The sequence below is a fragment of the Lactuca virosa genome, chromosome 2, assembly GCF_052849685.1.
Source record: "Lactuca virosa cultivar CGN04683 chromosome 2, Lactuca_virosa_CGN04683_v6, whole genome shotgun sequence".
Classification (NCBI taxonomy): Eukaryota; Viridiplantae; Streptophyta; class Magnoliopsida; order Asterales; family Asteraceae; genus Lactuca; species Lactuca virosa.
In genome coordinates, this window is record NC_136427.1 from 63,296,571 (window position 1) to 63,368,659 (window position 72,089).

At 35.7% G+C, this 72,089-nt stretch overlaps 4 protein-coding genes and 1 non-coding gene across 10 annotated transcripts in view; 2 read left to right on the forward strand and 3 right to left on the reverse strand.

Annotated features, from left to right (window-relative positions):
- The window catches only part of LOC145159130 (serine/threonine-protein kinase CTR1-like), a 12,917-nt gene extending 11,886 nt beyond the window's left edge, over positions 1-1,031 (forward strand). Inside the window, exon 16 of one of the 3 annotated variants that reach the window (XM_079078039.1) lies at positions 231-1,031. The gene's annotated coding sequence lies outside the window, so the exon portion shown is untranslated. The remainder of the gene's footprint in view (positions 1-230) is intronic. The other 2 variants (XM_079078040.1, XM_079078038.1) reach the window with 2 other exon arrangements.
- A 7,157-nt stretch (positions 1,032-8,188) lies between these two features.
- On the reverse strand, positions 8,189-18,442 carry LOC145159132 (DNA glycosylase/AP lyase ROS1-like). 2 transcript variants are annotated; one of them, XM_079078041.1, is made up of 18 exons: positions 18,248-18,442; positions 16,152-17,702; positions 14,962-15,351; positions 14,103-14,193; positions 13,353-14,025; positions 13,171-13,250; positions 12,602-12,686; positions 12,425-12,516; positions 12,153-12,221; positions 11,936-12,055; positions 11,202-11,624; positions 10,386-10,422; positions 10,242-10,299; positions 9,916-10,055; positions 9,081-9,146; positions 8,816-8,930; positions 8,583-8,621; positions 8,189-8,501 (listed from the first exon to the last, which is right to left on the reverse strand). In XM_079078041.1, the coding sequence occupies exons 2-18, from the start codon at positions 17,575-17,577 to the stop codon at positions 8,389-8,391; spliced, it is 4,017 nt and encodes a 1,338-aa protein (XP_078934167.1). In that variant the 5' UTR covers positions 17,578-17,702; positions 18,248-18,442; the 3' UTR covers positions 8,189-8,388. The 2 variants fall into 2 exon arrangements, with proteins under 2 accessions (XP_078934167.1, XP_078934168.1); XM_079078042.1 differs by having other exon boundaries at positions 18,229-18,442.
- Positions 18,443-32,826: 14,384 nt separating this feature from the next.
- On the reverse strand, positions 32,827-36,775 carry LOC145159133 (splicing factor U2af small subunit B-like). Of its 3 annotated transcripts, none has more exons than XM_079078044.1 (6): positions 36,414-36,775; positions 35,646-35,732; positions 35,478-35,559; positions 35,150-35,276; positions 34,583-35,004; positions 32,827-33,032 (listed from the first exon to the last, which is right to left on the reverse strand). In XM_079078044.1, the coding sequence occupies exons 1-5, from the start codon at positions 36,648-36,650 to the stop codon at positions 34,587-34,589; spliced, it is 951 nt and encodes a 316-aa protein (XP_078934170.1). In that variant the 5' UTR covers positions 36,651-36,775; the 3' UTR covers positions 32,827-33,032; positions 34,583-34,586. The 3 variants fall into 3 exon arrangements, with proteins under 3 accessions (XP_078934170.1, XP_078934172.1, XP_078934171.1); XM_079078046.1 differs by having other exon boundaries at positions 32,827-33,107; XM_079078045.1 differs by having other exon boundaries at positions 32,827-34,364.
- An 85-nt stretch (positions 36,776-36,860) lies between these two features.
- TRNAL-UAA (transfer RNA leucine (anticodon UAA)) lies at positions 36,861-36,943 on the forward strand. The gene has a single exon. It is a non-coding gene; the product is annotated as a tRNA-Leu (tRNA).
- An 11,810-nt stretch (positions 36,944-48,753) lies between these two features.
- Positions 48,754-49,741, reverse strand: LOC145159134 (peroxiredoxin-2E-1, chloroplastic-like). Its single transcript, XM_079078047.1, has one exon. It carries the CDS (start codon positions 49,624-49,626, stop codon positions 48,931-48,933), a length of 696 nt encoding a protein of 231 aa, XP_078934173.1. The 5' UTR covers positions 49,627-49,741; the 3' UTR covers positions 48,754-48,930.
- Positions 49,742-72,089: the final 22,348 nt, after the last annotated feature.

Genomic DNA, 72,089 nt, shown 5'->3' on the forward strand with positions numbered 1-72,089 from the left:
TGTACTGCGTTTGACATTGGACTAGGACTGTGAGACTCATGTAAGACAAAACATATAATAATTGCAAATTTCATATCCCATCTAAAAAGGTGGGACATGCACTCATCTGTGTAAAATGACGTAAATGCCCTTCTCATCCTCGTGAAAAAATAGCCCTAGAAGGCTTGTGTAGTGAACAAGATCCGACTAGGACCTGACACAGCCAACTGAACAAGTTCTTTTTTTTCTAGGGAAATTTTTGATGATGAGGGCAAGAAGGGCATTTACGTCTCTTTACACAGATGAGAGACTGACATCGGACTAGGACTGTGAGACTGATGCAAGACAACATAATAGCTTTAATTTTATATCCCATCCAAAAAGGTGGGACATGCACTCGCTCTTGATCAATCATATATGTAAAAAGACGTAAATGCCCTTCTTGCCCTCATCATCAAAAATCGCCCTAGAAAAAAAAAAACTTGTTCAGTTGGGTCCATGTCCAGTACCGGTTGGATTCTGTCAACATGATGGGGATTGGACAGGACAGGACTTGGACAAGCCTTTCAGGCTATTTTTTATGAGGACGAGGAGGGCGTTTACGTCTTTTTTATATATATGAGTTATCAAGAGCGAGTGCATGTCCCACCTTTTCAGATGGGATATAAAATTAAAATTATTATGTTTCGTCTTACATTGGTCTCACAGTCCTAGTCCAATGCATGTCTGTCAAACGTAGAACAACCTGTTCTGTTGTGTCGTGTTTGGTAAAGTGAGATTCTGATGGGTGATTTAATGTAGATGTGTTGCAGGCTGATTGGTGTACATATGTTTTTTTGGAAAATTTTTAATTTTCGTTTAATTGGAATCCAAGAAAGACATAATGGGTTTTTCTACAGGAGAAGAAATTTGTTGGTCTGTTTGTTTTGTTTGTTTAATCATGTAGAAGGCGTCGCGTCTTGTCTTGTCTTGATTGTCTGGTCATAATTTTGTATTGTTTGTTGTAATGAAATAATAATCACAGCTTATAGGAATTGAATTTTTTTTTATTACATCCTTTTCGAAAATTAACATTTATATATATAGCACCATGATTTAAAGAAAACAAAGCCCAAAGTGTATGAAATCTGTGAGGTATTTAATTGCTAGTTTTTTAGTTCCCTTTTTAATGATTTGTCTTTGTTACTTTTTTACACATTTGGAAATTTTTTAAAACAATGCTTCTTTCCCTATATATTCTTATTTTATTTTATTATTTTTTTTTGTCAAGGATATATTGAAATTTTGTTAGTTTGTAAAATATTGTTAATGAGCCACGTATTGGCTGTTTTTGTTTTTGTTTTTCGGTCTTTAGGTCTAAATTATTTCTTGGAGTGGGTAACTAAATATTGATTTTGTTCGCTTGGTCTTTTTTTTTAGTCAACAAACAATCTAACTTGTTTGTGTATATGCCTCAACAATTTTGGGCAAAATTTCCTTCAATGACATCGTTTAATTATCGATAACATGTATTACATGGAATTAATATACAATTCAACCCCGTTTCTCCTTAAATTGGGGTTCCACAATCATATGATTACAAACACCTCAACCCTCGATTCTACACCATGTCTTGTCAATCGAAGATTAGGGTTATGAAATTGAAGACAATTGTTGAATGCAACTTTTATTTGTGAAGAAGATGGCCTCAGATTCATCACCAAGTAAGTATTTGACAATGGATGTTCATTATAAAGGTTTTTTGCACCAAAACCATAAAGGAGGTTCAAGTGGAGGTTTAACCTGAAGATCCAGTTGAAAGAGTTCAAGTGGAGGAGGAGCTAAAAGAGTTCAAGTGGAAGGATGTTCAGGTGGAGGAGGTTCCTGAGGAAGCAATTCAAGTGGAGGATGCAGTTTAAGTGGATGAGGTTCCTGTCGTTGCAACTGTGAAGATGATAAGGAAATACTTAGAAAGAATTACCAAGTTAGGGTCGAAGAGGAAGGTCTTGAAGAAAGAAGGAAACAATGATCAACACCGAATGATGTTGGAATGATTATATGTTTAAATATTTTATGGAAAGACAAACTTTTAGTCTTTTAATTTTGGTAATTGTCATGACACATCTTGACATATTAGGACAAATGTAGACACAGTTTTGTAATGTTGCACATGCTAATGAAATCTTAAAACTTTGTCTTTTATCTAGATTACATGTTGGTTTTTGGTTCTTTATCTTGGATTTTACATGTTTTTTGCTGCGGTCGTTAATACAGACCATTTTACCCCTATTTAACATATTAACAAATGTTTGTTGTTGTTGTTGTGGTTAATCTGGATCATTTTCAATTCACTAACCTATTTAACACATTAACAATTGTTTCAAACCAGTAAAACATCGAACTTTCATTAATCAACAAGATTTAGTCTTAATACATCAAACAAAATACAACATTTTGTCAAAATACAACTGTGAATACACTTTTTATAATACATCTAACTACTTGTTAAACACAAACAACACAAACATCACAACTTTAAAAGTAAATAACTTCCATTTCAATTTGTCAAACTCTTGTCTAACAACCAAATTTTCTTGTTTCATCTTCATCCTGCATATATTGATCTCGTTTTCCAATGTAAAAACTTTCAGGGTAAGATTGCACTATCTGTAGATATTTCTGTGATATGTGATATGTTATGTGTGTTATTGCATGGAAGACCCCGGGGGGAGCCCGTGGCAATTAGATGTAAGACCATGTGGGGTAGCCCATGGCATTCCTAGGTAAAGACCATGTGGGGGAGCCCATAACACGTTGGATGTAAGACCATGTGGGGTAGCCCATGACATTCCTAGGTTTATGTATGCATGACTTATGTGTTATATGTAGCTTCTATAGCTAGCAGGATATGTGATACAAATAGCTTTTATAGCTAACATGATATGTGATATGTGGATTGTGTGTATGGTATGCTCTGGGAAACTCACTAAGCTTCGTGCTTACATGTTTTGTTTATGGTTTCAGGTATCATCGTTTTGGAAGGGAAAAGCTCGGATTGATCGCAGTGCACACACCTATGATTCCGCAATGAATGTTTTTGGGACGAACTCTGATAAATGTTTTACTTAATGAGAATTTGACACGTTTGAAATAAATGGTATCAATTTTTAGCTATAATAAAAATGAAATTTTTACCTCTGATTTTTGGGTCGTTACATTAATACTTTATGAATTGATGCTCAAAGGCTTATTGATTAAGTACTTAATGGGTGGGTAAAAGGGAGACTTGGAAATAAGGTTAACGATATAAGTTCATGTAATTTGTCGGTAACTTCTAAAATAATAGAAAATTCTCTAGGAATCGATTGACTATGAAAGTTACATAATTGGAAATTTATGAATGTCTACTACCGTTTGTCTATAGATTTTCTAGGATGATTATGCTCTTAAGTGGGTCGAAAACCCTGTCTTGTTTCGTGCTGTCAAGAGATTGTTTAACATTTTGCTGTAATCTATCATTTTCTTCAAAAAAATCGTATAAAATCAATGGAGCATCCAAATTTCGTGAGGTTTACTTTTATAGAAAGGTGAGGGAGTCTAGTTTCCCTTAAATTTTAACCGCTTAACCTAATTCCAAGCCTAGGGTAAAAGTTGAAATCTTTGCAGCTTGGTCAGAAAAGTTAATTGTTTCATTAGTCAACTTGTAAAATTCATAATAAATTAACCAAAAATCATATGAGCATGTACTTTATATCCATGGAAAGGTAAAAGAGTATGCTTTAATAATAAGTAATAATCTTAATAAAAGATCGGGTTTAAAGGTGGTAAATAAGTCAACAAAACATGTTGTTGTACCGAAAGTATAAGTAAAAATAAAGTACTTTATAAGTATCATAAAGTAATAATTTGGAATGTGATCTAAGTAGTTGTTGGGTTTTTATAACATCAATACACTCTAACAAGGCAGTAGAAACAAACAAAAGTTACCTAAGTGTACATGCACTCTAGGATGTAGGTTTTATTATTATAGCAACGAGGTGCCAAAACGATCTAAGTAAGAATAATAACATCTTGATCTTTTGATTGAGTTCTTGTGATTGAAAACTCTTGCAAATGATGAAGGACCCAAAGGAGAATCCCTTTAATACAGTCAGACCCAAGACTCCAAAAACCAAAACAAGGAAAACCTTATTGAGGGATTAGTCGAAATTTCTATATCCCAAGAGTGGGGATATAAAATTCAACCACAAAAAGATATAGGAGAGAGGGAGAACAAAATTTTGGTGGAAAAAGTGCTCTAGGGTTTGATCTCTATCACCTTATTCATAAGCAGTAGCCATAATCCTTAAGCTGATTAGTTTCCTAGGATAATCCTTATCCTTATCAAATCCTTATCCTTCATCCTTTGGATTAGTTGAAATTTCTATATCCCAAGAGCGGGGATATAAAATTCAACCGCAAAAAGATATAGGAGAGAGGGAGAACAAAAGTTTGGTGGAAAAAGTGCTCTAGGGTTTGATCTCTATCACCTTATTCATAAGCAGTAGCCATAATCTTTAAGCTGATTAGTTTCCTTGGATAATCCTTATCCTTATCAAAACCTTCCATATTTAAGGATATATATCCTTAATTTCGTTTCATCATCTTCCAAGAGGCTTCTAGAATATTTCAGTTAATCTCTAGAAATTAATTAATATTCAAGCATTTTAATTAATTAAAACTATTTTATTAGTTACCAAAATAATTTATTAATTCATAATAAATTAACAACTTATTTTTCTCCATTTCCTTATTGCTAATTGTGTCATAAGACCAACCCAAAATGACCATGTTATTATTTAGAAATATTACTAATGGTTAATGACATTGGACACTATCTCCAACAGTAGTGAATACATGTAACATATGTAGGTTGATTAGAGAGGAAGTCTATCCTAGCTCACATCATTAGTATTGCTCATACGACTTGTTATTCAAGTGAGTTACAACTTTACTTACTATGTTGACTTTGCCTGTTTATGTTTAATGTTGTCCACGAATATCCTGAGGGGTAGAATGGACAAGGAAAGGAACGAGTCCATAATACTCTCATGGTAATCTGGAACATGAACATATCCATGATACCCTTTGTGGTAACCTGGAGAGGAACAAATCCATGATGATACCCTCTGGGTACTCTCTGGACATAAAAGGAATGTACTTTGTACCAAAAATATGTGTTAGGAGTTTATGTGTTGTATGAATGTTATGTGAATGCATGTGCTATATGTAGATATATGATTAATATAATGAGTGAGTAATGTGTATGCTCATTAGGCGTTATGCAATGTGTATGCTTACTCGTTATCTATTAACCTTTTTAGGATCCCCTAGGGTGAATAAGGGAAAGAAAACGACATGACTACAGTTGACATTCACATTCATTTAGTTTTCAGTTATTTTTATTTATGGCTTTTATGACTATGTAACATGGGTTTGAGACTTTCGCATTTGTTTTGAAGAACCTTTTATTTCATTCTAACACTTTACTTTGGAATTTTTTAACAAAGGATAACATTATTGTTTCTTTAATATTGATTATAAATAAATATAAATTTTTTTTGGGTGTTACATAAAAAACCAATGTTTTTGTACTCACTGATAAAGAAAAACATACAAAACACATTCAATGGGTATTGTATTTCAAAAAAAAAAAAGAATAGTTAACCAACAAAAAAAACATATAAAAATGATCAACTATTTTCATGAGATTTTTTCATATAGACCCAATACAACCAAGCTACCACAACATTTTCTATTATTTACACGTCTTCTAAAATAAATAAATATATTATTAGCATTGAAATAAAACAAATCAAATGGAAATTTGAATAACATTTTAGAGGTGGATGTTTAATTTGGATTCATACTTTGAGATGCAGATTCTTGCCTGTATTTCCATGGTGTCCATGCTCACCCACATCATAATCATTTGTGTCTTCTTTTAGACTCATCTAACGGTTTAATTCTAGTTTTTGTCGTCCAGATGGATGTTTTCCAATAAACGAATATATTTTCTCCCAATTATTTGGCATTTAGTGATTCTCCTGACATCAAAGCAATTTCAAAAGCATGTGGTTCTTTAAAAAAATGCACAAGTGTCCGCGTTGTGGTGAGTATGGACATCATAAAGGCATGTAATAATTCCACATGTCAAGGTTTGGATTCAAGTGAAACATCCACCTTTAAAAAATTACTTAATTCTCTATTTCCTTTGTTTTATTTCATAAAAAAATATCAATAATTCAATACTTATGCATGATAATAATACTTTAATTTAATTTAGGATATGTGGAAAAAAAATACAAAGTCTCATAGTAGTTTAAAAGTATTTGAGAGTTTATGAAAGACATATAAGAATTCCGCATGTGAAGGTTTGGATTCAAGTGAAACATCCACCTTTAAAATGTTACTTAATTCTTTATTTTCTTTGTTTTATTTCATAAAAAGATATTAATACTTATACCATGATAATAATATTTTTATTTATTTTAGGATATATGGAAAAAATACAAAGTCTCATGGTAAAGTATTTGGGAGTTTATGAAAGAAGCTCGTGAAAACAGTTGGTCCTTTTTATATGTTTTTTTTGTTGGTTATGACATTTTTTTTTTCAAAATACAATGTCGACTCAATGTGTTTTGTATGGTTTTAATTATTATGCTTTGGTTGTTTCTTTAAGAAGTGGTTTTCGACAAGAAATATGTCCTTTGAGCTGTTCATAACCATGTTTATTTAGGTGTTGTTTGTTTTTTTGAAGCGAAAATGTCTAGAGTCTGCGGACCACCTCTGCAATCCTCGCAGAGGTGGATCAAACGGCTGCACCATGTAATAAAAGGCCTGTTTGTTTTTTTAACATCTGCAGACTGCTGCAATAAGTTAAAGTAAGGTGTGAAGATTTTTGAAGCAGATGGTCTAGTGATGCGCCACACAGTATACGCACAACCGTTTTTAAGTTAGAAGTCTTCTGAAAAACAAACAACTGCGAATGACCAAATGTTGCGCGTGTACTGCGCGGCGCAACAATAAGTGGTCGGAAGTGGCTTTTTAGAAAAAACAAACAGCACCTTAATTACTAGTTTGCTAGAATAAAAACATTTTGTGCACATAAATAAACAAGGGTTGCCTTAATTACCATGTGGTACGACATTGATAATAAATAATTTTTTTGATATTTACATTTTCAAACTTCATAATAAAAATAGAAGTGGCGAAAAAACAAAATTGCTCTAATAGGATTAATTATGTAGTTATTTATAACTTATTGAAAATTATTAAATTAATAAGTTGTATAAATAATGATATTTTGAAAGTTATAAGTATATATAAGATATTTTAAACTTAGGTTTATAAGAAAGTATAATATTCAATTGGTAAAAATAAGGATTTTAAAATATAAAAAAAAAGATTTAGACAAATATAATATTTTAAAATTTTATGAAGAATAATATAGTATTTAAAAATTATTTTGGACGTATAATGTTTTTATGTTTAATACTTAATTCTCTCTATTTTCTAAGGGATTTATTTTCAAGGGTTATCGCTATTAACTTCGTTACTAAAAAAACAACACCCAACTGAAAGCAAATTCATAATTTATAGAATACGAATGCAAAAGTTTGTTGAAGGGAGGGGGGTAACTTATGTTTGTTCAAAATGTTAGGGGGGAAAGTGTCATCTTCCCAATTTTATATAAAACTTACATTCAACCGAAAAGTCGAAAACCAATTTGGCGGTAAAACTCACAAATCTCCACCGCGCACTTTCGTTCTTGCCGCCACCTTCGCCGGCTCCGCCACCGGATTCAGTTGAAGTCGTCTTCATATTTCTATCTACGTGTAAGTTACTTCCTTACAGGTCTATTCATTTGAAAAAGGTAAGTTCGATCTTATGAATTTATCGTATGATCATCGATCAATGTTCAGATTCAATTAATTCTCGCTAAGCTTTAATTCCGCTAGCGTTCTATCATCTATGTACATGAATATCGAAATTTCTTAGAATACTTGCGTTTGTGTGGATCCATTGTCGAGTAGTTGTCAAATTAAACTTCTGGTTGATATTTAATGTTTGAAATATTTGTTTATTGATGTTTAGAAACTAATATTGACATATTGTTAATCATTGTTTATTGATGCTGTGTAATTGTTGACAATCATACCGTTAATGATTAGGGTTTAGATTAGGTCTCTTATGTATATTTGACTTTAATTAAAGTAAATCGCCTATTTGGGTTAAAAAAACTAAGAAAAATATGTTACTTTTTATTATTACAAATTAGTCATGTGCCTCTATCATCTCTAAACCATAAATCATGTCATCAGTCAGCCTTTTTTTTTTTTTTTTTTTTTTTTTTAATCACCAAATGTATGCGCATCCATCCATTTATATCTAATTTTCATAATTTCTTCCTCTTGATAATTTACTAGCTGGGAAGTGTAGTCTTGCCATTAAGGGACGTGGGGCCCGTGTCTTCTGATCAAATCCCCTCACGCAAACAAACCCTAAGGGGCAATTTAGGTATTTTGTTATCAGTCAAAGATTTTTATTAAACTATATAAATTAGAAACTATATCTCTACATACCTCTCCAGAAGCAGTATTGAATACCTTCTGTAGTCAAGCCTGGTAATAAAAGTTGATTTATAAAAAAGTTAAAAACACAGTATTCGTAGAGTTATTTTAATATGAACTTTTTACACTGATATTATGTAGCAAAAATAAAATACAGAAAAACACTTGTACTTTAACCAATTTAAACCACTTTTTTTTATTTCTGTATTAATTTTTTTGTATGTAAATGTTTATCTCATTTTTACCTTTAAATATTGTTGGTATGGAAGTTCCAAAGTAGACTGTTCTTCTTGGTAAATTCCATAACCAAGATCTTGGAACATCAATTGGGTTAAGGCTAGAGTCATGATCTGCAAACACCTACATTTCAACCAAAAACTTTTTTCAAAATTATACATTGAAAAATCTAATATTTTAATTATATCAGTAGAAATTGCTTTGTAGTAGATTTTTCAAAGTACAATATTACAATATGAAAAAACAAAATGAAAGGACATTGCTATTAATTACCTCATTAACTTGAAAGTATGTGCCATTGAGTGGGAAGCTCCCCCTCATTGCAGTTCGACATGGAATCTATTCATCGTATACATATAAGATCCAAATCAGATATAAGTTACATTTTTGGTCCCTGAACTATATCGAATTATTCAAATATTGTCCAAAAAGGAATCCTTTTGCTTTTTTTTTTTCATCCCTATTTCACTGTTTCTTAAAGTTTTTAGTCCTTGATTCATTAATTTTAGGAAACATGCCGATTATAGTGTAGGGACAATAATAAATCAGATATAAATTACACTTTTGGTCCCTGAGTTATATCAAATTATTCGAATATTGTCCAAAAAGGAATCCTTTTGCTTTTTTTTTTTCAGTTTTCATCCCTGTTTCACTGTTTCTTAACTTTTTTAGTCCTTGATTCGTTAATTTTAGGAAATATGACGATTAGTGTAGGGAACAAAATAAATCAGATATAAATTACATTTTTGGTCCCCGAGTTATATCGAATTATTCGAATATTGACCAAAAGGAATCCTTTTGCTTTTTTTTTTTTACATCTCTATTTCACTGTTTCTTAAAGTTTTTAGTCCTTGATTCATTAATTTTAGGAAATATGCCCATTATAGTGTAGGGACAATAATAAATTGGATATAAATTACATTTTTGGTCCCTGAGTTATATCGAATTATTCGAATATTGACCAAAAAGGAATCCTTTTGCTTTGAATTTTTTAATTTATTTATTTAATTTTCATCCCTATTTCACTGTTTCTTAACGTTTTTAGTCCTTGATCCGTTAATTTTAGGAAACATGACAATTATAGCATAGGGGCAAAAAAGTAATTTACCAAGAGTGTTCCTCTAACAGTTTGGGAATTTGCTTCTCGTATGCTGTTGCATGAAAAACATGTTTCATTATGACATAAGTTACCAGATTCTTGAGAGCTACATTGTCCTCCTGGTGGCTGAATCGATTCAGCAGTTTCACCTATTATTTAAAAAAAAAAAAAAAAAAATTAAAATTAAAATGGAAGAAATAGCAATTTTAATTTCTTCCTATTACAACATTGTACTTTGAAAAATCGATTTAATTATAACATTGTCATTTAAATACAAAGCAATTTTAAATGGTATAATAAGAAAAATTATTGAAAGTAAAATAGTAGTAGTTTACCAGGTGTCCAAATTGCAAGGAGGTATGAGCAAGGATCATCAGGCTCTCGTTTGTCCAGCTGGAATTTAGAGAAACATTTGTTTGAAAAAAAAATAAAATTAATGAAAATAAAATTTGTGTTTTCTAAAATGTATGCTTACTTACCCCTTCCAAGAGAGGATGTGAATCTGGAAGCTCATATCTGTAACATTGATATAAGGGTTAGAAATATGTTGTTATTATAAACAGTAAATTACAAAATAAATAAATAAATAAATATGTTGTTATCATGTCAGAATGGTTAATTTGGAAAATGCGTTTGAAACTTTTATGGTTTGATTGGAAAAAAGTATAACCATGAAATTTCCCTAAATAATATGGTTTTTCTGTAAAAAATAAAATAAAGGGTAGTTTCATAAAAGACCTTATATTGTGTGTTTTTTCCAGATTAAATCTTAAATTTATTTTTTGACTGAAAAAGACCTTGTATCTTTTCATTTTTTCCAATCTGGCCCTTTTAGTCATTTTTTTCCAAAAAAAATTGTAAAATTTGAGGGGTTTTTCGAGAATCTAAAAAAGTCGGGGGTTTATTTGGAAGCAGTTAGAAGGTTGAGGGTTTTTTTTCGGAAAAAAAAAGACAAAGTTGAGGGTTTTTTCGGAAAAATGAAAAAAAAAAATACAAGGTCTTTTTCAGTAAAAAAATAAATTTGAGGCTTAATCTGGAAAAAACACACAATATAAGGTCTTTTATGAGATTAACCCAAAAAACAATATGATAAATTGTGAAATCATAAAAGTGCGTTTTTCTGTATTTTAACTTTTTTTCCAATGTCAAAAGGTATACTAGTTTAATAACTATAGTAAAAAGTTATGACTAAATCGATAAAAAAGGTGAAAGTATGTTTGTCCTTATATATATATATATATATATATATATATATATATATATATTTCCAATTAGGATAAAGCATGTATACTTACACTTGATGCTCTGTTCTTAGCTGGCTGACATTTTTAAGCTTAGGTGTGGGAATAGAAGCAGCTTCTGATGTTAATGACACTAATGCCCTTGACATGTCACCTTCTTCAAGTTCCATATTATTTTCCATATAAGTCTGCAAATTCTGTGTAAACTCTTCCATATTAAGTCTAATTGTTGGGATTTCTTCAGAATCTTCTTCTTCTTCACAGAAATCCTCCATATCAAATTCTTCCATCTTTTCTGGCTCTGGTGTTGTTGGTTCTTCGATTATAGGGTGGTGGTTTTGGATGTCGGAGTCTGGCGGCAGGTGGTGGTTTGGTGGTGGCAGTAGGTGGTGGTGGGTGATGATTCCGGTGGGTGGTTTGTTTTCAGTTGCAGTTACTATACTTTTTTCCTCTGGGGCTGGTAGGGAAAGCCTTGCACTGTAGTAATTTTTTTTTATTAGTTTTTGGAGGATGAGGAGGGCATTTATGTCTTTTACATTGTCGAGATATCAAGATCCATGTCCTACCTTTTTGGGTGAAACAAAAAATTGCAATTTTTGTTTCTAGGGTTAATTTCGATGACAAGGATGAGGGCATTTACGTCTTTTTATGGTGTTTTAGAATATGAGGTTATGACCTTTATGTTTATAAGAGTTGTGAAAAGACTCATCATCATAATAATTTTTTGTAAAAAAGAAAAATGTTGGATATTTGAATTAAAAAAGAGAGATGTTGGTTTGAACTTAAACCTTGCAAATGCACTTGCAAAATGTCTGCATTCTCCTCTCATTGGACATGCATTACAATTCGGTTTATTCTTTGTACAAAAAACCTTCCCAAAAGTAATCATCTGATAATGTAATTCATACCTAATAATCATGCAATAAAAGATTACCAAAAATGTAATGTTTTTTTTTATAATATATGTAAATATGTTTTTTTTATAATATATGTAAATTGTCTTACAAAGTTCTTTGGTCTAATTTACAAAGCCGTGGCCACAAATATTTTTGTATAGACTCCAAAACCGGATACCTGTAAAAAAAAAACATAAACATTATCATTTTTTTTTTCATAATCCCAAATGTTTTTATAAACAGACTTGTACTGTGTTTGACATGCAGTAAGACAAAAATTGCAACTTTTTGTCTGTAATAAAAAGTAATGGGGCTTGTTTGTGAAAAAGACGGAAATGCCCTCCTAATCCTCATCATCAAAAAGAGCTCTAAAAAGCTTACAATTCTAAAAGATGCAACTGAAGAGACTCGGGAAGTGGTTGTAAGGGTACCCATCCAAGTCTTACAGCTATACGCCCCACATTTGTGTCAACCTAATTAAACACATACCAAATTTTTATTATTTAATTAAATAATACAATAATTAAAAAAAAAGATTTTTTTTTATTTAGTTCTTACTGGAAAAGCAAGATGATGAAGTGTAAGTAGGCGTACACACTCCACACTTTTCAACCCCAAACCTCTAAAGCTCAGTAGATACTCCCTAACACCAAACAATATAAATTCATATCATTAATTTTCTTATCTCACATATCATTAATTCATAATAGATTTAGAAAAAAAAAAAGAGTAAATTACACGAATGGTCCCTATGGTTTGTGGTAATTTGCAGGTTTGGTCCCTAACTTATTTTTTTAACTCGGAAGGTCCCTACAGTTTGTTTTTGTTGTGCACTTGGTCCTTGTCTTACCTAAAAAGACTATTTTGCCCTTGATTTTTTAATTTATTTAAATAAAATGAGGTAGGTAAGGTGAGGTGGAAGTGGGGTTGGAAGTGTGTTTATTTAAATAAATTAAAAAATCAAGGGCAAAATAGTCTTTTTTAGGTAAGACAAGGACCAAGTGCACAACAAAAACAAACTGTAGGGACCTTCCGAGTTAAAAAAATAAGTTAGGGACCAAACCTGCAAATTACCACAAACCATAGGGACCATTCGTGTAATATAAATTTGATGTTATTTTTCTTACTTGGATTTATCTGGTGGAACATCTCTTAACCATTCAAGATCTATGCTTCCATGGTCTCTTACAAGTCGATTCAGAAAATCCTGTGTAGATTTTTTTTTTTTTTTTTTTTATAAATTTTTATTCAAAACAAAACAAAAAAATAATGACATTATTACATTAACATATATGTAATATAGGTGTACCTTAATTCTTTCAGCAAGCATATTGTTCATACCCCTGTCTTTTATAGTGTCAGCAATTTCATTAACATCTGCTAATCTTAATGCTTCATAATCCAATGAATCCATATTATTTGGTGTTCTTTCTCTCTTATGATTAATTTCTGCTTTGATTCTCAAACTATCCCAATCGATTTTAATCTTTTTCTCTTTTCCGGTTTTACCCTTTTTTGTTACAAGCTTTCCATCTTCATTCAAACCTCTTGAACTTTCCTCAATGTTGTTGTTGTTGTTGTTGTTGTTGCTTTCAGTGACTTCTGAAATAGCCTTTTGTAGATCACAATTATTTTCTTGAGTTTCTTGATTAAAGATAATGTTTAACTTTAAATTCTGTGTTTCTTGGGTTGTAGATTCTGTTGATATTCCACTTTGTTCACTTCCACTATGATCAATATATTCATTGCTATGAACAACTTCTTTTTCTTCATATGAATCAGAGTTTTGTAGGGTCATAGAATTAAGATCTTGAGCTAGTTTTTGATCTGGATTTTCTTCATGTTCATACCATGTGATGGATTCTTCTATATCAAAATCACATGATTCTTTTATGGGTTTGATTGATTTGTCTTCTTCAAAGGGTTCATGGATGCTTTTTGACTTTAAGGGGTATTTTGCAGCTAGAGACATGAATGCTGAACTGAAAAAATGAACAAATATATATATAAAAATTCGGTGTTGTGAATTTATATTTAGTTTTTATAATATTTAGTGTACCTTGATGCATGATCTGATACGTTTTGTGTAAGGAAAACACCTGTAACTGAGTCTACAACTGACCCTTTCCAACAAGAGAAACGTCTATCACCTGAAATAAAAATTTCATTTTGGTTATTATGTTGCATTTGTTACAAGGGACAAAAGTCTTTGATAGGACTTAGGAGGGCATTAACGTCTTTTTTGTGCAAAAACTATAAGTTTAACTGATTAAGTATGTTAAAAGTTAAAGTAATGAACATGCATAAAATATCATTATTTTAATGTTTAATCTTATAAAACACCATTGTTTTTAAAAAATACCATCAGAAGGTAATCAACTAGAACCTTGTGTTCATAAAATATCATTATTTTAAGGTTTAATCTTATAAAAGACCTTATATTTTGTGTTTTTTTCCGGATTAAATCTCAAAAAAAAAAAAAAAAAGTTGCCTGAAAAAGACCTTGTATTTTTTCATTTTTTCCGAAAAAGCCCTCAACTTTGTATTTTTTTTTTCCGAAAAAAACCCTCAACCTTCTAAATACTTCCAAATAAACCCTCAATTTTTTTAGTTTCTCTAAAAAAACCCTCACATTTTACATTTTTTTTTTTGGAAAAAAATACAAGGTCTTTTTCAGGCAAAAAATAATTTTTGAGGTTTAATCCGGAAAAAACACAAAATATAAGGTCTTTTATGAGATTAACCTTTATTTTAATGGGTTTTAATGGTATTTTGTGAACAAAAAGAAATAATTCGTAACCCATTTACATCAAAACACATATACTTGATTACCCATTTATGACATTAATCCTTTAGTAAAATTAATTTCTTTTTATTTTATCAGCATGGTTTAAAAAAAAAAAAAAAAAAAACATCACCTTGGACAAGGTGCATTCTTGCAATGAAGGAAACTGCTCTCCCCTTGAATACATTTCTTTCATCTTCCCACCATTTTGTCTTATCATCATCTGTCCCATTTATTCCTTCACTGTTTATATCTTCCAACAAAAGTCTCCAAACTCTACTTGTTTCCTCATCAAGATCCACTTTAGGGCGTGGAATTCTTCTCTTCAATGGATTATAATCATCTTCAAAAGGAACAACACTTCTATCTTGTTGATATAAAACAATTCCATTCTTCTCTTGGAATCTTGTCAAGTATGGAACAAGTGCATGTCCATCTTTTTCCACCCTTTGGTTGTTGATGTCCAAATTCTTGAATTGATTTATGAGTGAATTGATATCGTATGCGGTTTTCCATCCAAAACCTGGATTAAGTGAATAGAGAAAAAAATGATTTAGTTTCTTGTTCTTCATAGGACAAGACTAGACACACTTTTGCACTGAGGGCATTTATGTCTTTTGTATAGATGACCCCTTTTTTGGGAGGGATAAAAGATGCAAATTTTGTCCCATTGACACCGGTCTCACTCGTAGTCCCAGTCCAATGCATGCCAAAAGCAGTACAAATAAGCCTTTCGGGATACTCCTGATGATGAGGACGAGGAGGGCATTTACGTCTTTTTGCATAGACGAGAAATTGAGAGCGATTCTTTAGTCCACTTTTTATGTCAAACACAAGCTTTCCGAGGTTACTTTCGATGATGAGGACAAGGAGGGCATTTACGTCTTTTGCATAGACCAGAGATCGAGAGCGAGTCTCAATCAAAACTTTTTGGGTGGACAAAAAAAATGAATTTTTTTTATTCCATTGACATTAGTCTCGGTTCGAGTCCAACACATGCCAAGCAAGCTTTCTAGGGCCACAATGTCATAATTAGGGCAATAAGGGCATTTACGTCTTTTGCACAAACGAGAGATCGAGAGGAAGTCTCTCTTCCACCTTTTTGGGTGGGACAAAATTATGCAAATTTTGCCCCATTAACATCACTCCTAGTCCAATGCATCCTTCTAGGCTACTTCCAATGATGAGGACGAAAAGGGCATTCATGTCTTTTGCACATACAAGAGATCAAGAGCGAATCTCTATGCCATCTTTTTAAAAAAATCAATTTTTTTTCCCATTGATATGAGATCGATGTCATTAAAAGAAGACATTGATTAGTACCTAGATGGTTTGTGAGGAAGTAGTGGTTATGATATGAAGATGACACAATAGAGTTTCTCTTTGTTCGTTTCTTTGTTGCTATATTAACACCAAAATCAGCAGAAAGAGCTTCCATGCATGTTAATGCTCTCTTATGATCCAACCATATTCCACCAAATGAAGCCAAATCACGCATCCGTTTTACACCCTTACTTCTCTTCTTTCTCACACTCCCCACATGACTAAATCCCCACATGTGCTTGTAAACTCTTGATCTTTCACGAACTTTAAACCGAAGAGCTTGAAAGCTGAAACTATTGTTTTTTGGAAACCAAATGGACGAAATTGCCCTTGATGTGATGGAACTCCGACACTTTGTGGTTCTCTTTTTCTTGTAGATTTCAGGAAAGTGTAAATATGCTTCCAAAGACTCAAATTCTCGTTTTGTTCCTCTTTCTTCTTCACCATTGCTAAAACATGCATTGGTGTCATTTCTAGCATCTTTTTGTGAAAAACTGATGTGTCGTTTTGCTCTTGACCATGTGTGCTTGATACCCTTTTCGGGTTTCTCTGACTTGTTTGGGGTAATGGGGCCCAGGGTTTGACTTCCATGTATTGTGTCTCCGGTCAACTGCCCGGTTGACCAAACTCCCGTATGCAAATCCTCCTCTTCCTCAAAGTTGATCTTTCTCCTACATGAATCCCTAGTTTTTGGAACTGTAATAGCTTCATTCACAATCTTCCTGATGTATTTCCTCTTTGTGGAGGAAGCCAATGGCTTTTTTGTAATTTTTGGTCGACCTTCTGTGACCACTTTTGGTCTATGCTTTCTTCTTTTTTGTTTCGGTTGTGGCGTTTTCTTGAGGTTAAAATCGTCACTTGACCCCTCTTCAAACTCCTCATTTACCTCCAATTCCCAAACATCATCATGTAATTGTTCAACATCAAACCTCATTTCATCTTGTTTTTCTTTATCTTCATCTGTTGTAATGGTTTGCTTTGGTGTCACTGGTGTTACTTGAGTAGAAATGCTTGTGATTAATTCTTCTTGTTCTGTTGCAATTGGAGGTGAATTTAGATCAAATAAGTACCTGGTTCCATCAGGCTGCCATTGTTGTGTGAAGCTGCTGCTGCTTCCAGTATCTTGATTCCCAAACTGCATGATTAATCTGGTGTCATTGCCACCAATGCCGCCACATCCACCACCGGAAACTTTTGTGGTGATGGCAGCGTCTGCAAGTGCAAGCAGATCACTACAAGGAATGCTCTTCCAGACATTATCCATCAAAAACCTGTTATACATGCCAGCATTCATATCAAGTTGTTCTTCAGATCCATTTTTGCAGTTTGATTTTGGGTCTGAAACATCTGGATTTGCAGGGGTGGATGGAGTCCAACAAACATTAACTGGGTAGCCTTCATATGAACTCTCTCTCCCTATATCCATTATCAAACCAGTTCTTCTTCCCCAACTATTTTTATGAAGAATTCATGAAAATAGAATGGGGAAAAAGCATCTTCAGCTTTTACAGTGCCGTACCTTCAATTATTCGACTCCTTTTTCAACATTATCTACAGAAACAGAAATTATATTTATAGAAATAAGATAAAAGTCGGAGAGAAAGAGAATAGAACTGATGTGACTACGTTTACGCAATTATTTTGGTGAAATCCATGAAAACGATACAAATGAAATTGAAGTTTTCAACGACAGAAGTGCATGATTATCTGGTCATCGAAATTTGTGTTTGCCTTTTCTAGTTTTTTCTATACATTTTAAGTTTTAGCTTCAAAACTAAAGAATCTTCAGTAGAAAACAGGGAGAAAAATTAGGAAAATATCATGTGAAAGCTTGAATTTGTAAAATCGGAAGTAAATTTCAGTTAGGGAGGAAGTGTTGGTCAAATTCATTTACTTCACACGAAAATAGCTCCTTCAACCAACAGATCTCCCAAAAAACGCGCATACAGTATAAAACTTAGTTGCAGAAATCCGACCGTTTAATAAATTGAAAGAAACACAAATTCGAGAACGAAAACACATAGTTTACACACAGTTTGTGTGAAAATCTGAACGAATGCTGGAAAAAACGAAGTACAGTGAAAAAAGCTGCTAACGTTGATCGGAGTCGTCGCTGAAGTAGGTTTTGTTGCCGGAGATCTAATTCAGTCGGTGATTGGCGGCGAAAAAATAAGCCATGAAAATGGAAGCAGAGTGTACATGGAAGAAGAGAGAGTGGGAGAAGATTAGAAGCAAGAAGAAAACACAGTAGAAGAGAAGTGGCTTTTTTATTCATGGCTTCTTTTTCGCAGTAATCTTTTAACAGCAAATTCTTTTAATAGCAAAGTTCTTATTTTAATATGATTAGGGGCAAGCTTATTAAATAAGGTACGTGACCTTGTGATAATATATCTTAGGAGGGTAATATATTTTTTTTATTTATACATATTTGGTTATTGAGTTTTTTTTTGTCCATATTTATTCTTTTAACTTGTTAAACTGTACATATTTAGTTCTTATGACCGACCATTTCAAGTTAGCTGGTAAAAATGACTTAATGGGTAATATATTTCTCACTTTGTATACATTTAATCCTTAATATTTTTGTACACATTTAGTCTTTAATTTTTTTATTTTTTTTGCAAAATAAGTTATTTTTGTTTTTGTTATCATTCAGTACATATGAATGATTTCTTTAGTTTTTTCTCACGACATCTTACATAGGACAATCATTAATAAAGTGTTTGGGGCTTTTGATGCTTATGTCCATCGCGATCTCGACTATTTGGTTGCTTAGGTCATGTGTTCTGAACGTCATAACTTCTTCATACAATCTTGGATTTTGATGATATTTATATCCATGCGTTTGTAGTTTAGTCTATTACAACTTTTTGTTTAGATTACTCCCGTTAAAAGTAATATATTTTACTTACAATCTTTATATCCATATGTTTTTTATGAATGCATATGGATGTTTTTTTTTATAAAATCGTAAGTAAAAATATTACATTTTAACGGGAGTAATCTTAACGAAAGTTGTAGTAGACTCAAAAAACGACCACGTGGATATAAAGATTGTTAAAATTTGATATCGTATGAAGAAGTTACGACGTTCATAAGACAAGACCTAAGCCAAACCACGAGACCTACGCAACCAAGCAGTCGAGATCACGATGGACATAAGCATCAACAAACCCAAACACCTCATCAATGATTGTCCCACGTAAGATGTCGTGAGAAAAACATAAAAATATCATTCATAAATACTGAATGAGTACAAAAACAAAAAAGACTTATTTTGAAACAAAAAATATTAAGGACTAAATGTGTACAAAAATATTAAAGATTAAATGTGTACAAAATGAGAAATATATTACCCTATTAAGTCATTTTTTTGTGCTAACCTGGAGTAATCGGTCATAAATACTGAATATCTACAGTTTAACAAGTTGAAGGAGTAAATGTGGACGGAAAAAACTCAGTGACCAAATGTGTACAAATCAAAAAATATATTACATTTTTAAGTCATTATCCCTATCAAGTATCAAAGGTTTATTAGTTGTACATATCAAAACGTGATTTAAGACGATATTTCTGTATATAAATAATAATTTTATTAGGTGTAAGACTCATGTATTACATGAGTTTATTTAAAAGAAAAATTAAATATAAAATTCTAAACATTTTAGAAATTTGAATTTATAAGAAAAATTAGAAAAATATTGAATTATTAAAATTAAAGTATTTTTCTGTTTTAAATTTAAACAAATAATTTAGATAAATAAACAAAGGAAACTAATGATGTTTTAATTTAGAGATTTTGAAATTAGAAGAAAAGTCAATTAATGAAATTGATATGCATTTGTTATTAATTTATTGCAATTATTATATTTAAATATTATGTGAAATTTAATAAAATGAAGAAAACTACAAAATGCCATGTGGAAAAAATTTAATTGAAAATAACTATAAAATGATATGTGGCCAAATCAATGAACGTGTGACATGTAGCAAAAAGATTATTAGAATAGATATGAATAGTTTAATATTATTTATTTTTATATATCTAAATGACTTAAGTCGGCAAATTTTTAAGGCGTAACGTCAGGTATAAACCTTAAAGTCATGGTGCACTATGGCAAAGCCATGACAAGCTTTTTAGAAACATGACTAGGGGTGAGAATTAGAATCAGATATCCGTTATTAGAACCAGAACCGTTACGGAACTGCCAAAACTAAAACTAATCCTCGAAGTTTAGAAACGATTGGGTTTCGACACACACGTGACTTGCTCCAATTTTTGTTTCTAAAGTTTAGAACTGATTGGAACTATTACTTGTCCGTTCGATGCCTAGTTACATATTACTTTTCAAGTTTATACAATACTTCAAAGATTTAACACATACATATAATGTAAAAGGTAAATGGGTTTCGATGTAACTTGAAAGAATCATCATTAATTAAGAACTCTTAATAATTTTCATTTATGGATATAAGAATTTAAAATTTTTAATTATCAAGGCTCTGTTTTCCAAGATATTCCAAGATAGGTGAAATATTTTGAAGTATATATTAGTTCAATGAGATTTTGTTTAATAAGAACGTCAGGTATACCAACAACGAAGAAGTTTTGTTGCCGCAGTAGCAGACCACCATGATCGTGCACACCATCATGTGTGCGTCGTGGTGGTTCTGACGTTGTGGAATATGGTCACCGTAATTGAGAACGACTAATCATCTTTCTTCTTCTTTCTTGCAGCCCTCTTCTTCTTTCTTCTTCAATGTGGTATGTATACTGACACCACATGTGGTGGTGTTGTATGCTGACCTGGAAGCTCTCTGCTCCCCTTGGCGTGGGGGAGTATACAAGTTGGTCTAAATAGAGTCTTTCACTTATCAAAACATCTACAATGTAAGTAGTATAAGAGTTGAATAGGGTAATGATTGAGATTGAATAGAAGTTGGATGGAGTGTGGGTAGTGACATGGAGTAGAGTTGAATGATCATTGAATGCTTAAATATAAGGAATAAAGTGGTGATTAAGATTAAATAGGTGTTTAATGGGTTATGTGTGTTGTTGTATATGTGTTTGATGGATCATATGGCAATCCATTGAACTCTATAGAGTTTAATGGATTGTGGATGTCCTCAAATATTTAACTTTGTGTTTTTTAACTATTTCATTTGGTAGATATCTTTATTTGATAAAATGATATACACATAAGTGACTCACGTTTTGATAATTCTTTATGTGATTAAGTTAGGTGATTTTGCTTCAATGAACCATTTTAAATGTAAAAATATATAAGAAAATTTTATTTATTTTTTGAAATGTCTAAAATTAGTCTGAAATAGAGTATTTCATACCCGATTTTAGCTTGATACTTGAACCGATTCGGTGGCCCCTAATATATGAAATGTAGCCTATTTTCGGAATATGCAGAAACTAGTACTACGAGTGACATTTTGAACCTTGATTTTTTGAAAAATATGACTTTTGATGATGAAGAGATGGTAGTGGTGTTGGTAAGTTTTCTTTATAATAAGTTTTTTTTGGAACATATTAGCGATTTAAACAAGTTTGGAATGTAGTAAGTTTTTTAATTAAAATATTTCCTTAAAGTAAATGTTCATGTTTACGCCTTTTGTGTGTTAGATTCGTATTAGGAACACTTAACACTAGTATGGAACATGTATAACGTGTCCATATAGGATGCTAGTTTTTTCTCTTTTTTTTCAGCATGATCGTGTTGGATCTATATGCTCAAGAATCATATTAGAATGATGTTTACCAATAACATATGATCCTATAGGATCACACCTTTAGCAAATTATCACTTATCGAAATAGTTAAAGGGAGTTTGTTGAATATGTTGGTGTTGTTCGTGTTTCACTATATTTAGTTGAGACTCGTGTTGGGAGTCGCCTTGTTTTCGAGTTGAGGGTTTAACAGTAGTGAATAGTCAGACAAGGTATTGGATTTCCGGATTTCGGGCAGAGTAGTGATGATTTTCTTCAATGGTTAAAGATAGTGGGTCAAGGCTTCATTATTAGTCAGGGTAAATAAATTCCTCTAAGATTAGGTTTTGATTGTAGTATGGGAAGGCAGTCGCCTGTATGAGTCGACTTCTTAGTTTGAATTGGGGTTGTGGAAGAATTGTCCAAGTTGTCGGTATGTTTGGAGAGTAGTAAGGAGTGATTTCGAGAACGAAATCCAATTTAAGTGGAAAGAGTTGTAACATCCTGTTTCGAGAAGTTCTTATTTCAGGATTGTGCACAATTAATGGATCAAATGGAGACCTTGGTAATTTACATTTTTGACCCTTAATATGAAGTTGTTTGGTCCCAAGGAGCCTTAAGTGAGAAACGCGCCCCTGTTGCGTACGTTGGGCGTACATGGTTGAGACTCAAACCCTAAATTTTAGGGTTTGGACCCTATTTAAGCATCATTAACTCCCAATATCCCTTCCCCTCATCAGCCTCCATTGCCCACTTCGTACCTTACAAACCTACATTTCCATTTGTGGTGTTTTGAGCTTATTTTGGTGATTTGGTGTCCATTGTGGAAAGAAAAAAGCCAATTCATAGCAAGGAAGGAGCTCCAAGCTTTGAGCTCTGAGTTTTTCACCCCTTGAGCAACCTCCAGATGGTATAAAATTCTGAGCTTGTGGATTATCTCATTAGATCTTGTAGATGTGAAATTTTGTGCTTTTAGTCCCATGTTCTTGGTCTAAGTGAGTATGGACTACTCTAGACCAAATGAGTTGTCCTTTTGGACATTTTAGAGTGCCTTGAGTTATAAAAATGGAATCTTGATTGTTCATCTCCCTCCATGCATGCTCTTTAGTGGTTAAAGCCTTGGGTTAAGTTAGGGTTTTTGGTGTTGGGCACTTAATAGCCATGCAAGATCATAAAGTTGGAAACTTTATGTTTAAGAACGTTATTTAGGACTAGAACTGGGTTTGGTATTAGTCTAGCTATTTATTTGTATAGTCATTTATTCTTTGCTGTATACTTGAGGGGTGTATATGTTTTTTTATTGACTATATATATGAGGTAACCCCCATGCCTCTTGGTGTGGAAAACTCATAATCACATCGTATCATAGCCATCGACCCCTCCCTTCCTCTCCCTCCTCATCTCTGATCTTCTCTTCTTCTTCTGTGGTTTCTTTTCTTTCTTTCTTGTCCCCATGGCAGGCTCCTCCACAGATGCTACCCTCTCCATGAACACTCTCCTCCATCTCATCCCCATCCGCCTCTCCTCCGCCAATTATCTATTGTGGGCGAACCAAATGACTCCCCTGCTTACCTATCAGCATCTCTATGCTCACGTTGATGGCTCCTCTGCAGCCCCTCCATCCCACCACCTGGTTGAGGAAAAATCAGTTGCAAACCCCGCATTTGCGGAATGGCAGGTTGCGGATCAGAGGGCTGTCATCCTTCTTCAAGCCTCCCTCACGGAAGAAGCATTTTCTGAGGTTGTGGGACTCTCCTCCGCTCGTGCTATCTGGACCGCTCTTGAATCCGCCTATGGTAACTCTTCCATGGAACGAGTACAAACTCTTCGGGATCAACTTCGGCTTCTCTCTAAAGGCACCTCCACCGTCTCCGAATATGGACGCAAATTTAAGGCGATTTGTGATCAACTTGCGGCTATCGGTCAAGCCGTTGACGAATATGATAAAAATCATTGGTTCTTATGTGGTCTTGGCGGTGCTTTTGAGACTTTCTCCATTGGGATTCGGACCTCTCGTGTTACTCACACTTTTCGGACCTCCTTGCTCAAGCCGAAGGTCACGAGCTCTTCATGAAGTCTATCCATTGAACTCCGCACCCGTTGTCGCCTTCGTTGCTGAATCATCGCCTCTCGGGGCTGCTGTCTCGGTTTCCGCTGGTCGGAGCCGAGGTGGTAACTCCGGTGGTCGTGGTGGCCTTCGTGGTGGTCGTGGTCGTGGCCGTCGGCCACCCCATTTCCAACTCTGCCGCCAAAACGGTCATTTTGATAATGCTTGTCCTCAACTTTCGACATTTGCTTCTAAGTCCGCCCTTAGTGAAGCCGACTTAGCTAAGGCCTTCTTTGCAAATTGTCGTGTGACTCCACCCGACCCGGATTGGTATATTGATTCCTGTGCCTCAGACCACATGGTTTCTTCTTCGGGCTCCGTTACTCAACCCGAACCTTTTGTTGGTGATGGCTCGGTTCAATTTGGTAACGGTAATACTCTCCCCATTACTTCTATAGGGACTTCCTCTCTTCCCAATGGTCTTCGATTGCGGGATGTTTTGGTGGTCCCTCGTCTTACTAAAAATTTATTGTCTATTAGCAAGTTAACACATGATAATAACGTGGATGTGCTTTTCTCCAACTATTTCTTTTACATTAAGGATCGGGAAACGAAACAAGTTCTGGTCCAAGGAAAATATGATCGGGGGCTTTATGTTCTTCCCAATAAACCGGTGGCTTGTTCGTCTTATGCTAAGAAGCGACCCACGGCATCTTTTGAATTATGACACTCACGTTTAGGGCATGTGTCTTTTGATGTTATTTCAATATTAAATAAACCTGGTCATGTAATGGTTTCTTCTATTTTACCTAAACCGGTTACGTGTTCTCCTTGCCAACTTGCTAAGTCTCATCGGTTGCCTTTTGAAATTAATGACCAACGATCCGCTCATGTTCTAGATTTGATCCATTGTGATCTTTGGGGTCCTTCCCCGGTTGATTCGGTTGCATCCTACCGATATTATGTAACCTTTGTGGACGATTTCTCCCACTTCACATGGCTTTACCCGCTCAAGTCTAAATCGGATTTTTTTAGCATTTTTGAGGTTTTTATCACCTTTGTAGAGACTCAATTTTCTACCAAAATTAAAATTTTTCAAAGTGACGGGGGTACGGAATTTCTTAATAATAAAGTAACGGCACTATTACATAAACATGGCATATTTCATCGCATCTCATGCCTGTATACCCCCCAACAAAATGGGCGGGTTGAACGCAAACATCGTCACATTGTGGAGACGGGCCTCGCTATGATGTTTCACACTCACCTTCCAGTTTCTTATTGGACTCATGCTTTCAGCTCCGCCGTGCATGTTATTAATCGTCTCCCCCACGAAGGTGTTATACATGAAATCACCTTTTGAGGTTTTGTTCGGACGGGTGCCATCTTATGAGAATTTTCGCATTTTTGGGTGTCGGGTCTATCCATATTTACGTGACTATGCGGATCATAAGCTTTCTCCGCGGAGCATACCTTGTGTTTTTGTGGGTTGTCACACTCAATATAAAGGTTACTTGTGTCTCGATCCGATTTCGACACGGATTTTTGTTACTCGCCATGCCCGGTTTGATGAAGAGTGCTTCCCGTTTCGTGACACCCATACAAATGCTCCTATTGGGTCGAAACGACACCCATACAAATGCTCCTATTGGGTCTTTAACCTTGCACACATTCCTTGGTGATCAGCTCCCTGCCGGTCCTGTCCATGACAACGCTGTCCCGGTCTCTCCAAGTGCTCCATCAGGACCCGCCGCCCATACTCCTTGCACTATGTGTGTTGAACCAGATCCGCCGAATCCCTCGATCCTGACTCCTGCTTCTGAATTCCCTACCGCTGCCTCGCCGGGACCCGAGACCGGGTCGCCTTCCGGGTCTGACTCCGAACCGTCCACTGATTCAGCTTCGGTTGCCACCTCCGGGTCTGACTCCGAGCCTGATCCGCCTCCGGCCTCCCATCCACCTCCTCCTTCGCATCCGATGACCACTCGTGCCAAATCCGGGATTTTTAAGCCACATTACCATTCTGACTTGGCACATCTAACTTCTCATGGCTTGTTTTCGCAAGTTTTTTTTGCAGATATTCCGTCATCCTATGCCACTGCCTTGCGTGACCCTACATGGCGTGAAGCAATGTGTTCTGAGATGGCGGCTCTTCATCATAATTAGACGTGGACTCTCGTTCCTCGTCCCCCCCATGCCAATATTGTGGGTTGTAGGTGGTTGTTTCGTACCAAATATCAGGCTGATGGGACTGTGGAACGTCACAAGGCTCGGCTTGTTGCTCAAGGATTTAGTCAGGTTCCGGGACTTGATTTTTCTCACACCTTCAGTCCCGTTGTCAAGGCGGCCACCGTTCGTATTGTTCTCACCCTTGCGATTGTAAATGGGTGGCAGTTGCGTCAACTTGACGTCAATAACGCCTTTCTACACGGACATTTGGGTGACACTGTTTTTATGAATCAACCCCCTGGGTTTGCGGATGCTTGTTATCCTGATTATGTTTGCAAGCTAAATAAAGCTATTTATGGACTTAAGCAGGCTCCCCGTGCGTGGTTTCATCGGCTCAGTTCATTTTTGGTGCAACAAGGTTTTTCCAGCAGTCGTGCGGATCCCTCTCTTTTTATGTTTCGCCGGGACTCGTGTATTTTGTATTTGTTAGTGTATGTTGATGATTTGATTATCACTGGCTCAGATGATGCTGTTGTGTTGTCCTTCATTGCTCGGCTTCATGCCGAATTTCGAATTAAGGATCTTGGGCGGTTGAACTATTTTCTTGGACTTGAGGCTACTCATCATTCCACTGGCTTGTTTCTCACTCAAGCAAAGTATGCTCACGATATCGTCTCACGCACCGGTCTTCTCGATGCTAAGCCTATGTCGACCCCTCTTGCTGCCAACACCTCTCTTGTTAGTGGTGGTCCTCTTCATGAGGATCCGAGTCTCTATCGGTCCTTGGTTGGTGCACTACAATATTTGACGATTAGGAGACCGGATATCTCTTACGCTGTTAATCAAGTTAGCCAGTTTCTTGTTGCACCGACGATTTCTCATTTTCAAGCTGTTAAACGAATTATTCGCTATGTCAAGGGCACCCTCTCATTCGGTCTCACTTTCTCACGGCCTCCGGCTGTCAAGCTTGTTGGCTACTATGATGCTGATTGGGCTCGCTGCCTTGAGACTCACCGCTCCACCTATGGGTACTCGATATTCCTAGGGGGTAATCTTGTCTCCTGGAGTGCGAAGAAGCAGCCTACTATCTCTCGCTCCAGCTGTGAGTCTGAATATCTTGCCATGGCTAATACGGTTGTAGAGATCATCTGGATCACTCATCTGTTGCAAGAGTTGCATGCTTTGCCCACCGATCGCCCCACGCTTCTCTGTGACAATCAAAGTGCATTATTTCTCACCCAGAACCCGATGGCTCATAAGCGTGCTAAGCATATTGATCTTGACTATCATTGTAACACCCGAAATCCAGAAGACCCAGAAAGGAAAGAAAAACCCTAAGTCAAAGGGGTCAACTCGTCGAGTCTAAGGAAGAACTCGACGAGTCGGAGCGTGTCTCGTGTCGCGGATTAAGTGACCGACTCGACGAGTCGGGGAGACTGACTCGGCGAGTCTGGTCTGGGTTTGGAAACCCTAATTTCGGGACTTGGTACCCTATTTAAGCAACATTTCAGGCCTCCACCCCAGCCTCCATCACTTCCCTCACCTACTCTCGAAACCCTAATCAACCTTGTGGATTATTGAGCTAGTTTCTTGCCTTTGTGAGTGATTTGAAGCTTGGAGAAGGAAGGAGACTCTTAGTGGTGCAAGAAGGAGCTATAGATCCAGAGTTGGTGTGGCACTTCAGATCATTTGAATGTATAAAGCTTATACCTTGACTGTTAGTCATCTAGATTCCCTTTCTAGCATAGATTTTGTCACATTTGGACCATTTCCAAGGTCAATCTGAACATTGAGCCATTGAGGACGAAAAGGACTTAAGATCTAAGCATTTCTGAGCTTTAGAAGCTCTGAGGGGGCAGCTTTACCCAGCCATCGCTTCATTTCATGTCCTAGACCTTCCTTTTAGTTTAGATTAAGAGTTTTAGCTTCATAGCACCTTGCATGCACGTAAAGTTAGCAACTTTACGTGTAATGCTAGCATTAGAAGTCCAGATCTATGGGTTGAAGGTGTTGGAATGGACTGTAATCGACAGAATAGGGATGTCACAAGGTGGACTCGGCGAGTCAGCTCATGGACTCGGCGAGTCGGGTTGCAAACCCAAACCCTTCTGTTTATGATTCGGATTAGTGGGTGGAGTTAGTAAAGGATTCAACTAGGCTGGGTCTGTAATGGACATGAAGATCATATTACTCGACGAGTTCGAAGGGGAACTCGGCGAGTCCAAGACAATCTTCTTAGTTATGAAGATGAACTCGACGAGTTGTTCATACAACTCGGCGAGTCATGGCCTAGATATTCATACGATGACAATGGATGCGACGAGTTCAAGGATGAACTCGACGAGTCGGTTGAAGATAGTCCCGAAGTGTTAGATGAAGAAGAACTCGCCGAGTTCTCGCTAGACTCGACGAGTGGAGTTAGGGTTGTTTTGGGATTTGAGGAGCAAGGACTCGGCGAGTTGGTAGAACAACTCGACGAGTCGAGTCAACTGGAAGGTTGACTTTGACCTTGAGAGGGACTTTGACCAGAGTTGACTTAGTTGACTTCTGGAGGTCAGTTTGGGACTAAGTGTTATTTTGATATCAGTAGCTCGGGGAGCTAGAGGAGCAGCGGTTCGGGGAGTTGTCAGTCAAGCAGCCAGAAGTGTAGCAGCAAGAGCTTCAGCAGTGCGAGGTGAGTCTCCTCACTATGTGCATGGGTCTACGACCACAATGCCGGCTCATTATGTTTATGCTTATGGTTATGTGTAGTAGGAAGACCCGGGGGTTAGCCCTAGGCACTTATTGTGATTTGTTCGGATTTAGATCCGTTACCGGGGTTAGCCCGATGCAGCTTGTATGTTCCGGATTTCGGTCCGATGTCGGGTGGTACCCGAGGCAGTAGCGTATGTGTAGTTATACTGGTGTCTTTGTGATACTTGTATGTGCCTGGTAGGGAGGTGAGTCGGGCGAGGACCCGTATCTCATCACTAGCCGAGTACGGACGGGGTTCCGTATCTCATTATTAGCAGAGCAGGGGCGAGACCCGAGTTAGTAGGGAGGTGAGTGTGGGCGGGGGCCCGTATCTCACTATCAGCAGGAGCGTGGACGGGGTTCCATGACTCACCAGTAGCAGGACAGGGGCGGGGCCCAAGACAGGCGAGGCCTTAGATCAGTAGTACAGTATAGTATGTTTAGCTTTATGATATGTGTTATGTTATATGATTGTATATGTTTAGCGGGCGAGGCCCGGAGACAGGCGGGGCCTAAGAGAACAGATATGTATACCGAGCGGGGCTCGATGCCAGGCGGGGCCTGATGCAGTGGGCGGGGGCCCAATATGTGGATATGTATGTGGTATGTGGTAGGTTGGGGAACTCACTAAGCTTCGTGCTTACGGTTTTCAGTTTTGGTTTCCGGTACTTCCGGTGTCGGAGGGAAGAGCTCGGGATGATCGCATTGCACACACCAAGAAGTTTTAGCTTGGGATGTTTACTCTGATAAAATTAACAAGTGTTTTTGAAAAGATACTCTGATTTGTTATATAACCCTTCTAGTATGTTTGAAATGGTTTGATACTATAATTTAGTAATGTCTTAAGAAGAAATTTTTGGTCATGATTTTTGGGATGTTCCAATCATTTTGTTCGGGAGCTCGTCGCTTCAGGCAAACTGGTCTGTAACACCCAGTATCAGAAAGGCCGAGAAAGGAAGGAAAACCCTAAGTCAAAAGGGGGTCAACTCGTCGAGTCCAAGGAAGAACTCGACAAGTCGGAGCGGGTTCCGTGTCAAAGATTAAGTGACCGGCTCGGCGAGTCGGCAAGTGGACTCGGCGAGTCTGGTCTGGGTTTGGAAACCCTAATTCCGGGACTTGGTACCCTATTTAAGCATCTTATTCTCTTCCCTAGGGTTCATTTACAGCCTCTCTCGTCCAGAACCCAAAACCCTAGCCACCCAACTCCATTGTTTGAGCTTTTGAGAAGATTAAGGGCCTTTAGAGTACATCTTGGAAGCTTGGAGGGAAAGGAGCAAGGAAGGAAGAGTAGATCCAGCCTCCATATCGACTTGGAAACTGTTAGGAGGTAAAAAGTCTGAACCTTGAGCTTTCAATTGATGGATCCCCTTTCTAGCTTGCCTTTTTGTCACAATTGGATCATTTCCAAGTAGAATCCGAGTATTAAGCCTTTGAGGTTGGATTGGACAACAGATCTGGACACTCTTGAGCTTTAGAAGCTCAAAGTTGTCGGCTTTATCCATCTAAGGTCCCATTTCATGACCTAGGCCTTCATTGTAGCTTGGATTGAGTGTTCTAGCCTCATAGCACCTTGCATGCACGTAAAGTTAGCAACTTTATGTGCAATGCTAGCATTAGGAGTCCAGATATATGAGTTGGAAGTGTTGGAATGGACTGTAATCGACAGAATAGAGATGTCACAAGGTGGACTCGACGAGTCTGTTCATGGACTCGGCGATTCGGGTCGTAAACCCAAACCCTTCTGTTATGATTCGGATCAGTGGGGGGAGTAGTGAAGGATTCAGCCAGACTGGGTTCGTAATGGACATGAAGATCATAGTACTCGACGAGTTCGAAGAGGAACTCGGCGAGTCCAAGACAATCTTCTTAGTTATGAAGATGAACTCGACGAGTTGTTCATACAACTCGGCGAGTCATGGCCTAGATTTTCATACAATGATGATGAACTCGACGAGTTCAAGGATGAACTCGGCGAGTCGGTTGAAGATAGTCCCGAAGTGTTAGATAAAGGAGAACTCGTCGAGTTCTCGCTAGACTCGACGAGTGGAGTCGGGGTTGTTTTGGGATTTGAAGAGCATGGACTCGGTGAGTTGGCAAAACAACTCGACGAGTCGAGTCAACTGGAAGGTTGACTTTGACCAGGACCTTGACCTTGAGAGGGACTTTGACCAGAGTTGACTTAGTTGACTTCTTGAGGACAGTTAGGCTAAGTGTTTCTATTATTGGTATCAGTAGCTCGGGGAGCTAGAGGAGCAGCAATTCGGAGAGTTGTTGGATAGCAGCCAGAGGGTTATCAGCAGCGTCAGCAGTACGAGGTGAGTCTCCTCACTGTTTGTATGGGTCTACGGCCACAATGTCGGCCCATTTAGTTATGTATGGTAGGAAGACCCGGGGGTTAGCCCTAGGCATTATGCATGAAAGACCAGGAGGAGGCTCCTGACACAATTTTGTTTCGTGTCGTCTATTTTTATCGTGCCGTGTCATGAATTGACACCCCTACATTTAACTACTCAAACTTTGTGCAAACTACATATATAATAAAAATATTGGTCAGTAGTGTTTCACTTTTGGCAGATGAGATAAAACGAATGATTTTAATATGTGAAAACACACACATATCTATATATGTTATATATAATACATCTTATAGTGATATTATAAAATTCATTTTAGCTTTAATATAAGTTATTTTTTAGTCCTTATGAGGTCTGCATTTGTTTGGATATTCAGGTTAGAACAAGAGATAACTAATCACAACAATTTTTTTTTGTGAAATTTGTATGGGAGAGATGGAAACTGTCATTTATCGAGAAGGTTTACCTCCATTGTTATCTTCTTTTTTAGTGGATTTTGTTATATAGCATATAAAAATTTATGTTTATACCCTTATTGTATATATTATGAGACATTTTATACAACTTGTACCCATAAAGTTAACATGTTTTTTTTTCCTTTTTTTTTTGATTGACTATTGATGTTGATGATTGATGTTTTTAGTTACTCGTTAGTAAGGTTATAACTTTTTCAACATTTTATTCCTCAAAACTATTAGGGAAAAAGAAATGAGAAATAAGAAATGCGAAACGAAGATTTTGCCCTTTGTGTGTAGGTGTTATTGTCGATTAGCTCTCTCCGGTCCCAATAATACTGTTCAGAACAATACAAAAAAAAAACCCAAAAAAACAAAAAAACAAAAAAAAAAGTATTGTCATACGTCCCGTTATCATCATTATCGATGAATAACAGCCTGGTGGCACTAGGAGTAAATTCTTTAAAAGAATAGGGGTATAACTAACTTTGAATAGACATATGAAATCAAGGCGGCTTTGTAATTCGTAAACTTGGAAAGAAACACGTGAGTCAACTACAATCCAGTTTAGCTGAGCTGTCGGTGTACAAGTGTCAAGCGTGTCACGTCGCCGTTAGGTGGTGACGTTACCCTTTTAGCATATATTTTTTTAATAAAGAGTAACGAGAATAATTTATTGGATGATATTAGTATTTAGGATTTATTGCATTTTAGTCCCTCAACTTTCCATATAACCTAACTTTTTCCCACTATAGTTTCAAGATTTTGCAATCTATGAATTTGGGTTATGTTTCCGTTGCATCTTTTTACCGTTTATTATCGGAGATTTTGCACTAACATAGTAGTTACTAAACATTTGTGGTTTCAAAAATATTTACGAGAAGTGTGAAGTTTTTTTAGTTGTGGGTCTATTATTTTAATACGAAAAAATTAAAATATAAAGCTTTTTGTCAATAAACATGCAAGAATGAAAACTAGACTACTAATACTATGATTAATGTCAATAAATAAACATGCAAGAATATGAAACAAAGCATGACAAGCATCAACTCTTAGTCAAAAGCAAAAAGGCATGATATCAACACGATATTGTGAAAGTCTTTTCAGAACAATTTTTTTTTCAAATTTCGATTAATATTTTATCCTTAGTCTACCAAACAATTTTTGTGAAATAATGACATGGCACGAAAAGAAAAAACTTATTGAAAAAACTCATTTATAAAAATCATATCAATGCTAAATCTTTCAACTTCCATACAAGAAAGTGCACAGAAAAAGTTGTTGATACAAACCGCAAACACCATCTGTCATGAAGAAACTAAAACACAAACACTGCAAGAAATAATAAATAGGATGCCACGTCATCTTCAACTTGTTCCTTCCAAGATTAGCACAGTCAAACAACCTGTATACAAAAATAATCGTAAGCTCCAATAAATAAGGCATGATCCTTGATGCAGGGATACCTGAACCTGCAAAACTAAAATATTATGTAAGATCACATTTCTTTATTCGTAATATTTATATTGCAATACAAAATTCAAATACATATTTTAATAAAACAAAATCTACACATCATTAGACAAATTCATCCCTACTATCCTAATGAAAGAAATAGCAACATAATTTACTTGCAAAGACCCATAATAGGCTAATTTCTCTTCAAAACATAACCAAAAGGCCTATTGATATCATAGAAACTAAGGCTAAATGTAAGAAAATAACAACATGCTTTCATTTATATGTTTATTATAACACTGGTATACCTCATATATGGATTAGATATGCAATAAAAGGGATAGTAAACTGGCCAAGGTCAAGTAAAGCAAGTCAAATTGGTCAATGTTGGGATAAGGGTCTTTAGGTCATTTTCCTTATTTCTTCATATGGTCGGTTAAATAGAAGTATAAGTAAAAGTTTGAGGTTTGTTAGTAAGCAGATCAATTCAGTTGAAATGTTTGTTTCTAGGAGAGACTTGGCTTCTTGAAAGTCAGGACCCTTTGTTTTCTTTAATTTTAGTCTATAGTTATGCATTTAAACCCTACTCTGCATCAAGTATTTGATGTAGACTAGGGTTTCATTGCAAAATTACAAACTAAAATCAAAAAAATACAAAAGGTTATTGGCTTTTGAGAAGCCGAGTCTCTCCCAGAAACAAACAATTCAACTGAAATCATCAATGCTTACTAACAAACCCCAGACTCCTACTCATACTTCTACTAAACCGACCTAACAAAGAAATAAAGAAAATGACCTAAAGACTCATATCCCAGCATTGACCATCCTGATTTTCTTTACTTGACCTTGACCAGTTTACTATCATTTTTATTGCATATCTAATGCATATATGACGTATACCACATCCTACTTTCATTTTGTTTCAATTAGTTTATTACTATATTTTCCTTTAAATGTTTTCTTAATAAGGCATTGTACTTGAAAAAAAAATATTTCTAATTACAGCATTATACTTTCAAATTGTTTTACAAATGATGACCTTATACATTGAAAAATATATATATTGCTTTGTATTTGGATTACACTGCTATAATTGTGTAGATTTTTCAAGATTTTTGATATAATAAAGAAATGAATTGTTGATTGTTGTACTTTTTTCCATGCATTTAACCCTAAAAACTATCTCCAGAAAAAAAAAATGTAAACATTTTTTTTCAAGAACTTGAAATGCAAACAATCACATGTTTCAGGAGTCCTGGTGAACCTGTACCCTGTACTCCTGCACAGTGGAAAGTGGGTTGTAAGCTGTATCTTTTTTAAAGCTAAATGCAAGAAATAGCAATCTACTTTCAATAAACAAATCATTGTCATTTGACTCATTTCTTGCATTTACAATTTAACCTTATTTTTTTCTTTTTCTTTTTAGTTATGTTGCAATTTCAACCATGATGCATGATTTATATACGAAAAAGAAAACAAGAGAATGAAGGAACAAACCGATCTAGTCATCATATTGCTGATGTGGCTGCTGACGTGGATCATAATACTCATCTCCATTTTGTTCATTACTATTATTATTATTATTGTTGTTGTTATCATTGGTGGTTTTAGGGCGGGAGTCGGCTTGTTCTCTTTCCCTATTCCATTGTTCAATCTTTGCCCTTCGTTCCGCACTGCCTTCCCTGACCGGACTCCGGTTCCTTTTGCCGCCAGGGCTTCTGCTACGACCGCGTCGACCGGGGCTCCGGCTGTGGTGGCGGCGGCTGCTGCGGTCGTGGTAATCACCGCTGGCCGCCCTTCTTCCGGAACTCCGGCCACCGCGCTCGTCATAGCCACGGTGGCGATGGGGACTGTGGCTTCGGCTTCGGCTTCTGCTTCTTCTTCTTCGACTTCTTCCAAATAATTGTCTCCTTAACTCTCTGAGAGAATCAAAGAAGGAATGGAATGGTTAATTCCATAATAGAATGTAATGACTGATTCCATTATCTTATCTATTCGATTGATTTGTCATTCCAATAAATAGTAAAAACTTAGAAGTAGAATAGAAAATAACAAAAAACTGACCTACTAATCTTTTTTAAATGCATGAAGTTGCAATAACCACCTCGATTGCATACATTTTCTTCATACTGTCTACATGTAGCTTCACGAAAATCTGTCACTGGAGAAAAGTCCACAATGATCGGACGCCCTGAAAAATATAAATTATTTTTATGTTAAGACAACTATTATTTAATTTGATTAATTAACCATTCACAAATTGGATTTTAAGTTCTAATATATCTTATGTTAGAGTAAATCTTGATGTGTGACTATATTGATTAAAATGTTCTAGAAGAAACACAAAACATATAACTATAATTGTAAATTTAAATAAGAAAAAGGTGTATACCTGCATAAAACCTCCCAGTGAGATTTTGAAGAGCATTTGCAGCATGCTCTTCTTCCCTAAACTGGACATAAACATTCCCCACCTGTTGATAAATAACAAGACTTGATTTAACAAGAATTTAAAATAGCATAATGAAATTGATCAATTTCAAGTAAGTTAATATTATACCATGTGGTCAGCCAAGTTGTCACATATGTTTAGGCTTTCAATCTCCCCATACTTACTCAGCTCTTCAAACAAATCTTCATAAAAATCCTGCATTTGCACAGTAGTTGTAAAGTATATTTAAAACCTTAAAAAAGAAGACAAATCGAGTATGAAATCTGTGGTAGAAAGTATAATATGTTTATCCACTAGTTGGCAAATGCATAGGCAAGAATTCAATTACATTTCTCTCTTCTTTATTGAAAGACCATAATACCATCATTATATTAATGAGATGTAGATACATAAAATATTTACTATAAGTGAAAAATTTATAATTATTCAACTTCTATTATTGAATTCCATTCCATCAACCAAACATGTGAAGGATTACAATTTCTTCAACTTCCCATTAAGATTTCATTCCTTCCAGTAGCATTCTGCACACAAAACACTCCTAAGAATAATAGCCCCATTTACATCTAGAATTAGCTCACAAGTCATAAAGATACAAATAAACCTATCACCAAATTAACATCAAGGTAAAACAGCATAGAATGTATAAAAGTATAATAAAATCGTAAATTAGGAGAGATCCACGGGTATTCCTTATTCATACAAAAGAAAGTGCGTATCTTTCATCTAATTGTGTCCATTCATCTAAGCAACTCACAAAACCAAGCCAGATGACAGCTAAAACAAAAATTAATATCTAACGCACGAAATCCATGATACAAACACATAACAAATCCGACATTAGTGACACAATTCATAAAAATTAGGGTTAAAAACCTCGAAGTGATCTTGGATTTTGCGAGGATCAAGGGGTTGACCCTGCGGATCAACACCTGGAGTGATGGAATCAGGACGCTGGTACATGTTGGAAAGCAATAGAGTGGGGCTGATGCTGGGTTTGGTGTGAAGCCTCGAACATCTGTCGCCATGCCGACAAGCTCCGATCTTGAAGTAGAACGGACAATTCACTCTGTCCTTTTCTGTACCGAAAATTGACGCCAAGTGCTCCGCCATTCTTCGGTTGCTTTGAATACGAGTTGATTATTTGGAGGTGTGTCAATTAGGGTTAGGGTTTATGTGGAAAGCATTAAGGTTCGCTTAATTACTTGTTCCACAACGATGGAAATTTGGGGGAGAAGGAAAATTTTATGAAAAGTCAGCTACTTATAATAGGTATCAAGTTATAATTTAAATAAATTAATTTCGAATATACCCACATCAATAGCTGGTTTGCCCGAGTGGTTAAGGGGGAAGACTTAAGATCTTCTGCACATAAGTGCGCATGGGTTCGAACCCCATAGCCAGCAAGCAATCTTAATTTTCCTTACTTTTTTTGTTGCAAACTAACAATTTGATTTTATTAATCCAACTAAATTACATCTAAAATCTAAAATAAACAAGTATAAATGACACATATTTATACAATTTTAACGTTTAAATCATTATATCTGACTTATTAAAAAAAATTTGTTGTGGTTATGTGGTTTTAATATCATGGCAAAAGACAAAATGTGTCAACATACTTTTATCAATGTTATGTTTGACATGTCATAAGTAGTATGTCAAATATAAACTAAGTAGCAATCGATAAAATAGTTAAAACATTTTTATTGTTATATGTTTTGTCCTAATCTTGATTATATGTAAGCGAGACCTAAGAAACTAGCGTGAAATGACATTCGGTCAATCACTTCTCTTCTCAGCTCTATCCATCTTCTCATGCATTCTTTTTCTTGAACTTACTCATGTAACCTCTTCTAAGTGACTTAAACTTGTCTTGGCCATTTATATGATGTTACAACTTCATATTCTCATCTTTTTCTCATATTGAACCATTTTGCCATTTTGGTCAATATTTAACTAAAAGTCAACTTTATCTAAATTTCAAGTTCTTACACACGCCTCACGTCATGACATGTCTTGACGCGTGCCATGACACGCCTTTTAGAACACGACGCGTGCCATGACTCGTCGAGTTCATGACATGCCTCACGTCAAGTTCTCAGCAACATGAACCGAACCCTCGCAGGTTCGCTCCTCACTTCCGGTTTTCGACCGCTTTCACGTTTTAAGCCCGTTTCTCATGATTTTAACGTGGGATTTCCATATAAATCTATACTTTATTATTTTCAACCCTCTAAAATCATAATTTACCCATATCTTGGAGATTTCTAAGATATAATTCCTACTATTATTTAGGATAAGTTCAAAGTACAAGGAGGTACTCTTTGACTTTTCTCATAAAGCATGACAACTTTATGACACTTTAGGTCACTATTCATGCTTTATGTCACTGTTCACATCAGCCCTAGTCAACTCATTGTACCTCTCACCCTTCCCCAACAAGTTTCCTTTTAATCAAAACCTTGAAACATTTATCTTCCTTTCCAAGGTTTCACTCTTCACCAAAAGCAAATTTAATTCTCTCTCATTTCCTCTCTCTAAGAACTCGAGATTCAAGGGCTGATCTTGAGCTTCTCATCTACTTTTGGTAAGTATCTTCATCATACTTTTGAATATTCTACACTCCTCCACTCAAATCATGGATTCCTTATACAAATATCGACATATTTGTTCTTAGGAACTTCACATCTTCAAGCATTTTCCAAGTGTTCTTGACTTGGAAACCTCTTTCCTCCAACATCCATCTCAGGGAATCACTCAATGTGATTTCATACCCCTACATTTTCATGTTTTCTTCAAGTTTTAGGGGGGGGGGGGGGAATACAAGTTAATACACCAAAAACTTAACTAAACTCAAACATCAGCTTTCATCAGGAAAGTTTAGTTCCATTCACGGACTGTTTTGAACATCTTAAACTTTTTAGTTTTCAAAACTGTACAAGGTGCAAATAGTTCAGGTTTATACCTTTTTAATGACTACTTGCACATGTTCATACGATTTTTCTACAATTTATGGCGATTTTTACAAAACTGCTTATCATTTCAGAAACAACTTCGGACCAGTCTGTGAAGTTGAACATTTTCACACAAGTTAGAGAATTCTAAAAATCATAATAAAAATTATGAACAAACTAGACACATTTTCTAAACTCTCAGAGTTTATGGATTCAGTTTTCGACTTCGTATGATTTTTCTGTGATTTTTCTAAAACAGTGCAGAAAAGTTAAAAACTAGTTAAACAGCTTATAATATTAACAACACTTTGTAACATGTTGAGCAAAGTATATAACAATAAGTTTCTAAATTTTGAATGTATTTCTTGTTATTTTAACATCATAAACAGAAATTAGTCATTCATGATAAGTGTTTTCATTCACTTCAAACACGTACAATAAATTATAATAGGTATAGTTTATGGATTTTACATTACAAACATACTACATAAAAGGGGATTTACTTCCACCACAGAAAAGGTTTTACATTCAAACCACACGTAAACTCGTTAACGTAAATTGTGAGACAATTCCTCATTGTACTCTTAGAGTACGGGTTAAAATTCCTGTAAGTTATAACCAAAGTCTCTTGTAGGGAGAGCGTGATAATTGTATATAGATCTATATTGAGATTGACACCCCACACGTTGTTGCTAGGTACAGTGGGACCTGCAGGTCTACGGGTGACACATGTCATAACATTCTGACGTCTGAAAAACGTTGTAGCAGGTTCATCTAGTTATAGTATGGTTATAGCGACTCACATAGGGAGTTAACGACATTTCAAGTTTACGGGAAGTTCTACTTCAAAAAAGGGGGTTTATCTATTTAAAATTGCATACATCGTTACAAGTACGAAACACACACATACATTCGGTCTTGGGATTTAAGACAACATAACATTTTATAAGGAAAATATTGGATTTTTCTTGAGTATACATTACATTTACAAACACGTTACAAGTACGAAACACACACATACATTCGGTCTTGGGATTTAAGACTACATAACATTTTATAAGGAAAATATTGGATTTTTCTTGAGTATACATTACATTTACAAACACGTTACAAGTACGAAACACACACATACATTCAGTATTGGGATTTAAGACTACATAACATTTTATAAGGAAAATATTGGATTTTTCTTGAGTATACGTTACATTTACAAACAAAGGTTTTCAAACTCTACATCCAAAAGCTTATGAACTCACCAACTTAATTGTTGACACTTTTTCGAAACTACTTGTATTCTCAGGAAATCAGTAAAACATGTAACCCGCAGCTTTTGAGGATGGGACGCTAAGGCGTAAAACATTTCATTTTGTCATCATAGTGTAATTGATTTTGAAACATGTAAACTCATACTATGGTGTAACTTTTTCAATTATATTTATGATGGTTGTATTTGCTTTGGTCACTACTATACTCGTTGTTATGATACTATACATGAAGTCCGCCACCCCCCGGACGTTTCCGCCATCCTTGGTTCGGGGGTGTGACATTTATTGGGGTTTAATTCTCACTTTTGTAAGAATTGCCTTATGGTTATGTTAATGGGTGATATAATTTAGATAGTATATAAAGTGTTTGTTACGACTCTAAGTTGCAATCACCATTTTAACCATTTGAATAGACCTGGCAATGGAACGGTTTTTGACCCTGATCCGCTCCAAACCAGTGCAAAATTAATGGGTTTGGATCATATTTTATGATTCGTTTACCCGTTAACGATATGTACCCGTTAAACTTTTTATTAAAAGGGTCGGGTATGGATCACTATCGATCCGATTTATTTATGACCTGCCCCGACTAAAATTTTGAAATACAAATTAATTATTTATAAGTAATAATACATTTATCAATCTTCGCATACAGGAGTCGAGGAGTTAGACTGTTAAACGTTCTACTTCAACTTCCCAGTTCAATTCCTAATCCAAACGGCCGGTTGCAGTCGACTCCAATATAATCGACTCTATAATATTTTGAAATTGACTATGAAATCGATATTTCACAATCAAGACTCAAGAACAAGAAGAAAAGGGCTTCAGTCAAGATTTAAGAAGAAGAAGAAGAAGAAGAAGAAGAAGAAGAAGAAAAGGTTGCAATCAAGTGATCGACATACCACAATCATAATACATTGGAAAATTTATTTATATAGCTATAATTGATGTTTGTTTTGGAATGAATATTGTTTGGTTTTAGTGATCATGTTATATGTGTTTTAATGAATAATTATAGTCTAAACTTAATATTGTAAATGGGTCGGGGTAAAAGGGTTGAAATCCGTTGATTCGATGGATAGGCGTATGAGTTTAATCATTCAAAACCTTGCTGGTTATGGGTTGGGTTTGTATCATCATTTGAAAATTGCTTAATGGGTTTGGATCAAGGCCGATCCGCTCCATTGCCAAGCCTACATTTGAATAAGCAAACGACTACGATTTTTTTAATTGTTTAAAGTAAAAAAGAATATATATTAGACAAATAAACAAGAAAGTGATCGTTGTAAAATCCGATTTTTTTGTTATATTTAAATATTTTAAGAACAAATGAACAAAACTAATACTTAAATGATTTAACCCTTAAAACGTTTGATAGACATATTTTAAAGAAACAATAAGACTTGGTTATTGTTTAGCAACAATGTCCCGACTCTTCAGCTCACATAAAAGGTTTTTTTGTTAAAAAAATCACAAAATAATACTTAGGCCTTTAAACGGTTAAACCTTGTACAAGAAGTTTAAATAATCTCGATGGAACAACGATGATACATGGTTATTCTTTATTAACATATCTTTATGCATTATGAGGCAGTTGCTGTGTAGTGCCTTTTTTAAAGAAAATATGTTTCCATTGATATAAAATATAATCCCAAAATTAAATATCACAAATAAAATATGTTGTACCACTAAAATGTCTCTAGTTTCAAGGTTCTCGAGGAGTAGGACTCGATTTTGGAGATTGAACTAATTGGCGATTTCGAACGATGTTGTAACCCCCCCATGGGCACCCTGAATTGTAAGATTAAGTATGATTTTATCTTCTGTCCACCTATATGGAGAGTTTATCCATCACTTTATCAACCATTGGATCACTTAGGTGGTTGGTTAACGTGTCATAAATAAAAGGACTTTGTAATTTAGAAAATGTATTTAGTTGATCACATGGTATCATACCCTAGTGATCCCTTCATCGGAAATCTGCCATCACTTCAGTTGGCTTTGACCTACAATCGTCGGAGCACCTACAAACTACTACATTCAATCCTTCAGATGTCGTCCATGTTCCCGCCTGCCTGAAACCTTAACCATTGCATCACTACAACCCTAGTTGCCACCTAATCGGAACCCTATTAGTCATCAACACTCATCAATTTTCTTATCTTCTACTCAGGTGCCCATCCATTTAGACTTGGACCCGATTTTTGCTAATAGTCTTGATGTTGTCCAACTAGTTTTGAATTTAACCGAGAAGTCTCGATTTCGATCGGTCCCAATTTCGTAAACCTATTAAGCTTATCATCACCAAATTGAAAATTTTGGTGTAATTATAATGTAAAAACTAAATTATTTCCATCCTATTACACCATTTGTAGAGTAAACTACAAAAATGATTCATGGGATACATTATTTTATTTGATTTGGTATAAATGCAATTCTTTTGTAAAAGAAAAAAAACATCCTTACGGTGGAATTTCGTTGTGATTTTGGCTCCTGTCTTTGACATCATTATTTTTACTATGTTAAATCCCTATAAAATGACTATTCTTTCATACATTTTATATTTTTTATAAATTAATTAGTATTCCTTAAACTCACAATCGTTATATTTTCCAATAGGATCCCACTACCTCCCCAATGAAACCCTCAATCCTACAAACTTCTTATATACCCACTCAGTCATCTTCTTCACTTGTTCCTCCTTTTATTTTCTCATTTTTTTCTCTCATTCGACAACCCAATTTCAATTATCATTACCAAAGATCATCACATGAAGCATAAAAGAAACAATTGAAATTAACTAGAATCAAGTAATAATCAAGTGTGTTCATCCAAAAGTCTTAAACATCCCCGGAAGTAACCCTAATGGTTTAGCCTTCCATTGAGTTCATAAAACAAATAACTTGGATGAAATAAATAAAATGCATAATAAAATTCAATAACAAACTTGAAATCATGAAACAATTATAACCTAATGATTATCAAAGCTTGAAGCAATAAAAACTTGAGGGACAAGTAAGGAAATTCTGAAATTGTAGTGGTGATGATGAACAATCTTCTAATGTTGAATCATTATGAACTTGATGATTTCTAATATCCTTGGTTGAACAATCTTCTAATGTTGAATCATTATGAACTTGATGATTTCTCGTCTTGAAACCGGATTGGAGTGATAAAAAACATGTTTGGAGAAGGTTTGGATGTGTTTGGAACCCTCCAAAACTGGGCAAAATTGCAGGGGAGATGTCCAAAGTCGATTAGGGTTAAATATCCTTTAAATAGGTGTTGAAAAACTGATTTTCGAAGCTGTTTTCCGCGCCAGCGTCATAGTGGGCGTCTTAGACGTCATATATGATGTCTGGGCGTCCTTCGGGATGTTTTACATGTCTTCTGTCGTCCTTGATTTACACTTGAAAATGGCCTACAACGGGTATGCGTCCTAGGGGGCATCTTAGACGCGTTCTAGGACGTCCTTCATCTTTGGTGCCCCTTTTTGGTGATGAAAACGGTAGAATCAGTAAAAACGCAAAACATGAAAGTTGTAGGAAATTTTGTCTAGTTTCCAGAACTTCTTCATTCATGTCAATCGGAGCTGATCAAAACATTGAAGAGTGGTCAAATTTCTCAGCACCATTTTTCTTCATTCTTTTAACAATTCGTCTCCCATGCTTGTTAGGTTCATTTTGCTCGTTTTTCTTGCGGGTTCCGCCCACTTTAGCACTAAGTAGTTGCCTGCACATAATGTTCAACATTTTATCAAAGTAGTGTCATTCTTGGACAATTATACAGCAATTCAACATATTTAGTATAATTTATTGTGCTATAAATATAGACCGATCAACCCCCCCCCCCCCCCTCTCCAACACAAGGTTTCTCTGCATATCTATTGGCCATGAATACATTGAATTTTGTATTCATCATTCTTCGGCTATTTTAACTCCGTTTTCATTCATAGTTAGTTCCCTCAATCTATATATTGCAAAAGTCTACATTTCTTACTTTAAACCATACGTTCCCATCAATATTCCCCCAAAGAAAATAGATATAACTATGTTTTTTTTTCTAACAAAGTCGCAACTATCATTCATCACTAGAGAGCAAGAATAGTGGATTGGGAAAACTCGTATCAAATTGTACAACAACTCTTAACTCACAACAATTTTGAAATGTACACTAGCATATGATATCTCATGCCCCCAAGTTTATTGTAAACATGTCAATATAATATAACATTATTATCATTCGTGTTATCAATAAAAGCCAATAATTTAAATTGAAATCTATGACTTTTCTACGATAAATTTTTATATTTGAAAACAAGTGTAGATATATAGAATAACTATAATTTACTAGTATACCACCCAGATAGATAGAATAATACAAACAATAAAAGTAGAAATGTTGGGTGTGGAACTTATACCAACACATCTACTAAGAAGACCAAGTCTCATATTTTATTGTATTTTTTGCCCATGCATAATGTAGGCATTTAGTGATAGTCCATGTTTCCTTATTTCTAGTAATTAGTGGTTCATTTTAGCTTATCATCCATGATTCACGTTTTCAGTTTAATAGTAGTTATAACTTGCATCTATAAGGTCATGTATTGCACCATTTATGAAATTTAAGCAAAAAATTAAATTGTTCCAAACGGTGTCTCTTCTTTTCATAGTTTATTGGAAGACTAGCCTCTTCTAATTGGCTTCCATCAACAACTCTCGTTTTTGCTTTTTATGATCGTCTTCCTCCTCGTGTACCTTTTATACAAATGAAAAACGAAACCCCAATACTATGATTAGTCTAATCGCGTTTCATATTGGTCTGACATAATTCATTTTCCCATAATGTTTGATCGAGTTCGAATTTATACATATCCAATCTACTTAAATCAAGATTGAAAGATGGGAACAGATTCCCAAATTGACAAACACTAAAAGCGAAATTTATCATCTTTGGTAAATCTTTGCATCGACACCATTAAAGATAACAGAGCAGCAACAACAACAACAATGCAACAAAGATGAGATTGGTGGTACATAAAAAACTGTTGTGTTGATAAACTATGGGTATTTAGCGTTGTAGTGGGTCCCATTATATTGTAATCAAAACAATAATAATAAATAAAAACATGATATGAGGACAAATTAGTTAATTCATAATAACTTAACATATTTAAAGTCACCATATCAAACGAGAGAGGCGAAAGAAACCATATCATAAGAGCTTCTCCAACCACAAACACCAAATTGATGATTATTTAACATCATTTTAGTGATTATTTAACACCACTTTAATGATCTTATTCCAACCAACCTCTAAAATAATGGTTAGGCTTTTACATTTTGGACTTTATATTTGGTGTTAAAAAGGAGACAATACAAAAATAGTGTGTGACTTTTGAAAGTTGATTGGAGTAAAATTGGGATCAAATGATGTTTTAGAGGTCCATAAAATTCGCCTAAAAACCTTTTTATAGAAAGATTTATTTTTGGACGCAAACAAATTATATAGGATTCGACACACATTTTTTTGCAATGTACTCTCATTTTATACTAAGAGTCTAAGAGAATATTCTATGGATATTTTTTTTTATCTAACTTTTATATCTTTTAAAAACAACCCTTGTATTTATATTTTTTATAAATTTTTTTAGCTTTTTATTATACTAACCTTATAAATTATATTAATAGACAATTATAACCAATTTAATATTTAATATATATAATAAATTAATGTCAATTCAATTTTATAATAACAATTAATAGATACTAAAATAGGATATTATCATACAAACGATAAAGGAAAAAATAATCTATTTTTAATAAAAGACTCCTTAAACCGCCACGTGTCCCTTTTTTAGACCTTCATGATGCCACGTGTCATTATATAAACCATCGTTAAACTTTTTTCCCGCTCAAAATTTTTGACTTGCTCTGCTCTATTCAATTTTAATAATCTTGCAACTAATCAATCCCAAAAAATCAGGAACTAATCAATTTTACTGACGGTTTAGGAAATTGGTTTTTGAGAGGAAGAGTTGCAACCGTGAAGTGATGAAGTGATTTCTAGGTCCATTCTACTTAGTACAATCATGTGTGATAGTTCTATACGCAATTGATCTGTATATTTGTTTTCAGGATGTGTTGGGATGATCTGTTTCAGAGTTCGTTTCCCCCACCCAGAGGGAATCCAATTCACCTAAAGTCACCACCATTGCTTCAATTCACCTCAAGTCACCATTGCTTTTTTACAAGTTTGATCTTTCTTTAATTTACCTATTTTGTTCCAGAGTTTTGGGAATTGGGATTTAAATTTTTGTAAATTCATATTTTTTATGGGATTTTAGGTAGTGAGTTCGTTCCTTCTAACTGCTAACATTTATTAATTAGTTTTATGTTTGTGTAAATATTCTATAAATTAAAATTGTAGATTAAGTGTTTGATAAAATGTCTAATTAAGGTTTTAAGCTCGTAGATGAATGGTTTTACAAATTCATTGTTTTTTCATGTTGTTTTAATGATTTTCTAAATTTTATAAAAACACTGAAAGGTTTTCATGGTTCTTATCAAGTAAACTAAACAAATATTCCAAAACCCACTCAGGGAAAAAGAAAACCCAAATACAACAAAAGATAAAGATTAAAAGTGTATACAGATAACCATGAAATTTAATAAATAATAACGAAAATGAAAGAAAAACATTTGATTATTTGAAAGTTTTATGCTATTTTCTGATAAATATGTTAAAATGTCTTTTTTTTGTCAACAACTTGCCTATTTTGTAAAATTCTTTGAGATATTTTCCGTGCGAATACAAGTTAATATGTTGGTATTTATTTGTGCATATATTTATTTGACATATATGACTTATGAATTCACATGTCTTAAAAATTTTATTTTATCTTGAAGCTAACCATCTCTGTAATGACACACATAACCAAGAGGAATGCATTTGGAATGAAATACATATCTGTGATCTACCACATTGCATTTTCTAATAAATTGTTGCTTCTAACTACAGATTAATGGATTCAAAAAGTATCACTCTCTTTAAAGTCATGGATCTCTTCAAAGATGAGTACACCATCAAGGTTAGAATCGTCTGTCGTTGGAGACAATTAGACTTCAAAAACCCGAAGGATGCCTTTTCAATTCAATTAAAAAAACCCCTTCATCAAAAAAAAGTCAAGTTAAATTACTGTAGATAAATAAAGTAACAATATCCTATTTTTTTTTTATGCCAATTTAACATTGTACATTGAAAGTACGATGCTTTAATAAGAAAAATAAAATAAAATAAACAAATATAACAAAACCTCTGTAATACATGAAAAAAACCAACCTCAAGTAATTGCATCAAGGAACAATATAATCCCTAAAAACCATAATAAGCCTAAGTTATTTAAAAGCAATTAAAAAAACGAACTTCAGATGTTCTTTGATACCTTATCTATTAGTTTCTTTTGGTTTAAGATATATGTCTATAATTGGGTATTTCTTGAAAGATAATAAATATTAAGATGTATGTCTATAATTGGGTATTTCTTGAAAACTGACACCCAAAAATAGCATTCTACTTTTAAGGTATGATGTTATAATTGGGTATATGTTGACATCCGCCACCCAAAAATAGCATTTTACTTTCAATCTACAATACTTTAATAAGTAAAAATTAAAATAAATGTGAAATGGTTTGATGCCACCCAAAAATAACATTTTATTACTAAACATCCTATTTCATTTATTTTATCATTACTTTAAGCATGTTAGTGACAGTTTTGCCCTTGTGTCTTGCATGCTTATGTTGAGGGTGGTTATGGTTAATCTTCACAGTTACAGTTACTGCTTAATAGTTCATGGGATGTACATTTGTTGGTTTTCTCTTGCTTTCTTCTAGCTGTTGGTGAGTTTTTATTTTGACCTGGTGGACGGTTTTGCCCTTGGTTCTTATGTGATTCTACAGTTGTCGTTTTTTTTTTCTTTTCTTCATAGATGTTGCCTTTTAGTTCATTGAAATGGTGTTGGTATGTTGGGTCCTGCTCAGGCTTGGTTTCCTGTTTGTGGTTTTTTTTAATTGTAGTTCCCTCTTGTTTTGTTTAGTTTGGTTTCTTGTGTCTTGTATTGGCTTTGGTTGTTTTCTCTTTTCCTTTGTATTCATGTTTGTTTTTCCGGCTACCTGTTGGCCTTTATATTAATGTTATGTTTTGCCGTTCAAAAAGAAAAAAACAAATAGTTACGATTGTATGATCTCACCAAACTACTGTAAGTTAATAATTACTTATCAAACTATTTTATATAATTTTCCAATTGAAACTCAAACATTACCACCGTAACCAATTTATTCATTCAACTCAATTTTAATACGATTCTTTTCCAAAATAAAATAAAACCTACAGTTTTCTTTTATACTTTCACAACATTGGATGATAATTTTATCAAAAAAAATTTGGTACTCCGTATAAAGTTCATTTGAAATATGATAAACCCTTTGCTTTTAATTCATAATTCCGTATTTTGCTTTCACATCATCACCACTAATCATCTAATGTTTCTAAATATTATGATGTGATTGTATTTTTTATGTGTTTGACCGATTGACATTTACTATTATTATTTTGTCTATATAATAATTTTAAACATATATACCGTGGTTTCCACGGGTTATAACCTAGTAACCCTATAAATGAAACACCAACAATCGGTGTTGAATAGAAGCAATGACTTTACGTCAAATTTATGAAATATGAGATTTGGTTTTAGTTTGTCATGAAGCAATCTTTTAAAATGTCATATATTTTCATCCTTTAGATAAAACAAACAAATCAACATTTAACCAATATCAAAGTCAAAGTGTTGTAATTTTTTCATAAATTATGAAAAAACGAAATGTTTTCTTTTGGCAAATATGCAAACCAAAAGCTTCAAACCTCCTCATAGCCATAGGGGGAGAAATATTGGTGCTAATTCTGTCCATAAGCTTTTAAACAAAAAAGGGTAATTAAAGTTAAAACTTGCATAACCAATTATACAAATTGGTCTCATTTCAATGCCCAAATACACATCAAAAGCTCAAAATTCTAACTTCTAAGCTCAAAGATCTCACATTATTGATGCAACAACAAAAAACACCCATAACTCAAATCCATAAAAAAAAAACTCACATGAAACAGATTCAAAGAGCTTTGAGCATGTCATCTGCACCACTGGAAGTGAAAGCCCCACCTTCTTCAAGATTCAATACCTTCACAACACCATCTTCAACAAGCATCGCATACCTCCTTGATCTAACCCCTAATCCAATCGGCTTATCGCTCAAATCCAATTCACACCCAATTGCCTTCGTGAAATCCCCATTTCCATCGCTCAATAGCAACACTTCATCGCCGACTTTCAAATCGGCCTTCCATGCCTTCATCACGAAGGCGTCGTTGACTGAAATACAAGCGATTGTGTCGACGCCCTTTGATTTTAGTTTGCTGGATTTCTCCACGAATCCGGGGAGGTGTTTCTGGGAGCAAGTGGGTGTGAAGGCACCGGGGACGGCGAAGAGGATGGCTTTTTTGGATTTGGTGAGATCGGTTATGGTGGTGGTTTGGAGTTCGCCGTCGGAGTCGAAGTAGGATAAGGTTGCGTCGGGGAGTTTGTCTCCGACGGAGATGGTGGCGGAGATTTTGGGGGTGGTGGAGTATCTGATGGCGTGACGGTGGGTGAGGCGGAGGTTTTTGATGCGAAGGGGAGAAATGGAGGAAGAGAAGGTGAGAGAGCGGTGGTTGGCAGGGAGGAGAGAGGTGGAGGCGGAGGTGAGGTGGGGTTTGGTGGCGGAGGAGAGGAGTCTTGAGAAGGCAAACGAAGCGGTAGCGGCTGCCATTTTTCCCGAAGTGGCGGTGGCGAAGGCGGAGGCGGCGAAGTGGGGTTTATGAGGTTGGTGAAATGGACGGAGGAAACGATGATGAATGAACGAGAGAGACGTTTATCATGTGAAAGAGAGTAGTTGGGAAACCGAAAAGCGAATCTGAGGGCCATATTTGTAATTTATAAAATATCAGGGACTAAATATAACGTTTAATTTAGTAAATTACAAAATTCATCCATCTATTTAATTTATTACCCTTTTCGCTTCAAGAAATACAACATTCTCATTTTGGGTCTACAAAACTTATTTTAATTTTTTTTAAATCGATTATAAAATTTATTTATTAATAACCATTACAAATATTAATAAGATTGAATGTGTGACAAATTTTATTTTATTATTGATATATTATAGGCATTAGTTGTTTTGGTCATGTTGACTAGTATATATCATTTAAACTAATTTATTCTTTCACATTTTTAGGACAAATAAGATTCTATGAGTATATGCTTGGTATGATGATGGATATTCGGATAACACAAAGAGGAAGAGCAACTTGAACAAGAGATCACATATCATACTACGACAAGATAAAGCCAAGTTAATTCATAAAAAGGTAGTAATAACTTTGTATAAAACCGAGTAGTTGAACAAAATAGATCCTTGATTGCAATAAAGATTGGAATCCTAAAAAATTATAAAATTGATACACCCGCAAATTAAGTTTAGTTCAAACTAAGGTTTATGATGACTATTTATTTTAATTCAAAAAATTTAGAGATGTTTTTTAAGGATGAAATGAGATCTATACAAAAAATTGTTACGGTTTTAAGAATACTTTCGATATTATTTAGAAAAATGTTCTAAGGCAACATTATAGCCTGGCTTTGGTATTTTCAGAGTTAATTAAGCACTAAGAAGTAAAAGAATAGTCTTGGATAAATAAACATTGAGTTTAAATTTATTAGTGAGAGCATGATGCATGATACCTTGATGATAAAAGTTGATGCGAGTCACATGACAAGTGAAACTTTATAAAAATGCATTCTAATATGTAATAAATATGGATACGTGTATTCTTGTACGATGACTATGTAAATAGAAACTAAAAAAAATTTATAGTCTTATTCATCATAGTTTATATTCTCATATTTTTGGGATTCCCGTTGCAAAGAATAAATGGATAGAGAAAAGAAGAAAGGGATGAAAATGGAAATATACATTTATTTTTTGAGGCATTAGTAAAAGGACATCATCTTAGAAGGCACCAAGACAAATGTATTACAAAACAATGTATGTTTCGGTGGACCCTTCAGTAAGTTTGACTTCAGTGGTTTCATTAAAATAAGGGCACCGCCTCTTAAAAGCCCAACATTTATCGGCAAGTGTCTTCTTTTAATAACTTACCCAAAACATTAAAGTTCATTTCGGCATGACGATTAGGTAGAAAACAGTTTTTGAGTGTCTACACCACATGCTTAGGATTTTCTTATGATTATCTCTATTGACGATCTTTGCCAACATATATCGCTAGTGGAGTATTGTGTCATCCTCAAGTATCGTCTTATGATCTATTTATTTCCGATTGATGAGACATGCCATGTTTGTCGCAAGGCATGTTTGGATTCCTTTGGGGAACATGCAGTTCAATGTAGAGAGCTTCCGCGTTTCAAGTACCGACACGATCTGGTTAGGGGTGTTCTGTAGTACATATTTAGGTATGCTAGGATTTATGTCAAGAAATAGGCACTTGTGAACTTTCTGAACGACCCATTGGAAGGAAGATCAACACTTAGACCAACTGATGTTTTAACTTTTGGATAGGTTGGAGGGAAGCATGCATGTGTGGATCTAACAGGGGTTTCTCCTCTTGTGGGCTTGAGGAGTGGGGTTTTCACTATGGGGCAAGCTGCTTTAAAAGTTGCATCATGCAAAGTGACAAAGCATGAGAAAGCGTGTTTGGAAAGTCAACACATATTTATACATTTTGCATTTGATACTTTCGGTTTTCTTGCGCCAGATGTTGTGGAGCTCCTCAATAGAGATCCAATGGGTCATGCATAGTAATGTTATAACCCCAAGATCTATGGATGTTGTTTTTAAAACAACTAGTTTTGCCATCCAAAAGGGGTTGCGGCAAAAACAACTAGTTTTGCCATCTAAAAGGGGTTGCGACACAACTTGTTGTTCGTTTATCCGCTATATCTATGTAAAACTTTTATGACCTAATTTCCTTTAGTAGTTGCTTTTTAATATAAGAGTATAGGATAGATATAATAATGTTAGTGAACTTCTCACATGATTGAATCATGTGAAGACGAATGAGTTAAATGTGACACATACATCCGTTGAGTAAATAAGTGTTCATGCTAAGGTCCTTGAAGGGCCCGTTTGATCATCGACAACTATAAAAATATAGCAAGAGAACCTATGGGCTTCTTAGACAAAAGAAAAACAAGAAAAAAGTAAGCCTTCTTTGGTACCTTTAGTCCAATATTAGACAAAGAGCAAGGAGGATATGAAGCACTACTGGGTAGACCATGGCTAGAACCAGGTGGTTCATGACTAGACTAAGAAAAAGATGATAATGTTAGTGTTTCTTTTTTATTTTGGTTGCAGTTTAGATAAAAAGGAAATGACTTGATAGTGATTCTTAAGCCACATTTGGTTTGGGTGTATAATAAGTGAAAACCTGGAAGAATGTGTTGGAAATATTTCCAATTATGTATGTCCTTATACCATTTATGTAACGAAATAAGTTCAAAATATATTGATATTATTTATATCCTAAGTTTTGATTGCACATTATGTCTTAGATTTTTTTTCGAACGGTGGGTTAGTGGTTAGAAGTATCATGAAATCGCCAACGCCTGGGTTAGAACTCAAGACGTTAAATCTAAAAGGCAAAATCTGTACCAAGTGGGCTAGTCCCATATTGTTGAACAAGGATTCAAGTGGATCATGCTTAGATTGATTGTCTGAATTAATTGTAATAAAATACATAATAAGCCAAATGTTGATTTTCCTAAGAGATACACTTTATGTTCGGTATTATTGGGTTGTTTACAAAACAATGGAATGAACACAATTAATAATGTGATGGAATATTATGATTTAAGTTAATTACTGAACAAGGATCCAAGTGGACCACACTTGATTAACCAAAAACGCATACATATGGTATTTAGAAATTTTACCTCAATTGAAGTGGAGATATTTTACTATAGAAACTAATGATCAAAGCAAATGGTTTTATATCGGTACCCATACATAGTAGTGATAAGAACTATTAGAATATGATAGCAACGCAACAAGTTGATTATTCAAACACATGAAAATCATAAACCTAAAGGGGTTTAAAGAAGAATGCAATATTTTTTTCTAGTAATATAAATTTACTTGAAATTCTAATGAGATATGAACCATACTTAGATTCATACTTTGGATTAATCGCTTCCAATATTTGGATATCTAGAGAGTTATTTTGATGCACCAATAAATCATCCTTGCTTAACGTAGCCTACAAGATGAGCTCAAAAGAAGTGTTGTTATATCTTGAAGTCTTTATCATCTAGACTTGACAACAAATATCTTAATGACTACTTTTCTTATTACCTGAGAGGAAAAAGGTTATGAGTTTTCTAGGTTATAAAAAAAATTATGTGGCGGAAAAACTTTTAAACCCTTAAGTTCACATGCAACCTAGAAATGATTTATGTTTTCTCTATTGATTGCAACTAACTATTAATATCAAGAAACCCTAGTATAATTGAAATTACAAGAAGGTTTAGGGTTACATACATTTTGATTAATGTAGCGATTAGTCAACCAAAATCTCCTTTGACTTCCTTGGAAAGCAAGCACCAAAAGTTTGGATGCCTCTAATGGTTTGTACCTAAAACCTTGATAACTATAATACTTGAGGAGGGAGGAGGTGTAACGCCCGTAGATCCGGGCTAGTCAATTTAGAGACGATAAACATCAAAAATGACTTTTTGATGAAAGATTATTTAGAAGGATTAATCTTAACTAGGTTATAGTATATGTTACAAGGATTCCGTACATATAAAGAACGCCGAAATCCGAGTTATAACGAAGAAGTTATGACCTGTCGAAGTTTCGCGACAGAACCGGCACGACACAGCGCGACGTAAATAGTGAATTTACGTTAGAGCGATATTTGACCTTAGTGATCTAAATGAAAGTCGTAGAATACGTTAAACCGAGAGCGTACATAAAAAGAACGTCTAAATCTGACTTCGTATGAGGAAGTTATGATTTTTCGAAGTTTCAGCATTAGCAGTATGCAGCCCGAAACTCGAGATTGAGGTCGAGTGATATTTAGCCAAAACTTTCTAAATGATAATTGAAGATCTCATCAATAGTAGTCCAACGATAAAAAGACAGACGAAAACGGAGTTCAGATGAAGGAGTTATGAATTTCGAACGGAGTTTTCCTGTCTCGGCCTACTAAAAATAATATATTAATAATATATTAAAATTAAAGTCAAAATTAGCCAACGGAGTCTAAACAAGAGTTGTAGAGCATAATCTCACATTCGCGTCGATATAAAGAACGTCGAAAACGGAGTTCGTATGCAAAAGTTATGAATTTCTGAAGTTCGGGCGTGAAACCCCAAAACTGTCAGGGTTCACGACGTGAACTGACTTCTGACGCCTTATGGAGCCTCCAGAGCAAGTGGACGAGTGACGAACGCAGTGACCTACTGTGCTCACGACGTGAACACTTAAAACTCACGACGTGAGTGCAGAAATTTCACCCTATAAATAGAAATCAAGGGTCAGCCGATTTTGGTTGCTCCGTCTCTTCTCTCTCACTCCCGATACTCTCTCTAAGCCCTATTTTAACCCCCTGAAGCCCCGATATCATCCCGAGACCCGAAGCGAGTCCCGAAGCCCCGAAGATCCCGAGGAGAAAGGAGTTTCCGAGCCGAAGCTCTGCCTGCGAGAAGCCAGGTATTTGAAGATATTCTAGTTTCACCGAAGAGCTACTACTCTTAGAGCCGTAGTGCTGTCCGATCATCTTCTGATCAGGTGAGTGTATAGTCCCTTTCATAAACACGATCTTAGTACAAGTATTGGTTGAATGTATTATATCTATGTTATGAGTGAGTGTATAGTTACTTTCTTCTAACATATAAGTATTAAGTATTTGCTACGAAATACGTGTTATGTGTTTATATATTGTTGTTTATTTGAGATAAGCATGGAATGGATGTTTTATATAGGTTTTAAATGAGTTAAACTGTATATGTATGTTATATCTACAAATATGTTGGGTAGAACATGGGTAGACGAATTAGTTGTTGTGTGATGACGGATGAGTTTGAGGATGGGACAAAAGACGAACCTTGGTAGCTATGGATTTAGTACTGTTAGATAAACGTTGGTAGCTATGGACTTAGTACCTACACTGGTAGCTATGGATTTAGTACCCGATGAATGAGCCATATCAGCTATGGAATTAGTGCTTTACGAAAGAACCTTGGCAGCTATTGTCTTAGTGCCAAATAAAGAATCCTGGCAGCTATTGTCTTAGTGCCTAATAAAGAATCCTGGCAGCTATTGTCTTAGTGCCTAATACGGAGTGAACGAATAGATGACTCTTAGGGTAGACCCTTAAGAGTAAGGAAGATAATGGGGATGTGTAATTGGAATGATCGTTTGATGATTGAATATATATATATATATATATATATATATATATATATATATATATATATATATATATATATATATAATATTGTGGGTTGAAAACCCTATATGCTCACCAGGCTCCCAAGCCTGACCCACTCAGTTTTCTTTGTATTACAGGTTGTGGCACAAGAGCATAAGTTGGCTGACGTAACGAGAGATAAGGATTATAGGCCCGTAGTTATAATTAACTGTATAAGGTCTATGTTGTTCTGTTTATGCTTTTGGTCTGTATTGAACATGACATCCCGAGATTTTGTTATATAATGAAAATACATTCCTTTAAAGAAATGATTTGATAAATTCTTATCATGTTTTGTTTTGGGAACAAATTCCGCAACTGTTTTCTGTAAAAGATTACTCTGATTTTAAAAACAAAGCATAAACAAATCGGTCTTTTCTGGCCGTGAAATTGGGGATGTCACAGTTGGTATCAGAGCATTAGTTTAAGCGAACTAGGAATATGGATTTATTTCTAGACTTAAACTTAGAATGCTAAGCGATGATTGTGAGTTGAGTGTTTCCATTATATTTTAGGTAGTACACCTAAATTGACACAGGCACTAGTTTATTTTAGGAGAGATGCCTAAAATGCCTTTAAGTGCTAAATGTTATATGTTTGCCATATATGATATTATTTGTTCGGATCTATGGTCTGTTGCCGACCGGGTCTGGAAACCTTATGTGTTCAGGATTCTAAGCGTACGACTACGATATTAGAACCAGCATGTAAACGTTTCGGAGTAATAAGGAGATTTATACGTCTATAGTAAATAAAACTTTCTTATCTTAAAATTCTCGCCTAAGTACACCAAACGTCTGCTTGGATGTACAAAAGTTATGGTAAAGACTCGTAGAGAATTGAGTAAATGAAGGAAAGGAAAGGCTGATAGTGAATGACACCTATCGGAAGATATCGTAAGAGTGGTATCTTGCCTTTAGTTTATGTCTGATAAAATAACGGAACGTTTAGAGGAGTACGGTACGTCTGAGGTACACCTTCGATTGGCAGGATGGTGGAACGATTGGTGTAATTCTTGAAGTTGTCCCATCGTCTGGAATTTCCATCACCAACCGAGTTGAAGTAGAATTGATGATTGAAGATATGCATGGAAGAAGTCCTAGTAGAGTCTAGGAAAATTTTTATGATTAATTGAACACATTCGTATGTGTTAATTTTTTTTGTGATTTTAGGACTTGGGGACTGCGAGACAATACTTGGGACGAGTATGAGTAGGTGTGAATAGTAGTAGAGATCTATACTACTGGAAGCACAGGACTCACACTTGGATCAGGGAAATTCACAAGGTTACCAAGAAGCTTGTAATTGAGTTCGTTTTTATTTAAGTATGTCGTTACCATTGTTTCGGTAATGACTAAAAAGACGACTGATATTCTGACCCTAGTGGTCATATCAAATTGAGTCCGACTACGATGAGTTTGTTACGTGGTTCAGAGAACCAAGTTGGATGTAACATCTGACTTAAGTCAGAAGATTGAAATCAATGCGATCAATAGCATCACGCTCGTTGTTAATGAAGCTTGTAGCTAGAAATGCTACATGTAAAAATGTGATTATATCACATTAGAATATGAAGGAAGGTATATTCCATTCTGGAATTTGACTCTAAGAGACTTCAGTCTAAGCATTGCATCATATGATGAGAGGTCATTAGAACACGACCCATCGGTCTGTTACAATAGATAAAGGAAAGTATTTATCCTAAGAAGAAGAAGGATTCCACAATAAGGACTTATTTTGTAACTTGGAGGTTATGATTGAAAGTCCAACATAGTACGAAAAGCAGATGCAAGATTGAGCATCGTCTGCAGTCAAGAAGCCCTAGAGTTAGATACTCTTTCGAGGAAACATAGAACTTACAGTTATTACCTAGGATGAAGAGATAACGTATGGAATCATTATACAAGTCCTATTTCGTTGATGATTCTGGGACGTAATCATCCTAAGGGGGAGATAATTGTAACGACCGTAGATCCGGGCTAGTCAATTTAGAGACGATAAGCATCAAAAATGACTTTTTGATGGAAGATTATTTAGAAGGATTAATCTTAACTAGGTTATAGTATATGTTACAAGGATTCCGTATATATAAAGAACGCCGAAATCCGAGTTATAACGAAGAAGTTATGACCTGTCGAAGTTTCGCAACAGAACCGGCACGACACAGCGCGACGTAAATAGTGAATTTACGTTAGAGCGATATTTGACCTTAGCGATCTAAATGAAAGTCGTATAATACGTTAAACCGAGAGCGTGCATAAAAAGAACGTCTAAATCTGACTTCGTATGAGGAAGTTATGATTTTTTGAAGTTTCAGCATTAGCAGTATGCAGCCCGAAACTCGAGATTGAGGTCGAGTGATATTTAGCCAAAACTTTCTAAATGAGAATTGAAGATCTCATCAATAGTAGTCCAACGATAAAAAGACAGACGAAAACGGAGTTCAGATGAAGGAGTTATGAATTTCGAACAGAGTTTTCCTGTCCCGGCCTACTCAAAATAATATATTAATAATATATTAAAATTAAAGTCAAAATTAGCCAACGTATTCTAAACTAGAGTTGTAGAGCATAATCTCACCTTCGCGTCGATATAAAGAACGTCAAAAACGGAGTTCGTATGCGAAAGTTATGAATTTTTGAAGTTCGGGCGCGAAACCCCAAAACTGTCAGGGTTCACGACGTGAACTGACTTCTGACGCCTTCTGGAGCCTCCAGAGCAAGTGCACGAGTGACGAACGCAGTGACCTACTGTGCTCACGACGTGAACACTTAAAACTCACGACGTGAGTGCATAAATTTCACCCTATAAATAGAAATCAAGGGTCAGCCGATTTTGGTTGCTCCGTCTCTTCTCTCTCACTCCCGATACTCTCTCTAAGCCCTATTTTAACCCTCCGAAGCCCCGATATCATCCCGAGACCCGAAGCGAGTCCCGAAGCCCCGAAGATCCCAAGGAGAAAGGAGTTTCCGAGCCGAAGCTCTGCCTGCGAGAAGCCAGGTATTTGAAGATATTCTAGTTTCACCGAAGAGCTACTACTCTTAGAGCCGTAGTGCTGTCCGATCATCTTCTGATCAGGTGAGTGTATAGTCCCTTTCATAAACACGATCTTAGTACAAGTATTGGTTGAATGTATTATATCTATGTTATGAGTGAGTGTATAGTTACTTTCTTCTAACATATAAGTATTAAGTATTTGCTACGAAATACGTGTTATGTGTTTATATATTGTTGTTTATTTGAGATAAGCATGGAATGGATGTTTTATATAGGTTTTAAATGAGTTAAAGTGTATATGTATGTTATATCTACAAATATGTTGGGTAGAACATGGGTAGACGAATTAGTTGGTGTGTGATGACGGATGAGTTTGAGGATGGGACGAAAGACGAACCTTGGTAGCTATGGATTTAGTATTGTTAGATAAACGTTGGTAGCTATGGACTTAGTACCTACACTGGTAGCTATGGATTTAGTACCCGATGAATGAGCCATAGCAGCTATGGAATTAGTGCTTTACGAAAGAACCTTGGCAGCTATTGTCTTAGTGCCAAATAAAGAATCCTGGCAGCTATTGTCTTAGTGCCTAATAAAGAATCCTGGCAGCTATTGTCTTAGTGCCTAATACGAAGTGAACGAATAGATGACTCTTAGGGTAGACCCTTAAGAGTAAGGAAGATAATGGGGATGGGTAATTGGAATGATCGTTTGATGATTGAATATATATATATATATATATATATATATATATATATATATATATATATATATATATATATATATATATATATATATATATATATATATATATATGTATAAGATATAATATTGTGGGTATATGCTCATTGGGCTCCCAAGCCTGACCTACTCAGTTTTCTTTGTATTACAGGTTGTGGCACAAGAGCATAAGTTGGCTGACGTAACGAGAGATAAGGATTATAGGCCTGTAGTTATAATTAACTGTGTAAGGTCTATGTTGTTTTGTTTATGCTTTTGGTCTGTATTGAACATGACATCCCGAGATTTTGTTATATAATGAAAATACATTTCTTTAAAGAAATGATTTGATAAATTCTTATCATGTTTTGTTTTGGGAACAAATTCCACAACTGTTTTCTGTAAAAGATTACTATGATTTTAAAAACAAAGCATAAACAAATCGGTCTTTTCTGGCCGTGAAATTGGGGATGTCACAGGAGGCTTGAAGCAAATTTCAGCTCTATGAGGCTTAATAAGAGTGGACGAAAATATGAGACCCTAGGGGTCCTATTTATAGCTGATAAGGAAGCCTTGGATAACCCTAATTTGAATATAATAATATTATTTCAAATATGGTAATTATCCAACTCCTTAATTATGAATAAGGATCATTCTAGAAACCATAAAGCCATGACCAAAAACCGACCATGCTAGGAGGGTTCTAGAATCTCTCTTTTGTTCAACTATTAAACAATTACAGCTTAGTACCTACACTTCCAATTAATTCTAATTAACCCATAATTAATTCCAATTAATTTCTGTTAATTATAAATTAATTATAACAATTTCAAATTAATATATTAATCATATAACATATCAATAAATCATTTGCTACAATTTATTAACCATAGAATAAATTAACAAAATAGCAAACAGTCTCCCACTTGGATAAGTTTGTAACTATAATTGCAAGTATAGACCTTGAAGTAAACAACAAAGAGTGTTTTCCAAAGTCACTGCCAAACTCTGATTCAAATCAGTTGTCGGTCCTAAGATAAGTGATCAGTTATCCTTTCGTTCTTCAAGATATTGTATGGACACGAGATATGGATCATAATCAATCTCATTGTCCAAGATTATGTTTCTCAATTTCCCTCTTTGTAAAGACTTTATTTGACATCAATTTAACACATCAATTAGTCTTGGCTGGGCCCAACACTTATAATGTCAACATCAAATCATCAAGGGGCCCAATGATATCGCTTTTCTTGTCAGGGCAAAAGGAACGAATAAACTTTGACTACTGTTAGGGGCAGGATCCCAGAATTATATTCAGGATCATTAATATTTCTGAAGCCTCAGGATCCTTAAACATACCTCAGGATCCTATTATTATCATTAATATTTCCTAACACTTATAACAACTATTTTCTTCTTTCTTTTTCTCACATGTGCAGAATTAGTCAACATAAGACTCATTCTCAACGTAGAATCACTTCAACCAAGCTTAAAACCCAGGAATACCGAGTCAATCAACATGCAAATACTTGTTCAAGGAGGATCCCGGAAATATCAGACTTCTTGTTATTTACCTTAGACTATAAATAACACCTTTAAATCGCACACTACACACAGAAAAAGCTCTATTATTTCACTTGTACTCGTATTATCTTCATTATCACTGTAAACCTACTTTGAAATTAATAAACATAACAAGACAGGTGATCATTATCACCTCCCAAGGTTTTATGTCGGAGATCCTAGTAAGGATCAAGGGCTTTCCTTGTAAACTCGCTTGTGTCATTTATACTCCATTAGCATATTCATTTTGATCACACCACCACAGCCTCTCATACAATTTGGTTGATTTTCATTAGATTGATTTTTGACCAAAACAATTTGGTGCAAGCCGTGGGACCGTGGTTTTCACAATCGTTCACAAATCGTGTCTACCCAAACAATCTTATCCTCTTCCTCCATTCCTCTTATTTCCTCGACAAACCTTCCACCACCTCCAGACGGAGCTCCCAACAAGACTTCAGAGGCACTAAAGAAAAACACCTCTCCGATCACTACCCAAGGATTTCAGGATCCTCCTATAGTGATTTCCAACAACGAGCTCTTCGCTATGATGAAGAGACTGGAACGTCAGGATACTCAGTAGTAAGAAGACAACATGACGGTGCATAAGGAAACAGAGAGGACGAGGAAAGAGATCTACAAACACCAAGAAGCCACACCCCTAATATTGCAACCCAAGATCCTGAACTTTGACAATACAGGATCCTCATGAAATCTTCGGGAGATAGGATCCTCAACGCTATCCCTGACTCCTGCTTGGGGTGCAGCTCAAAATGAGCGAACTCATGCGATCCAGTACCAGTGTCGTTATTTCTGCCGATCTTTTGGTTATGGTTGTTCAGGATGAGGATGAGTCTGGTGACTGTTTGGGATTTAGTGGCCTTGTCATTTTGGGTTTGAATGGTGCGAACCTAGGTGAGTTAGTTGATTTTGAGGTCCCGAGGGCCTTGCTCAAAGTAGTGTCAGTTGAGTCGTGAGACTCAATAAGGAAGCAGTTGTCGTGATCAGATCGAGGATTTCAACCGAAAGATGAGTGATTGGCAGATGGATTGGAATGTATCTATCTATGGCAAGGGTTATATCCTTCCAGTTTTCTGAGTTCAGAGGAAGGAGTGAGCAGCCTGTGACTTTCAGAGTTAGGATGTAAACCCACATGAGACTAGTTGGCTGTGGTTCTTGGCGGAAATATGGCAGTGTGGAGATGCATAGGAGGATTGTTGTGGTATGGATGCCTTGCGATGAGACCAAGGGTTTACTTCTTCAGATATAGGCAGGTCAGGTGTTGTTTGATGGTTTCAAGTGACCAGGGAGGGGAATTAGGAGCGACAACTTTTGTTGTATTTGATATATATCCTGACTATGAGGATAATGCCTTTGGTATTTGTGAATGATTCTCGCGTTGATCCAACGGCTGGAGGTTTGCAGACGATGAGTGTAGTGGTCAACTTGTTCAAGATAGGGAGTTGGCATTATAAATGAACTGTCAGAATTATAGCGGTGCATCTGCATGGGATTCTTGATATTAGATGCAGTCGTGGTTAGAAAGTTCCCGAGGTCTCCATATGAGATTCTGAATCTCCTTGGGTTTGCTTGGTCTTTATCTAGAAGATCATCTTGCATTGTGTTATATATATATATATATATATATATATATATATATATATATATATATATATATATATATGTATATATATATATATATATATATATATATATATATATCCCAAGGGTCAAGGATGCTATGAATTTGGGCGAGCTGGCTTAGGTTTTGGTCTGTTTGCAACGTCAGTTGGTGGTGGTTCGAACCATAAGTGGGGGAGAGCTGGATATTCTGCTTGGGTTACCCAGGCTGGATATTCCTTCAAAAACAAAACAGAAAACCCTTGCATGCTACTATACATTTTGAAATTCACTAATAGGGTTAGAATAATCATACCTTGATCGCTATATAGTAATAGCAATTCAAATCTTTGTGTTGTTGAAGCCTTGAGAGTAAGCGTCACAAATGGCACGCCTCTAATGGTTCACACCCAACACTAGCTATGGAGGATGATTGAGAAAGAGGATAAGGCTTGAAATTTTCGGTTGGATCTCTTCTAAAGAGGGTTGGCCGAAAATCATAGAGTTATACCCTATTTATAGTGTAGTCAAGAAACCCTGGATAAGCCCAAATCCAAGTTTATCTTAAACCGGGTAATTATCCACTTTCATGTTTATCCACTAGAGATTATTCTAGAAACCCTTAGGCTCCAAGAAACCGTATCAACCTTATGGACGGTTCTATATTACCTCTTTATCAACTATTAAACAATTACAATTCAGTCCCTGCACTTTTAATTAATTCTTTTAATCCTGAAATTAATTCCAATTTATTTCTGATTAAATATTACTATTTCAAATTAATATATTATTCTCATAATATATTAACAAATAATTTTTTTTCAATTTATAAATAAAATAATAAATTAACCTCATTCTCCAAAATAATTTGTCCAGTTGCTAGTTTTGAGGGCAACCCAATCCAACAGTCTCCCACTTGGATAAGTCTAACAACTATAGTTTCTAGTATCTTCTTCAAAAATAGATCAGCAAATTATAGCTCTCAAAACTGTTGTCGAACTCTGACCCAGTCAATTACGTGTCCTAAGATAAGTGATCAAATATTCCTCTGTTCTACAAGATATCGTACAGACATGAGACATGGATTATAATCAATCTCATTGTCCAAGTTTTGTTTCCCGATTTATGATTTATGACGACTGAAATCAGATTACCAATTGAACACATCAGTTCAGTCCAGGCTTGGCCAAGCGCTTTAAATGTCGACATCAAATCATCGAAGGGCCCATAAATATTGCTTTTCTCGTTAGGGCAAAAGGAACGGATAAACTTCGACTTATATGCTTGCACTATTCACTCATCAAATCACGCACAACAAAATGTTTTATAACATCAAGTTACTGATGCGTTTACGTATTATCAATGCACAACTAACTTGTAAATAACAACTCATATATCTCCGTTTCAAGAATATAAGATATTATCGTCTCAAAATTACTTGTGATAAAATCCAGGAAGTAATTCTCTGAGCATGGGTTATTTCACAATACCAGATTCTTGTCACTACTAGAGTGCGTTAGAGTTCAACCTTAAATGCAATGATCTTTTGTAATGTCGAGGCTTCAAAGTCACATAGACTTAGCCAACGATATCACAAATTGTTCCATTAAAACTTTGTTACTTAAAACAATTCGAAGGTAACAAAGTCTCAAATTCAAGGTACACACCCTGAACACCTTCCTTGCATTAAAGTTTCCAACTCACATGCATATTTTAATAAACAAGTCCCTCCATGGAAACATTTCCATATTCCCATATGACCATTATTTCTGAACAAGAGTCACCTCAACTCAGAATTATGTCAATATGGTCCGTCCAAATTAATATTATACTTACGACTGTCCACAAGCAACCAATCCTTTGGTAAAACCTCAAAATATTCTTGACAATTGTTTAATAACTTTAGTCACACCAAGTTCTAGTCCTTTTTCCCTCTCAATGCCCAAGGCATTTGGAAAAACAGAACAAGTGAATATTATAGCATATGTAATCAATGTTGGGTTTAGTATACTACAACATCCTATGGTGCACATACAACCCTAAATACCTTGGATCTATGTTTTCACAAATTATACATGCAAATGGTTTCCAAGGCATTAATCCTATAACTAGCATGCAATTTGACATAAACAATACAAGATACTAGTTAGAGTAACATACCTTTTATGTGGCTTGAAGTCTTGATGTATTTTGTGACAACCGTCAATTTTTGGCCAAGTCAAAGTCAACCAAAGTCAACGAGTCAAACCGGTCAACTCATCTAACCCTTTTACATTAGGGTTTTCATTATGTTCTTATTGAACAACTCGCAATCTTAATACAAAGTATCACTTAGAGTTTTCATGTGTTCGGAAATTCTAAACCCTAATCAGGGCAAGTGATGAAACTACTCGATAAAACATTATTCCTTAACCATCCGGGGCATATAACAATCATAACGAGACTTAACGGGATGTACAAACCTTGCGTTGCGAAGCCAAACACTCAAAAAGGTCACAAAAGAAGTCTCTCCCAATCTCTTTCACTCTAACTCTCCCAAAACTCTCTAAGTAGGAGAAATCGCTACAAGTGTGTGTAATCTCTTCCAAATCTCTCTCTGTATGAGAAATCTCTCCAAGTGTGTGAAATCTCTCCCAAATCTCTCCAAGTGTGTGTAATCTCTCTCAAATCTCTCTCTGTATGAGAAATCTCTCCAAGTGTGTGAAATCTCTCCCAAACCTCTCCAAGTATGTGAAATCTCTCTCAAATCTCTCTCTGTATGAGAAACCTCTCCAAGTATGTGAAATCTCTCTCAAATGTCTCTCTGTATGAGAAATCTCTCTAAGTATGTGAAATCTCTCCCAAATCTCTCTCTGTATGGGAAATCTCTCCAAGAATGTGAAATCTCTCCCAAATCTCTCTCTGTATGTCAAATCTCTCTCTGTATGTCAAATCTCTCCCAAATCTCTCTCAAAATCTCTCTCAACTTTTTATAATCACTCGGGGTATCCCGACCCTCGAATTTGACGAAAACAGCTCGAAAACGGAAGTCTACGCGAAAAACAGCCTTAAGGAGCCGAAACTCCTCTTAGGAACCGAAACTCCTCTTAGAGCCGAACCTCCTGAGAACCGAAACCCTCTCAACCGAAATGGACCGAGCGGTCGGTCTATTTCGGTCCCCTGAAAATTTCGAGCCGAGACCTGACCTTCGGCTCTCCCTTCCTACCTTCGGTCCGAGAAGACTTCCCACCTTCTGTCCGAGGAGCGAGCCTGCGCAGCCGAAGCCCTCCACTCTCGGTCCCTTCTGATGAGCAGCCTGCGAGACCTCTCGGTTCCCATGCACAACCGAGCCTCGCCTTCGGTTCTATGCTCCTAAGGAGCCGAACCTGTGCACCTTCGGCCCTGAAGTTCGGATTTCAGCAATTCCTACCCGGTTTTCAATATTTTTAGCGTTTTAAGCCCGTTTTTTCGTGATTTTAACGCGGGATTTTCACCCAAACTCGTATTTTAACATAATAAACCCCAAATATTCATATTTTAACTATATTTTGGGGAAAATCCTTGCCTAAGAATAAAATCTAATTGGTGAGATATTTAGGTGGAGTGTTGACTTATCCTTTGAACAAGGACACAAGCAACCTCCCCATACCTTCATAGTACAACCCCTAGTCACTATTCACCCATACCTAGTCAATCATTGTCCTTTTCCCACTCTTTTTCAGCCATAATCTTGAACAAAAGCTGGAGATATCCTCCTCTCTCCTCCCACTTTATTCACTCTTTCTTAAGAAGAACAAACACCTCTCTTCCACTTTCTCTCTCTAAAAATTCGAGATTCAAAGGCTGGTCTTGGGTTTTTCCTCCACATTTGGTAAGTATCTTCCTCCTACACTTAGATATTCTACTATCCTTCATCCAAATCATAGATTGCTTACACAAATATCGTGATATTTGTGTTAGATCTTCAAATCTTCAAGCATCTCCCAAGTGTTCTTGAGTTGAGCACTTCTTTTCTCCATCATCCATCTACTGAAATCACTCAAGGTGAGTTCATACCCCTAAACTCATTTAACAACCTTCATCAGAAAAGTTCAACTCCATTCACGGACTGTTTTGGTCAACTTAAACATTTTATTTTTTAAAACTGTATTAGTTGCAAATAGTTCAGGTTCCCACCTTTAAAATGACTACTTGCACATCACCATACGATTTTTCTACGATTTATGGTGATTTTTACAAAACTGCCTATCATTTCAAGAACGAATTCGGACCAGTCTGTGAATGTGAACATTTTAACACAAGTTAAAGACTTCCAAAAATCATAATAAAAATTATGGATAAACTAGACACATTTTATGAACTCTCAAAATTTACGGATTCAGTTTTTGACTTCGTATGATTTTTCTAAAACAATGCAGAAAGCTTAAAAACTAGTTAACAACTTATAACTTTCATAACACTTTGTATGATGTTGAGCAAAGTGTATAACAATAGGTTCTAAATATTGAATGTATTTTCTTGTTAGTTTATCATCATAAACTGAAATTTAGTCATTCATGATAAGATTCTTCATTCATTTCGAACACATATAATAAGCTATAATAAGCATAGTTTATGGATTCATAACACTAATGTATTTTCATAAAAGAGTTCTTTTACATTACAAACGTTTTAGATAAACTATAATAGGTATAGTTTATGTATCATTTACATTTCAAACTTATTTACCAAAGGTTTTCAGTTCAGTTCACGTAAATCTGTTAATGAATAAATTTGTGAGACGTTCCCTTCGTGTTACCTTCATGGTAACAAAGTCAAAAGTCCTGTAAATTGTAACCAGAGTCTCTTGTAGGGAGAACGTGATAGTTGTGTATAGATCTATATTGGGTTTGACAAACCCACACCTGAGCTGCATGCAACAGCTAGACCGGCAGGTCTGTGGTGGCAAGTGTCATTTAACGTGCGACGCCTGAAGAACGTCGTATTACGAGGCCGTCCGAGTCATAGTATGGTTATAATAACTCACATGTGGTATTAACAAATCATAAGATTTACGGGTTCTTACTTTTAAATTAGCGAGTTATGTCGATTTAACTCACATGAATTACTTTAAGTATGGAAATATACTTGTTTTCGGTCCTGGGATTTAGGACCACCTAATTTTAAAAAGGGTTTTATGCCGATTTAAAATCGCTTTTATATCTTTAAGTATGGAAAAATACTTGTTTTCGGTCCTGGGATTTAGGACCACCTAACTTTAAAAAGGGTTTTATGCCGATTTAAAATCGCTTTTATATCTTTAAGTATGGAAAATACTTGTTTATTTTCGGTCCTGGGATTTAGGACTACATAACTTTTATAAAGAAAATATTGGATTTTCTGGAAACATACTTTGTCGTTGTTACAAGGAAAACGGTTCTTTCTCAAACAAAACTCTTATGAACTCACCAACTTAATTGTTGACACTTTTTCAAAACTACTTGTTTTCTCAGGAAATCAGTGAAACAGGAAAACCAGCAGCATTTTGAGGATGGGACGATAAATCGTCAAATAGTTCATTTTGTCATCATAATGTAATTGATTTTGAAACATGTAAACTTATTTTATGGTGTAACCTTTTCAATTATATTTATGATGGTTGTACTTACTTTGAGCACTATTATACTCGTTGTTGTGATACTATACATGAAGTCCTCCACCGCCGGACGTTTCCGCCATCCTTGGTTTGGGGGTGTGACAGATTGGTATCCGAGCATTGTTTATAGTGAACTAAGTATATCGAACCACATAAGATATTCAAACTATAAATGTATTGGGACTAAGGTCTCTGATTTAACATTTTACAAATAACTATACTTTTACAAATAAATAGTTTCTGGTTAAAAGTATACATGCATGCATACAAACTAAGGTCAGCATCATTCTAGAACAAAACAAAAGTAATGATTGTTGAACGGCACAAGTAGGCTTGGGGATGTATAGTCAGGTCTGGGAATGACATAGCCTGATCCACTATGTCTAACCCAGAAGTGATTAGCATATGCCCGAGAATGGTTGTGGCTTTCCAACAAGTCTAAAAACTTACCAATTCTATCTACAAACAAACATTGAAAAGCATAAGTCAAACATTAAAATACTATAGGAGTATTTTGTAATACTATAACCAACTTATGTGAAAACTAAAGACCCCTATTAGTAGGTCTTTAACGATTGAGTGCATACGCCAAGGTTATACATAATTAAAGATATTATAGACTCAGAATCTATGACTGTGGCTCTACTTCCTGTTCCTTGTTTAGTTGTGGACTTAGAGTAGAGTCATTTATTCGAAGGTCTATTCTATCTCAGACTATGTATAACTGGTATGCACTATGTGATTATAGACGTGACTGATAAGGATCACCCCCTTATAAGTAATTATAGGATTAGACGCCTATTAATTATCTCTTCCACTCCTATTCTCGCACGTATAACATAGCAAGATCCTACTTACCAGGCGACCCCTATTTTCCCAACCAGGGAAATGGTAGATGGTTATGAGAAGAATCAGAAGCGGAACCGGAGGTAATCAACCCTCCATGCATAGCCAGGGTTCCCGCGAACCGTTTCGACTACATCGGAACTGTGCCCCGTTGGGCAACCGTGATCGAGGGTTGGAGTCGACGACAATGACAACAATCACCATGTAGAGACCAACGAGGGTGCTATGACCTCAACCACGGGGTACCGACTGACAGAGCCCTCCCGGCGAAGACCCGGCGGATCGCGAACATCGGGGATTAAAACAGGGAGACTGCAAACCGAGTTCGAAAACTGCGCGCTACTACAGACCCTACCATCTCACGTACACGAGACTTGGAAAGAGACTGCTATTTCAGAGACCAACTTTCTTTTTAGGACCTTATCGCCGCTCGGGCAGAGGCAAGAGAGTAACAGGGTAGACACACGACATTCAAAGAGAGAATGGTTGCAGCCAAGCGTCGATTGGCAGAGCTACGAGGTGCATCGACCTTGCCTCAGGCATCGCAAGGGACGGATCGTCATGAGTAGAGTTCGTACCGCTCACAAGACCTTGTAAATTAGGTTCATGAGTATGCGTTGGTGCTATTCTATTCTATGTGTAAGCACAATACTGCGATTTAAACGGTTATACTAATCGAGAGATCTATTTGCTATCAAAACTTTTCCTTGCATGGATGTGAGGTATACCTGCATCGAGGTCAAAATTTTCTCTTAAACCATAATTACTAGAATCATATCAACAAGATGGGCTTAGGACATACCTAATAGACTCGAAGGTCTATTTAGTCTTAATTATATAACTAAGCACACATCAATTGGTCGTAAGAAGGATCTAGCTCGGATCAAATTACAAGGTTTCACTTGGATACAGAACTACTAAAATACATGAGTTTATTATATATAGAATCTCGTTATGAACTGTTTTCAGAACACCATAAACAACCAAAATACGTTACAAATTGAACTAAGAGAAACTTAGTTAGAAAACTCGCGACGTATAGCCATTCTAAAAAAAAAAAAAACTCATTATCGTCTCACCTTTAAACATTTTGGTGGAAAAGTGTCTTCTTTGTAGACCTATAGGGTGCGATCATACGAGCGCTAATGCACCGGATCCCATCAAAACTCCTCAGCTAAGTGTGTTTGGACAAACATGATCCTAAGATGAGTAAAGCTTAACGCCTGTACGAAACCTACTTCTACCCACTACTATAACTCCGTCTTAGGAACGTTAGCAGAAACACTAAGAATAGTACATCAATGTGCAAAAATTTATATAGGTGTATATAAATGGTAAGGATATAACTAGAGAATATCATCCCTACTCACGACATCGTTTCTCCTCATGGAACAGGATTATGTCTTCACAGGAAGCTAACCAGCCGACAGGCAAGGCAGCAATCCTGCAGATAAATCCTGCTACTTTTCAAGCTGCAGTCACGGCAGCCGTGACAGCCGTCATGGCGCAACTCAATGCTAACAACGCCAGCAGAGATGGAAGCGGTACCGACAATATAAATCGTTGTAACAATCAGGAACACCGACGGGTGTCTGCCAATGAAGGCGCCTCAGGCCACAAACCCAATAGCAAGAAACGAAAGTTTTGGGACAAAGTGAAGCACGACCGATCTCAAAAACGCGCTAATAGACAACAACCCATGGCCACCCCTGCCATTACAACAGCAGTCACGACGCATGCCTCGGCACTAGCCACAATGCCTGTTACCCAAGCGCCGACCAGACCATATAAGGGATCACTCCCAAAGTGTAACAAGTGCGGCTTCCATCACAATGGGGGTTTGCCGAGTAATGCACTGTAAAAACTGCAACAAGGACGGACATACTGCCCGCTTCTGCAGAAGCCAGACCCAGCACCTCGCTTCAACCACCAATGCCAAGGTAAGCCCAAGATGCTACCTATGCGGTGAAAAATGACACTTCAAGAGGGAATGTCCAACTGAGAAGAATGACGGGGGAGCAGGAGGAGTGTGATGAACAAACCAGCAAGAGCAACAAGGGAACCCTATTAGGACTTTTGTAATGTTTCCAACGACAAAAACGTTTAAGTACCATATGTTTGTAATGAATTTGGTATGATTGCTAAAATTACCGTCTTTCTAAAAGTAGTTAAAATACTCTCTCGTTCAAATCAAATCAAGGGCAATCATATATGACCTTAGGATCATTACCTGTAAGCTGTGATGACTTGGTGCATACATCGGGGTTAATTATAATCAAAATACTAAAGACCTAAAGCGAATAATTCCGTCTTGACTCCTGTTCCATGTCTAGCAGTGGGATTAGGGTAGAGCCACCCACACGACGATTTCACCAATATCAAATTACATACGACATACATATACCGCTCGATCATAGAGTGACCTGTCAGGGATCATGATATCAAGTATCATTTCTAGCTATCAGAACCCACTCACTACCAGTGCTAGACGTTGTGATAGGAATCATCTGCAGTAATAATAACATCGAACGAAACGGAACACACTGAAAAGAAACACAAGATACTCTATCACCCTAATGAGCACTTCTTACGAATACAACTTAACACATGTTTTACCTAAAAAGATATTGTTGTCGTCATTCGATTTCAATTGATATAGTCCTCACTTTCCTAACTAAACGGCTACGAAAAGACCTTTCACCTAATCTCGAAAAACCTTCGTTTCTCATGAACACAAATCCAACACGGACCTCCGGGCCATCTCTCGCTGCGAAGCCCTAAAAACACTCACCAGAGGAGTATTATACCTTCTGAAACCTTACCACAAGTATCTACAGAAGACCCTTCGGGAATGTCACGGATGCAACAGATAAGGTTCAAGCATAGAAGCTTGGGACGAGTACGGTTAGTCTACCACTACTACGTGTATATGCGAGGATAATGTATAATTAAGATTCTACGGACATTGGATGTGTGCTTCCGCCCTATTTCCTGTTCCTTTCCTGGCTGTGGACTTGGGGCAGAGTCACCCATCCAACTGTCTCACCAACCTTAATTACATACGACCTATATGCGCAAGTTGATGATAGATGGACCAGGTACGAGTCCTGCCATGAACTTCGGGACCAGGTTACCCAGGAGTGCAAGTGAACGCCCTATCATCCGAATAAGTCTAGTCGTGTAAACCGAACCCATATGTTCCCTGCCGATCTAATCAAACGAGAAACACTAAAGCAGGCCCTATGCGGCGCTCCAAAGAGAAGTTATCACTTATGGCTTAGCACAAGTTCGAGAAAGGCTGAAAGCATCTCGAGAACACGGCAAAACCCGAATAAGTCTTATCTTCCATATAAAAACACAGGGTTTTTACTAGTGAATCCA

Coding starts and splice junctions, on each gene's coding strand:
- LOC145159132 (XM_079078041.1), bottom strand. CDS start 17,577: ATGGATATAGGGAGAGAGAGTTCATATGAAGGCTACCCAGTTAATGTT. Junction 14,194..14,961: donor AAGAATGCACCTTGTCCAAG/GTGATGTTTTTT, acceptor TTTTTATTTCAG/GTGATAGACGTTTCTCTTGT. Junction 8,502..8,582: donor TCAATACTGCTTCTGGAGAG/GTATGTAGAGAT, acceptor ATTGCCCCTTAG/GGTTTGTTTGCGTGAGGGGA.
- LOC145159133 (XM_079078044.1), bottom strand. CDS start 36,650: ATGGCGGAGCACTTGGCGTCAATTTTCGGTACAGAAAAGGACAGAGTG. Junction 35,733..36,413: donor AAATCCAAGATCACTTCGAG/GTTTTTAACCCT, acceptor GTGCAAATGCAG/GATTTTTATGAAGATTTGTT. Junction 35,560..35,645: donor ACAACTTGGCTGACCACATG/GTATAATATTAA, acceptor ATTTATCAACAG/GTGGGGAATGTTTATGTCCA.
- LOC145159134 (XM_079078047.1), bottom strand. CDS start 49,626: ATGGCAGCCGCTACCGCTTCGTTTGCCTTCTCAAGACTCCTCTCCTCC.